Genomic DNA, 69562 nt, shown 5'->3' on the forward strand with positions numbered 1-69562 from the left:
ACCGGCCTGCGCACCTGCCGCACCACGATAGTAGGGGAGAGGAGTTGTCTGAGTAAGAAGAGGAGAAATCGCCGCCGTCACACCACCACGTGCTGCGGCCTGGGCACCTCCTGCCACACCACGATAGTAGGGGAGAGGAAGAGAATGGAGTCCGAGGAGAAGAGGGGAATGAGTGTGTGGTGGTTGAAGAGGGGGAGGAGCTGTGGAGGGAGGTTGAAGATGGGGAGGTTGAAGAGGGGGAGGTGATGAAGTAGCTGGAGGTGGATGCTGAGGAGGATCCATTCGTAAAAAGAAAAGAAAAAGAAGATGATGAAGAAAAAGACGATGATCGAATCCGTCTAGGTCCTATTTATTCTAATGAGCAGTATGGTGGTGGGTAGTGTAGTGGTGATATGGACACCTAGGCCCAGAGTCTCGCATAAAGGAAGAGAAGTTGAGGCAGAAAGCCGAATCTATCGGAGACCCGTTCCATCGGAGCCAGACGTGGCATATTCCCCAAAGATTCCGGCGTCTATGCTGTCTACGACAGTAGCTCCGAGCTGCACGTACTCATCACCTTTTATTCCATTTAATTCATAATCAAGCTTCCCCTCTTCCTCCTGCGTTGCCCCTACCCACCTTCCAGCATGACTGGCACTCCAAAACCTCCCAGAATAAAGCTATCTTTGCCAGCAATTACAGCCATCATCTGCACCTTGGCCTCCTCTCTTCCAGCATTGTCATAGTTACTCTGATAGAGCATCTTTGCTCATGTTTGGTTGATTTTCTTTAGAATATTTGTCTCTCTCTTGCTCAATATTTGTACTTGCCTTTTTATCAAAATTTCCATGTGTACATGTTTTAAAAGATTTGTTTTCATGTATGCGAGAATACAAGAGCATGTATGCACCCCTCGTGATATTGGTTGGTTTAGTGGATGGGGCAGTATTTTGATCCTCCCCATAAATATTGGGGTTTGGAATGGGTTGTCGTTTGTGCTTAGAAATATACAATTTGCTTTTGAGTCTTGAAGTTAGATTGGTTCAAATTTATCATGGGTCTTGGGCAATTTCATGAGGTCCAAAGTATAGGTTATTAGCCATACACTAGATACTGTTTTATGGTATTTATTTTGTGATTTTCCAATGGGAGTATGGAACAAAGGTGTTAACCTAAACAAGTAATTCTTGAGGTTACTCCTATATATGGTTGAAGAATTGGCTTAGCACATTTCTTTACAAGATTTGCAGCTCTCAATGCCTGAAGTGGATACCACATGAAGAATAAAGGCTGAAGATGCATCCTCTCAAAGTCTCAAGTATCAACCCAGTGTGCCTCTTTTGACAATCTTAACAAAGATGATGTTACATATTTATTTTTGTTGACATTTCCAAGTTCTCTTTTATGCTTGTAGCCTTATATACACTAAAATCTATTTCATTTATTTTTAATAAAGGGTTGTGTTTTTTGCATTTTGCACATAATTGTTTCACTCAGTATACCCATAACAAGAATCTGTGTTGCGTGTAGTTGGCGTTGCTTTGATACTGAAATGTTAACACAATAGGATATACAGGTGACGAAAGCATGCTTACGCTCCCATGACTGCATCTACAAGAAAGAACGACAGAAATCTAAACATATTTGCACATTGGTTCAATGACCTAATTACATTATTGTGTTCAATTCAATGACGGCAAATTATGCCCTGACATTGTGGACACGGGCTCAAAACGACGTCGTTTTCAAAAAAACGCGTCATTTAGTTTTTTTAAAAAAAAAAATCGCGCGTGTTTTGCAGTTAACGGCATTATTTTTTTTTTTTGATTATGAATGTACAGTTATGTCGTTCAAATGTACAGTTATGCAATTATGAAATTATGAACACAGAGCTCTAACATTATGAACTTACAATTATGAACATATAGTGATAAAATTATGACTACGGAGCTTTAAAATTGTGAATATAGAACTTCGAAGATTATGAATGTACAGTTATGGAGTTTTGAATATACAATTATGGAGTTATGAATCTACAGTTATGAGATTATGAATCTACAGTTATAGAATTATGAATGTACAGTTATTGATCAAATTATGAACAAAGAGCTCTGACATTATGAACTTACAATTATGAACATATAGTGATAAAATTATGAACATAGAGCTCTAAAATTGTGAACACAGAGCTTCGAAAATTATGAATGTACAATTATGGAGTTATGAATGTACAGTTATGGAGTTATGAATGTACAGTTATGAAATTATGAATGTACAGTTATAGAGTTATGAATGTACAGTTATGGAGTTATGAATGTACAGTTATTAACATATAGTAATAAAATTATGAACATATACTCCTATAACGAAAAGAATGAGATAACAGTGCCTAACGGCACTGTTACTCGCTGGACACGGGTCCATAACATAACGATTGTATTTGACTCTTATTCTTAAAATTTATTTACAGAAACTAAAGCTCTCGTGTTGGTTCGGCCTCAAGGCCGAATCTATGATCTATGAGTTCGGCCCACCGAAAGGCCGAATCAGCAAGTTCGGCCTTGGGCCGAAACTGTTTGTTCGGGCTTGGGGGCTGCTGAACACCAAGAATAACACAAGCAGTAGTAAACAAAATTTACTACACATTTTAATTCTGTAATGAAAATTTGTTATAATATTTAATTTTTAGCCTAAGAGAAGAAAAAAGTGCAACAAGAATTTTTTTGTCGGTCGGCCGCGGAGCAGGCCGATTCTGGCCTTCCTCGCGGTGGCCGCCTAGCGCCTCTAGCGCCTAGGCGCGATTTTTACAACAGTGGTATGGACTATGGTCCACATAGTGTTATGTGGACCATAACAAAAAGTACATTTTTAATACGTTAAATGTACATTATTTTACAGTTACAAAATATAGTCTCATACGAAGATTAATGTGTTTACTTGGGTGAATTTAAAATTCGCTTAAGGTTAGGGTTTATTGGCATTGATAGTAAAATAGGTAAAAGAGGGAGAATGAGGGTGAAGTTTACTGTGTGCGTAATTTGAGTATATTAAGTTTATCATTTTATTATTATTATTATTATTATTATTATTATTATTGTTGTTGTTGTTGTTGTTGTTGTTGTTGTTATTATTATTATTATTATTATTATTATTATTATTATTATTATTATTTAGGTCATTAATTTAGGTAAATGAAAAGACCATTATACCCTTGTGAAAAAGAGAACAAAAAATTCCGGTGAAAAATTGATGAAGAGTTCGCCGGAAGGACCAAATTTGCTAAGAAAGTAATAATTGTGGATCAGTTCTGCAAATTTTAAAAGTCGTGGATCAAAATTGTTAGTGACACTATAGTCGTGGGACAAAAACTGCAAAAAACTCTTAAAAAAAAATATCATTAACTTTGAAAGCGACACCTTTATTTTCACAGCACGCGCGTCCCACCACTGGACTCCGCAAGCGAACCAACCCGGGCGACTGGCACCTCAAGTATCTCACCCCCTATAGTAGATAAACAAAAAAACACCTCAAGTACCTCACCCCCTATAGTAGATAAAAAAAAAAAAAATGACAGGAGCAGACACGGTTTGTCCTAAAAATCACACGGGGTTTCAGGCGTGTTCCGGCTAACTTTTTCCCAATATTATTGCACGGTCCTTTAGTTTAGAGCATTTTAAGATGATTTGGTAAATTTCAAAGCATTTGGATGAGTCGTTCATGCCCTTAGATGTTTTGGGCCGCACGTGCGCTACACTGATGTATTCAACGAGCATATAGCCTTAGGCGATAAGCCCCATGTAATCTTTGAAATTTCATCGTAATGGGGATAGATCATTGCAATTGTTGGTCTTCAACGAGGAATTTGCAGACGGAGGTGCCTACTTGGCGCCTAAGTTGCGGACGGAGTTGTCTACTTGGTGCCTAAGTTGCGGACGAAGTTGCCTACTAGGTGCCTAAGTTGCGGACGGAGTTGCCTACTGGGTGCCTAAGTTGCGGACGGAAGTGTCTATGGATCCTCGTTAAGGGGTTTAGATTGTACTCATTTCAATTGCCAAACTCGATCTACCTCCTCGTGTTATGATTGGGTAATTTACGCCCTTGCTGTCTTCCGAGTGCCATCCAAGCCCGATCGTACTCATAACCGCATCAAGTCTTCAAGATAAACAGCCTTCTGGCAAATGAAACAATGTAGGCAAAAAAAAAAAAAAATGAATCTGTAATTTCAAGAAAAAGATTGACTCTGAGGCTGGACATGGGCCCCTCCATTCATCCCACATTTCGTTCCCCTTAGCAATCCATTTCAATCCACAATATCGGCGAGAGGCTTTGAGTCTCAACATTTGGTTCACTGCTTAATTTTGAATTCGGGTTGACATTGCAAGGTGGACTCTGATCCCATGACATATAGCTCCATTTATCTCTAAACACGGCCATCTTCATATTCGCCTTCATAGTTCTCAGCTTCTCACTCGTCTCCTAATCTAAGCCTAGATGGCCACAATCAGTATCTCATCACCGGCTACGGCGAGCTCCCGGTCTTCTATTCCGTCACTATTCACCGTTTATTCCCATTATACCCCTAAACTCCCCCTTCATTCACTCCCGAACTCTTCTATCTTCTTCCCTTCCATAAGACTTCGACCCATCAACCGAACAAAGCCCCGGTTCCTAACCCTCGTCGTTTCTGCTGCGAAGAAGCTATCGGAGACGGACTTGGTGGCCGTTCCATCGGAGCCCGACGCAATAAGTGGCATATTCCCCAAAGATTCCGGCGTCTATGCTGTCTACGACAGTAGCTCCGAGCTGCAATTCGTCGGCATATCTCGGAACATCGCCGCCAGCGTACTCTCCCACAAGAAATCTCTTCCCGAGCTCTGTTCCTCCGTCAAGGTTACATTTCATAAACCAATAAATTATGTTAGCAATCCATTTAATTTATTTTGGAAAAAAAAAATGGTGATTAATTCATTTGAACAAAGCTAAACATCGAAAAAGCAAAGTGTAAAATTTTGCCATGGAACTTGGGTAATTCCTGATTGTCTAATGACATACGAATTAATGAAAGAAGATAATAGAAGCGCAGATTAATTCACTAGCTAGATTTTGAATTACTTGGATGCCAGTAAAGAAATGCTTATACTCCCAGTTCCAGTTAATGTTGACACTTCCGTGTGTATTATGTTAATTATTTAGATTGGCTTGTCCAAACTTGCTTTGGAGTGATGCTGATACTCTTGTAGCGTGTTAAGTTAAGAGTTTAGCTTGACTTGTTCAAACTTACCCTGGAGTAATGTTGTTATTCTGGTAGCGTGTTAAGCATTTAGCTTGACTTGTTCAAACTTTCCCCGGGGTAATGTTGATATTCTTCTAGCTTGTTATGTTAAGAGCTTAGCTCAACTTGTTCGAACTTGCCCCTGGAGTAGTGTTGATGTTCTTGTAGCGTGCTAAGAGTTTAGCTTGAGTTGTTCAAACTTTCCCTGGAGTATTGTTGATCATGGTTGAAAAAATGGCTAGGCGTTCCTCGGACGCTCAGGGGTGCCTAGTACCTAGGAGGCCGGCCGCCTAGGCGCTAGTGTATTTTCTATTTTTTAAAAAATTTGTTTAAAATGTTTTAATTTTTTAAGACTTGATAATTATAAACTATTTAATACTTCAATAGTTTATAGTTAATACTAAAATATTAAATATGAACCTAAAAACATATAGAGTTTGAACAATTTAGGGTTATTTCGCTCAAAATGACGTCGATTTGAATGAAATAACCCATTTAAAAAAGAAGGGAACAATAGCTAATCGGCTGACTAGGCCGCCTAGTCGGTACCTAGGCGGCCTAGTTGGTGCCTAGGAGGCCTCGGCGGTCAGCGCCTTGTCGGCCGCCTAGACCACCGATTATGGTGATACTTTCCCTGGAGTAGTGTTGATGTTCTTGTAGTGTGCTAAGAGTTTAGCTTGAGTTGTTCAAACTTGCCATGGAGTAGTGTTGATGTTCTTGTAGCGTGTTAAGAGTTAAGCTTGAGTTGTTCAAACTTGCCATGGAGTAGTGTTGATGTTCTTGTAGCATGGCAGCGTGCTAAGAGTTTAGCTTGTTTTGTTCAAAATTGCCCGGGATTTTTCTCATTGTATTCTGACTTAAATACTCTACTAATTGAGTTACTGTATTGTAGTTTGGTGTTGTGGATGAGCCTGATAGAACGGCTTTAACCCAATCTTGGAAGTCATGGATGGAAGAACATATAGCAGCTACTGGAAAGGTACCACCGGGTAATGAATCCGGAAACACTACATGGGTTCGGCAGCAACCAAAGAAGAAGGCTGATCTGAGGCTAACACCAGGGCGACATGTCCAATTGACGGTGCCTCTGGAAGATCTCATTGACCGGCTAGTGAAGGAGAACAAGGTGGTGGCATTCATTAAAGGATCACGAAGCGCTCCACTATGTGGCTTTTCACAGAGAGTTGTGGCAATTCTTGAGAGTCAAGGAGTGGATTACGAAAGTCTTGATGTTCTTGATGAAGAACATAACACTGGGTTAAGAGAGACGCTCAAGAGTTACAGTAACTGGCCTACATTCCCTCAGGTTTACGTGAACGGGGAACTGGTTGGTGGATGTGACATCTTGACTTCCATGTACGAGAAAGGTGAGCTCGCCAGCTTACTCAAAGGTTAGATGCCATCTAAATTGGAATTCTGTTGTACCAAGTTGAATAACAGTGACATCAATATTCAATATGCCGAATGAAGCTTCTTGTAATTTCTGTTTCTGTTCTTCTTTCCCAAGGTCACTTTGTATTTCAGAGCCTTGAGATACAAGGAAATTTTGTGTCCATACACACTAAGCAATATGATGAAAGGCTATTAATTGCTGGAATGGAGTATTAGGTAAGGCTAATGATCAGAATATAGAATGCCATGAGGGAATATCAAGAAGCTATGAGATGGTTAGGCTGTTGGATTTAGTTATCACAAACTTACAAATTCAACTTCCAATGATAAAGTTTATATAAACCATACAGTTAATCCTAGGTAATATTAACATAAACTCATTAGCATAATGCCCTGGTTGTTGTGTCTGTTTCAAAGCCAATTGTTTCCAACTAATGATTATGCTGGATGGTCATTGATTAGTACTGCACCACTGCCTTTCATTGGTTAAGGCAGTAACGGGCTACTCAAGTAAGCAATGATTATTCAAAGAATAGCTTTTTCCCTGATTAAATCTAACAGTTGGCTACCAAAATGTCTTACCCCAAGTGAGAGCAGTTTCCGGGGCTTGCAGATATACCTCAAGTGAGAGGAGTTTGAGTCGTGAATTAGAGGTGTTTGAGTAATTAGAACATAATATGGTTAGTGATTAAAGCATCCTCAAGAGGCATGTTTTGACGGTTTTATTGTCAAACTATTTTATCTAATTGATTGACTTATATTTTGTCATAAATATTTTTATAGCATTTTAAAGTGCTTTAAAATTGTATTATAGTCAAAGTATATTAAATATTATATTGTAATTTATAATGTATTTTGTATTTGAACCATATTAATGGTTCAATTCGCCTCCGCTCAGAAAAATTTCTAGATCCGTCTCTGTGGGGAAGAGGAAAAGTGGGAAGAAACCTAAGCAACAACGGACAACCTCTTCCTTCTCTCGTCCCTCCGGGCTTTCACCTCACCCTCTCTCTCTTCCAAACAAGCAAAAAAAATCACTTATGGAGATGCTTTTAGTCTTATTTCGTGAGGTGTGGATACATGACAATACGCTAAGAAGAAAAAAGGAACAAAAACAAAATCCAAAAGTTTGGCTACCCACTTTCTTCCCCTCCTTTTAACTTATATATTTTATTTCCTCCATTCTCAGAAAATGAAAGCACTGGAGACAGAGAATGTTAGGAATTTCAAGTATTTAGAAGTTCATAGCTGTATTCTTTAATTTAATTTATTTATTATTCCATGTTGTTAGGATCCATTTGGATTCTTGTTGGCCCCTTATGATTCCGCATTACCACTCCAACTACCGTGATGTGTCATTTCTACAATACTTGCATGTTGGATCAAAAATTCAAAATCTATGGCCAAGTATATACTAATCTGTTGCAAATTAAGTAATGAAATTAATCTCTATTTAGTTCAGAACCTTTCACCTGAAATCTTCTGGTACAAGCCTAATTATATATTATAACTGTTTGATTGCTGAGTTGAACCTGATGTAGCTGGGGAGATCTGTGAATTGTGGTCACTGTGGGTGCAAGTCATAATCAAGAAAGAGACAATTGGACAAAGATTTGACTTTCTTTCTGCGGAAAAGCGTTCCCACCAAATGCTACCATATAGGAGGCCAATATATGAGGTGCGATAGCATCGGCTCATCCAATTGATCAATACAAAGAGAGTTAAAATAATCTTATATAGAATTAGTTCAGTTGGTGGCACTGGACATGTAGAAGGTTACAACGCTGAAGTAGATGGAACTCTCGAAATTGAAATGCAATTCCCACGATAGGGATGTGAAGGTGTTCGAAGACCCACTGGCTAAAAAAAAATTTAAAAAAAATCATGGTTATTGTAATTAAGTATTATTAAGTATTAACAAATGAGAAACAATTTACCCTTCACCTTACTCACCTGACCTCCATTATGACATGTACAATTTCATGAAAGAAAGAAAGATCCCAACTTTGGTATTACTTTTGCTTCACTCCTACTCATGAACTTATAAAAATATCCATAAAATAATCCCTTTCCTCCCTCGTTTTTCTGCTGAACTGGCATTAGCCCTCCAAACTTCTATTTACTCATCACCTTTTATTCCATTTAATTCATACTCAAGCTTCCCCCTTCCTCCTCCTCCTCCGTTGCCCCTACCCACCTTCCAGCATGACTGGCACTCCAAAACCTCCCAGAATAAAGCTATCTTTGCCAGCCATTACAGCCATCATCTGCACCTTGGCCTTCATTGCTCTATTGTACACTGAAAGAATCAGCCTCCTCTCTTCCAGCAACATTTTCAAATTCAAATCCTGCCCCAAGCGCCATGCTGCAAAGCCTAAGAAGTTAATACCAGGTCCGCACCACTATGAGACTAATTCAGATTCAGTTCAGGGCTAGTGCGGGCCGAGTTTGACTATGGCCTTACTTGTTATTTGTGTCTTAAGTTGTACTTTAATTTGGTGTCAGCTAACAACGTTGGTTGTGTTGTGTGACAGATGATAAAGAATTGAAGAGCCGTCCGATTAGTGAGGCAACGGATGATAGGTTCGAGTTTGACGCTGAGGAGTGCAGTCTTACTGGCGGGAAATGGGTGTTTAATACTTCGATTAAGCCTTTATACACGGACACTAGTTGTCCGTACGTTGACAGACAGTTTTCGTGCGTTAAGAATGGCAGAGAAGATTCAGATTATCGTCATTGGGTATGGCTGCCGGATGACTGCATCTTGCCAAGGTTAGGTAGTCGATATATATATATTATTATAACGTTGGAGTAGGTAAACCTGCGACGACTAACATATGTAGTTGTCGGCAACGTAACGATGATGTTTCAGCTTTGATCCCGAGAATGCTCTGAGGAAGATCCGAGGGAAGAGGATGATGTTCGTCGGGGATTCACTGCAGAGAAACCAGTGGGAGTCTTTTGTTTGCATGGTTAATTCTGTAATACCGGAAGACCAGAAGTCCATGAAGCGCGGTCGTGGTCATTCTGTGTTCCAAGTTAAGGTATGGTATGGCCTCCCGGTTTTAAATAAGTTCTTTTTTTGCACTAAATTAAAGGATATGTTGTAATGTTTTTAGGAGTACAATGCCACGATTGAATTCTATTGGGCGCCGTTCTTGGTGGAGTCTAACACCGATATCCAGATAATAGCGGATGCCAAGAAGAGAATCATAAAGGTGGACTCCATTTCCAGGCGTGGCAAGCACTGGTTAGGAGTAGATATCTTGGTCTTCAATACTTATGTTTGGTGGATGAGTGGCCTAAAGTCCAACGCTTTGTAAGACCTCTAAGTTTCCTTTTTTGTCTAATTCATAACCACAAGTTTCAAGTTTCACCACTTTCTTGGTTTTAGTAGTTGGGTTTATATTTTGTGATCAATTTTATAAGCAAAAAGTATGCAATGAAATGCAGGTGGGGTTCATTTGAAAATGGTGAAGATGGCTATGAGACATTTGACACCCCTGTGTCATACAAACTGGCACTGCGTACATGGGCAAACTGGATAGACTCAAACATCGATCCCAACAAAACGCGGGTGTTTTTTACCACAATGTCGCCTACACACACCAGGTAAGCACTAAAAGTTTGAATTGAATTCAATCAATTAGTTAGTCTAACTCCTGACATATTATTTCGAACTTTTGGTACAGGAGTGCGGATTGGGGGAAAGAGGGGGAGTTAAAGTGCTTCAACGAGACGAGGCCGGTGACGAAGAAGGGGCACTGGGGAACAGGCTCAAACCTGGAGATGATGAGCGTGGTGAGCAGCGTGATGAAGAGGATGAAGGTCCCGGTTACTTTCATCAACATCACACAGCTATCGGAGTACAGAATCGACGGCCATGCGTCAATCTACAATGAGCTGGGAGGGAAGCTACTGACGGATGAACAGAAGGCAGATCCTATGCACTATGCAGATTGCATACATTGGTGCTTGCCTGGCGTCCCCGACACGTGGAATCAAATACTGTATGCATATTTGTAGCAGCCACACAAACTGAAAATAAATTCCCCGCTGCTGGGAATGGAATCAAATTAAACTTCTTCTTCTTCTTTTTTTTTTTTGGCGTGTAAACTTAGTTGGATTCATTGTAATTTGTAAAAATCTTGTCTTGAACTGTACTATATGGTAAAAAAAAGTAAATGAAATTTACCATAGGTTGCGTTTCCTTCAAGCTTATGTTAATGTTTTATTTTCTTTAGTTTGGTGGATGGAAAAACGTTGTTTAAATCGATGTCGTGTGTTGTGCTTTTAGTTGCTAGTATACACAGATCATAATATGTTAATTGCAATTGTAAGCACATAATTTGGATGTGCATGATAAAGATCTACTGAAGTGAAGTATAGATGCATCGACTGAGGCTTGAACCCACAATATTTCATGTGAAAATTTAACTGAAGTATAGATCAATAGTGCATCGACTGAGGCTCGAACCCACAACATTTCATGTGAGAATTTAACTGAAGTATAGATCAATAGTGCATCGACTGAGGCTCGAACCCACAACATTTCATGTGAGAATTTAACTGAAGTATAGATCAATAGTGCATCGACTGAGGCTCGAACCCACAACATTTCATGTGAGAATTTAACTGAAGTATAGATCAATAGTGCATCGACTGAGGCTCGAACCCACAACATTTCATGTGAGAATTTAACTGAAGTATAGATCAATAGTATATCGACTGAGGCTCGAACCCACGACCACCCATGTAGGAATAACTTGGTATCATTGGACCACAAGATCTGAATTGTTATGCTGTGTAACCGTGTGCACCATGCGTGGTGCACACAAGTCTAAATTCATAATTTGATTCATAATTTCTATACTGTAAATTTATAAAATCTATATTATAGATTCATTTGGTAGCTTAATTTAAGTTTATTTAGCGTATTTTTATTATGTTTAAAAACTGATAAGACAGGAATCAGATTTGCAGTATCCAAGCCCAGTAAAATGGGCTTCGGGCCTACTAGTGAACCATGACCCGCCTATTAGCCTATATAGTAATGAAATCCGTCTGAATTATGGAACCCTAATATCAGTTCGCGTCTCGGTTGTTCTTAACTAACAGCTTCAACCTATCATGGCGGGAGGAAGTAACTTTCTCCAAAGAGTTCTCTCATATGTCATTAATGAATTCGTTGTAAATGGGCTTGCAAACAGGTACACTTTTTTTTTTTTTTTTTTTTTTTTTCGGACAGATTTATGATTGGCTGTTGGTAACACATGAAATAATTGGATTCGGAACTTACAATTGGCTTGCTGAGATGAGGATTTAGATTACGTATTTTGATTCTATGATGTTAATTTATGGACGACTGGAGCTGTTTGTGAATTAGCTTCTTGGAAGAAGGCGGTGAGGATGTTGGATATGAGACTTTTTGGTGTTTGGTTTTGTTAGATTTTCTAGTGCAGCCGATGATGATTATCCGTAGGCTTGTAATGATTGCAGATATGACAGCATAGTTGTATGCTAAAACTCTAAAAGTCTGAGGCTGCACTGTTTATCAACTGAAGCCTGGCATGTAGACTTGCTATGAAACATAGTCTTCTGTTACTACTTTTGGATTAGCCTTTTTTTTTTTTTTTTTTTTTTTTCCTCTATGAATTGATCTAGCATCTTTTTGAAATTAACGTGAAAGTAATAGATGGTTGATAAGGCAAATTATTCATTGAAATTGGATTGTTTATTGTTTTTTATAACATGGAGAATGCAGATTACAAAACTTACTTATTGATTCTATGATGTTAGTTTAGGGTTGATTGGTGCTGTTTGTGGATTAACTTTCGCTGAGAAGGTGGTTAGAATTTTGAATAGGAAATACATGACACTTTTTTTGTGTTTGGTTTTGTTAGGTTTCGTAGTGCAGCCAATGATGACTATTCGTAGGCTTGTAATGATTGCAGAGATGATAGCATAGTTGTATGCTAAAACTCTAAAGTCTGAGGCTGCACTGTTTATCCACTGACGCCTGGCATGCAGACTTGCTATGAAAATAGTTTTCTGTTACTACTTTCAGATTAGCCTTTTTTTTCCTTTATGAATTGATCTAGCATCTTTTTGAAGTTACATGAAAGTAATCTCTATGAATTGATCTAGCATCTTTTCGAAGTTACATGAAAGTAATAGAGGGTTGATAAGGCAAATTATTCATTGAAAATGGATTGCTTATTGTTTTATATAACATGGAGAATGCAGATTACAAAACTTACTTATTTGATTCTATGATGTTAGTTTATGGATGACTGGTGCTGTTTGTGGATTAACTTCCGGAGGAGAAGATGGTTAGAATTTTAAATAGGAAATACGTGACACCTTTTTGTGTTTGTTTTTTTTTAGGTTTTCTAGTGCAGCCAATGATGATTATTCGTAGGCTTGTAATGATTGCAGAGATGATAGCATAGTTGTATGCTAAAACTCTAACAGTCTGAGGTTGCTCTGTTTATCTACTGAAGCCTGGCATGCAGACTTGCTATGAAAAATAGTCTTCTGTTACTACTTTTGGATTAGCCTTTTCTTTTTCCTCTATGAATTGATCTAGCATCTTTTCGAAGTTAACATGAAAGTAATAGAGGGTTGATAAGGCAAACTATTCATTGAAAATGGATTGCTTATTGTTTTTTATAACATGGAGAATGCAGGTTACAAAACTTACTTATTTGATTCTATGATGTTAGTTTATGGATGACTGGTGCTGTTTGTGGATTAACTTCTGGGGGAGAAGATGGTTAGAATTTTGATAGGAAATACATGACACTTTTTTGTGTTTGGTTTTGTTAGATTTTCTAGTGCAGCCCATGATGACTATTCGTAGGCTTGTAATGATTGCAGAGATGACAGCATAGTTGTATGCTAAAACTCTAACAGTCTGAGGTTGCTCTGTTTATCTACTGAAGCCTGGCATGCAGAGTTGCCATAAAAATAGTCTTCCGTCGATACATTTGGATTAACCTACTTTTCTTTATAAATTGAAATCTAGCATCTTGTTTGAACATAACAATGAAAACAACGGGTTGGAAATGGATTATTTATTGTTTTCGGTGACATGGAGAATGCACATAACCAAATTACCTATTTGAGTCTATGATGTCAATTTATAGAAAACTAGGATCTGTTTGAAGACTCTTCTTCAGGGAAGGTGGTGAGGATGGTGAAAATGAAATGTCAAAAAGAAATTCATGAAACTTCTAGGTGTTTGGTTTTGGTAGATTTTCTAATGCAGTCTACTCTCTTTACCTACTGAAGCTTGGCGTGGTACCTTCCCATAAATATAATCTGTTACCACTTTTGGATTAATCTTTCTACTTTCTAAAGAAGATATTCTCATGTATTGTGATTCAGTAATGTGTTGTAGTTGTTGTAATTGCCTCTTGTATCTTCATCATCAAGCCATGTGTACGGTGTACCCCCATTTGCTATTATGATATTTGTGATGACAATGAAATAATATTAGGACAGCTCAATACTGATCCCAAAGTGTTTTCAATACTTTTAGCCCAAGATTCCAGAGATTTGCTGTGAGGACATCCAAAACAATTGAGGAGGTCTCGAAATTAGGTATGTGCAAATCAGCTCCTGGATGGGTCCTGTCTTGAATGCTTTGTACTAGTTTGACCAACCTGAACAAATGATAAGTGTGATTTAGTTTACGGTTTAAATTGGTGTTTCCAGCTGAAGAAAAGAAGAAAGAGATTGCAGAGCAAATAAAGGATGCATCCAAAAAATTTTGAGGTTGTTTATTCTGCAAATTACATTCAGCCATTCATTCATGTAATGAAACATGATCAAGTTGCTCTAACTTTCTTTTTGTAATTTGATTCCAGAATATATTATTGGGAATGGCCATCCCATTTCAAGTATGGAGTCGCAAAAAAGGAGCAGATCAGGATTGCTACTGCAGTTTTCCAAATACTAAAGCATGCTGTGTAAATGAGGCATAACATTTCTTACTAGTTTTAATCTGAGACTGTAATTTCTTTTATATGATTTCTATATCTTCTTTTTCTTTTTAGTTTTTTTTTTTTTAAAAAAGATGTCCAAAGACTATTTGTAGTGAGAATATGAAAGCAATAGCATAGCCATAAGGTCAGCAAGGTGCCAAAATAATTGGTTAATTATTTTGTAATAATTGTATCATTTGAGCATTAAAATTTTTAAGTCATAACGAGGTCAGTCATATGATCTAGTATGTTTAGTGAATAACAAAAATTGTGGAAGACTACTTTATTTTTGTTGAGACTGTTCGTCTCAGTATTGTTTATTTGGTGATGAGTTATTTTCTTAAATGTATTTTTAAAATTTGAAAATGTTCAACCTCTTTGGATCTCTAATTATGACTTTATATTTATCGTTTAATATAATCATGCTAAATAAAAATAGTAATTGATCATTTAAAATATTCTTATTTGTAAATATATATATATATATATATATATATATATATATATATATATATATATATATATATATATATATTTTACATCTCATTGACCACCTCACGCGTTTTAAAAATATAAATAGGCCAAACTACTCGTGTACTACTTGATAAATATTTAAATTTAATTCGATTTAATTACTATCGCATTGAGTCATGATCCTTTAAATAGATGTACATTTTGATCATTTTAATACATGTGTTGACCTGTTATATATTTTATGTTTATTTTTATAACATGTGTTGACTCGTTATATATTTTATGTTTATTTTTTGAAAAAATTCATAATTGAAGAGTAAAATGCTCTTGTATTTAACGCAATTTTAATAATTTGTTTTATAGATGACCAAAATTGGTCATGTCACAATAATACTAATACAAAAAATGGATCTTCTGATAAAAAATGACTAAAAGTGAATTGTCACATATAAATCTAAAACTAAAAATGTAATTAACTCATAATTATTATATAAAATATTTTTTTAAAAACGTTGGTAAACATATTTGAACTAAGTTCGAGTTTCTTTTTTTTTTTTTTTTTTTAAGTCAAGCCTCGATTTTTACCGAGTTAATACTTAATATAGTTGATGGAAAATGTATCCCAGGTTCAGGTTTTCCGTATTCTCCATGCTCTTGTTTAGGTCGAGTCAAACGGTTCAGATCCTGATTCACGAGTCAAGCTCAAACCCGCCCACGCTTGGACCTATAAAAGGGGTCTTAGTCCTCTATTTTAGGGGTCCTCCCCTTCCTCCTTAGACTCTCTCTCTCTAGAAGATACAACCCTCTCCCTTCTCTCTAGAACCACTTACAAGAATATAATGAATAAAAGAGGCTCATTTGCTATGCCTTCTCTCCATTGTTCATACATATAGTATACACTCTACATACACACGGGACCACCCGTATCAATAGTCATCGATTATTGTGGTTTTACTCAATTTAGTCCTAAATAACATTTTATGCTCAATTTAGTAATCGACTTTGATGATTTTATACAATTTAGTCCTTTATTAAAAATTAGAGAAAAATCTAAATTTTGGTCATATGACTATAGGGGCTTTGTTAATTTTAGCACATGACTTTCAAAAGTGTCAATTTAGTACCTTGAGTATGTAATTTTTGTCAATTTTAGTCACTCCGACCAAATTACCGGTCAAATTTCGCCGGAAAAAAACGATTTTACTAGACTTCAAAAGATGATTTTGCCCCTCAGCTTATAGACTAAATGAAGGATTAAGTTTTTCTGGCGAAATTTGACCGGTAATTTAACCGGAGTGGCCAAAATTGATAAAAATTGCATAGTCAAGGTACTAAATTGACACTTTTGAAAGTCAGGTGCTGAAACTAACAAAGCCCATATAGTCATATGACCAGAATTGAAATTTTCTCTTAAAAATTATCTTAGTTCACTATTAGAAATAAGGTCATAATGGTAATTTCTGTTCCTTCATCTTCTTTTTTTTTTTTTTTTTGGAATAAGGGTCAAATAGGCCATCGAACTACACACGAAAATGCAATTAAGCCACTAAACTCAAAAAATATGCAATTGGGTCCCTGAATAGCGTGAGATGATGTAATTGAACCCAAAAATAACCTACTTACCTGGAGTGAAGGTTATTTTATTAAAATAATATTTTTATTTTATTAAATAATTATAAATTAAAAAAAAACGCATCGTCTCCAGGCCGTCGGAGACGAAGACGGGGTTTTCGTCTCCGACAGCCTGGAGACGTTCCATGCCGAAGAAGAAGGAACAATTAGGGACGTCATCCCTTCTTCTCCAGCATATAGATCCTTCGTCTCCAGGCCGGAGACGAAGGGTTCCCTTCCTCTCTAGCCCGGAGATGAAGGGACATCTTTGTCTCCAGCTTCGTCTCTGACGGCCTAGAGATGAGGCGGTTTTTTTTTTTTTTAATTTTTTTTAATTTTTTTTTGTTATTTATAATTATTTAATAAAATAAAAAATTATTATTTTAATAAAATAACTTCCACTTCATGTAAGCAGGTCACTTTTAGGTTCAATTTCTTTATTTTGCGTTGTTTAGGGACCTAATTGCATGTTTTTTTAGTTCAGTGGCTCAATTGCATTTTCGTGTGTAGTTTGATGGCTAATTTGACCCTTATTCTTTTTTTTTTTTTTTTTTTGGGTTATTCATGCTTCTTCCCCTTATTAAGTCAAGAATGCAAATCTTTGTATCCAAATCAACTTCAACTCCTTAAGGAAAGAAGGTTAGGCAAATATTTAATTTTTGCATATGTTGAAATTGATTTGAGTACGAAGATTTGGATTTCTGTGTGGATCTTAATAAGGGAAAAAGAAAGAATCATCACAAATGGAATGAAGGATGAGAAACTACCATTATGACCATATTTCTAACAGTAATTAACGTAATTTTTAATAAAGGACTAAATTGTGTACAACTATCAAAGTCAATGAATAAATTGAACACAAGAAATTATTTAAAATTGGAATTTAATAAAATTACTATAATCGAGGACTATATTGTGTATTCTCGACTTTTACAATTTCGAACTCTGCTTGATTTGTTTAAACTCATACGGTACCATCTACCCACCAAAAAATATACGGGGACAAAGATAATTTGAGAGATAGTTTTGGGGTCAAGTAGAATTTATTCCAAATCGAATGGAAAGCATCGAATTAAAACAAAATTTCAAAACCCTAGCCCTCTGACAGCTGTGCAGCGAGTACTTATTTTATCACTCTATAAATACACACACCCGCTCACAGCCGTCATCTGCCTGCAAGGGCTTAAACCCTAGGCCCCAAATCCGCCGAACAACAACCCTAGAGTTCGCAGGGCTTTAACACTCTTTCATCTCTCAATCTTAGAGTTCGTAGTCTATATAAGTATTTCTCTGATATGTTTGGTTCATCATATTGCTCTTTGTTTAATTGTTTAAAAGTTCTAAATTTGCATAAACGGTTTTATTTGTCCGTTGGAATTGCAGTTTGCGTTTCCATTGATCAAATTGTTTGGTGGTTAAATTGAAGAGCAAGTAAGAATTGGGCAACTTTGCCGAGGTGATATACTTATGTTGATCGCCTCTTTTCCCTGTTGCCTATATTGTGAAATGTCAAGCTTGGAGCTATATTGAATGGTATTAGCATTTTTTATTTTGATACCAGTCACCTCTAGCATGACTAAATTTCTTCATCTTGCTTAATTAATCTTTAACAAACCATTGTGAATCATGTATGCATAATCAAGTTTGCATTTTTAGTGATCAGATCATTTTATTGTACTTTTTGATCTGAAGAAGTTTGGCTGGGATCATGATTACCTATATGACGAGGATGTTAATGGCTATGGATTTATATCCAATGATGCTTTCATTGTCATAGTTACACTGATAGGGCATCATGTTTCACTGTTCTATTAGGTCTTTTTTCCTTTGCACATGTTAAGTTGATTTTTTTAGAATATTTGTTACTCGCCTTGCTCAATATTGGAGTTTGAAATGGCCTCTTTGTGCTTAGAATGTATACAATTTGCTTTTGAGTCTCGAAGTTAGATTGGTTCAAATTTATTATGTGTCTTGCGCAATTTCATGGTGTCCAAAATATAGTCTTGCAAAGTTAGGTTCTAGATACTGTTTTAGGGCATTTATTTTGTGAGTCCCATATCTTGTGATTTTCCAATGGGAGTATGGGACAAAGGTCCAAATGTTAGATACTATTATAAATGAACATATACTGAAAGAAACTTGAATCACGAGGAACCTGATCTCGTAACAATGGAAGCATTACTTAATCTGATCCTAATGCTTCTGTTGTTACGAGGTCAAGTTCCTCGTGATTCAAGTCTCTTTCAGTTTATGTTAGTTTAACAGTAATTCTTGAGGTTACTCCTACATATGGTTGAAGAATTGGCTTAGCACATTTCTTTACAAGATTTGCAGCTCTCAACACCTGAGGTGGGTACCACATGAAGAAGAATAAAGGCTGAAGATGCATCCTCTCAAGTTTCGACCATTTGTCTCTTTTGCCATCTTAACAAAGATGATGTTCCATATTTATTTTTGTTGACATTTCCTAGTTCTCTTTTACCCTTGTAGCCTTGTTTACACTAAAATCTATTTCATTATTTTTAAAGGTTATAATTCCTTAAATTTCATTTGTAGTTTTTAACTGATGTGGAGCTCAAGTTTTTTTTTTTTTTTTTTTTTTTTTTTTTGGCATTTTGCATTTTGCACAGAATTGTTTTACACTCGGTATGCCCAGAACAAGAATTTTTGTTAAATGTAAATGACCACATAAGCAACCATGTCTAATACGACTAATAAATATTTGTATTGTTGACAAGTGAATTCCAATTTTTAGGAGTATTGTAGTCTTTGTGACAATTATATTTTTTAAAATTGTCCTATGTTATCACTACGCCCTTGCCCTAATTCCAAACTGGTGAAGGCTTCCAGGGGGACCATTGAGTCCTATGTCTCTCCCTTTGACATACTTCACCTTGCTCTTAACAACAGGGCACTTGCAAGTTGGTTCAGAACTACCAGAGAAGAGAAGATTTGTATTGCAATAGCGTTAAAAGCACATAATATTACATGCCGAAGTTTGCAGAACTTAAGTTTTGTACTCATAACTATTAGGAGCAGGTATTGAAGTGCGCAAAAGTGAGAAATCTATGGGGATATTGGAATTGTACTTTGGTTTTTTTTAGCTTTGTTTTGATCAATGTTGCGGAAGGCGCTAGTGAACTACATATGTTATAGAAAAATATTGAAGAGGAGCAACCGAGCAAACAAAAAATACCACTCAACCGAGTTTGGTGTTGACTCAGCCTAGCTGAGCGGCATCCAACTCGGTGCTTAGTCGACCAACCAACTAAAAGTTGCATAGGGCTGAAACTACTTTGTTCTAAGGACGCCTAGGTTGATATTTACAACATTAGCTTTGATACGGAAATGTTAACACAATAGGATACAGGTGACTAATACAAGAAAGAAGAACAGAAATATAAACATAAACATACATATATACATATTTTGAAAGTACAACAATGCAAAAGTAATTGACTAATACCGTAGTAAAGTTTATTCACCTATACCTCTTGAAGGGACGAATTTCAGTCTATTCACCTTTACCGGAGTAGTAAAACAGTGTAAATGAATATGACAAAAAAAAAAATGTTAACTAAAACTTTTTTACTAAGTTGCTATTGTAACGTGAAAGCCACATTTAACCTAACTTGCAGAGTCAATAAAAACCGCACCAACTTAACATATCTTATTGTAATGTTCGGTCAAACTAATTTATTTGATTTTTTTTTTGTATAATTTAATAGCGCTTTTAATGTAAATTTCTAAACATATAAATTTTGTATATTAATATTAAACTTAATATTATGATGAATTAAATTAATAATAACTTCAATTAAATATCGTTAATTGTACCTAACACATAAAATAGAACAAAGAGAGTAATAAAATTTACAAGTAAAAAGGGAAGCTTATTTAACCATATATATATATATATATATATATATATATATATATATATATATATATATATATATATATATATATATAATTAGATAAATTATCGAGTGTCAAATATTAGCTCTTTACAAACATTGAAAAGTCAGGTAAACAAAATTTACTAGCGAAATAATCTAAACATAAAAAATATAAAGCCAGAATTAACTAAAAATAAAATATACCAAAATTAACCAAGTAACATGACTAAATAGATTTTTTTTTCAACGTGTTGCAAAATTGCACCACCTCAGAGTGCATTAGTACTATTCTTTCTCACATCACATTTAGAAATTAGAATGCAGTAATTTGGTTAGATGGCAACATGGTATTACTACATTTCTATGTCAAATGCTCATCGAAACAAACCAAATTATACTTTTCACTCATCAGTTTGCAATGGATAATCTCAATGTATGATCCTCCTTGTGCCTCAAAAAACCACGACACCGAGGGATCATTATTTACAGTATATGACAATCCCCACATTTTTACTGCATGTGGAGGCACTGGGGAGAAATTATGAAACACGAAAGAATTACAATCAAGCTACTCTCATGAATTGACACCAGAAAAACCCAACACATATTCCGTAATTGTAAGCTGCAACTGTATCTCACTCCAGAGAATGCAAAAATAATATGGGGTCGACAAAAACTTCAAAACTCACCTGGACACCAAGGGAATTATAACAGGTAAAATGATTTCAGTACTCAAGTATGCACAACTGCACAAAATAGTTGGTATATGTAAGCTTGTTTATATCACAAGAAGCGGTGCATAAAAAGAATGTCTCAGAACAAAAGGTGACACTCAGAGACGTGAAGTGTTTGTTGGACAACTCACCTCCACCATCCCTTCATCCTTCACCCTCCATGGGATCATGAGAAAGCTAGCGAACCTTACACAAGAATTCCAACCAAAAAATTCACAAAAATATTGGCCTATGGCATTTTCAATGCTTGTTTTACTTGCGCAAGGACCGATGGGTGCATTTTACCAATCGCTGCATTAAAAGACTCTCCATGAAGAGCTGAACATGTCTGAAGATTGTCTCTCACTGAGTTCTCTAGAGAAATCTGATTGATCGGATCTGAGAATTTAATCTACGAGAACACATGTTTTAGCAATTAATTTTGATAAAATTGGCATTCAGCTTTAAGTAGAGTAGTAGCATACACCAGTTACCTGTCTCCTCCTCAATTCTTTGCTTGGAAAATTTGGCCTGCTAGAACTAATGTTGTCGCTGCTGTCATTTCACAAAGTAGTTTCAAATATATAGGAGAGCAAGAATTATTTGTGACAAGTTCAAGAGCCAATTAAGAGCTTATTAGATCTTACCTGGACTCTTCTTCAGTTAGGTCATCCTCACCTCCCCCCAGTATTACACTCGTACAGACACTAGAATTCAATCAAATGCATTAGTTTTGAATTATTTATATATAAAACCAGAAAATATGCAGCAATGAATCAAAATAAAAGCTGAGTAAATACCTTAGAATTTGTTCGAGTTTATCTAGTACTTGAGGCAGCCTTAATGTCAAAATTATAGAAAGGGCTAAACTAATTGTCTTCTTCTGATGAGAAGCCACATTGTCAGCCTGTGACAGTTTCAGAAAGTAACAAGAAATAAAAAATTTTAGAGCTTTGGGTATAGGCAGTAGTCTCAAATGCAAAACTCAACTGCATCCACTGCTACTGCTTTTATTTAAATTTTAAACTTGTGCTCCTTCTGACCTTGTCAAGCCATATGTCAACCAGGCAAAGAAGAATATTTTCTTCTGAAGGGAAACCGGCTTTCTGAAGACTCGATGAGAGTGAGGGTTCAGACGTTAATTGCCCAAGATAATTTGTATTCATGACCAAAATCCTTGCCAGTAGAGCTGCTGCAGATGCTTTTACAGCCGTCTTGGAAGGATCGTGATCATCTCCTCCAGTCAAGCATATGACAATTAATTTCTAGCAATATTGAGTGGCAGGATAAATTAATAACACTATCCCAGAAAACAAAATTCATGATAGCACTTATAGATGCTTACAGAAAGAAAAGAAGACAGACAATGTGAAGAAAAATAATTACCTGCAGACTGGTGCTGATTAGTTGAGGCACTTCCACCGGAAAACACTGTAATATTGGAAAAGCATTACATCTGTTTATCGTTCTAATTGAATTATCTGTCTTATTGGAATTTTAAAATTGAGAACAATTACCACAAGTTAAGAGCTTATTCTGGGTAATAAAAACTAAGGTCCATGGGTAGAAAAGGATATTTCACTTCAACTGTAAGGCTTTTTTTTTTTTTTTATTAACCTTCAATTGTTAAATACAGAAGCATATAAAACTGTTACTGCCAATACACTTATATGGCAGGGCATGAAACATATAACTACTTTGCATATCTTAATCACAAGAGTTAAAAAAGAATTCAAATATCAAGGAATGATTAACTACCTGAACCAGAATATCGACCACGGGAAGTGTTGAAAGCAGCCCACGGTCATTGACATTTCCAACCACCAGATCAAGAAATTTAGTGATACTTGAAGTGTGCATACTAAGAAATTCCCTTCCACCCAAAATTATATAGTCCTCAATAATATTTGCAGCAACCTAGAAGTCATGAAACATCAGTATTGTACATTAAATAAACAAAGTTGCTAAGTTTGCCTTTCAAACCTTCAAGTGATCAAAACTTCTTTCCAGAATTTCCACTAAACAAGGAAAACATCCAAGTAGTTCTGATACCATTGATGGAGCATTAATAAGTGTGGCTTCCCATAACTGCGTTATTGTAGCCAGAATCAGTTGCATACTATTCCAGTCTGTGATTGAACAATAGTAGTGAGGGAACAAACCTGCATGCCATCTTCAAGTAGCTCATCAGGGCTATCTACATTAATCACACTTCGTAAAATTGGCAACAAAGTATTGTAAAAGATGGGTGACTGATAACCAAGAGCTACCACAAAATTTTTCAGTGCAGTAAGAAGCTGAATCTGCAAAAGACTTTCACCAGAAGATTCCTCCCAGGCCTAATTAAGTACAGAAATCATTAAAAGCAGCATAAGTAAATCTCACATGTTAATTAGAAAAGAATCACAGAACAAATGACACTCTCTGGTGGCATCAAAATTTTTTATCCTTATGAATATATTCTGAATAAATAAATGCATCAGCATTTTCCAAATAAATAAGTAACCATATCAGGATGGAGAATGAGGCTCTTCAAGTACATTTACACAGATTTCTAACTGTCACCAATTATCCATTATATTTTATTGGATCCCACTAATGATAGCATCAGCAGTTGGGTAAATGTACAGAACTAAGATTTCAATGAAACTTCATCAGATAAGGAGATAGGATATAGTCATAAGTCTTAAAAACAAGCTTTAAACATTATATACTCAATGTGCAGTCCTGATCTATAAATAGTCTGATGATATTTACCAGAAAATAAACAAATAGATAAGTTGTCACCTAATACAGAGAAAAAGGCTTTGCTGTCAACTTTAAATGAATAACATCAGATTAGAGAACTATAAAGAAAACTTAAAACACACCTTCTGGAAAAACACCACCAACTTGTTTGCAAATGGAATAATTTCAGTAATGTGAGCTACAAGAGCAGAGATTGTATTCAAAACCTGAACCTGAAAATTTCAAGGAAAAATAAAACATTGGTGATAGTATTATTCTCCAAAGCAACAAGTGCAGAAGAAAAGTAGAGTTAGGATAGAGATAAAAGCATAGAGTTGATTTACAATAAGACTAAGCATGATCCACACAATATGCAAATGAATCAGAGAAATATAGAACATAATGAAAGGGCAAAATGTACCAAGGTCAATGCTGCAATTCAAGAGTCGGGGGGGAAAACTATCTACTGGTACCAAAATATCATAAATCATGGGCAAAAGACTGGAACGTACTTCATATAGTATCATTAAAGAGTCAAAGGAACATTTACTGGCATACCTTGGAGTCAAATTCTTGTACTTCATCTATCAATTTGAAGCATAAATCCCAACAAATGGGAAGAAGATCTGAAAATTCTGGCTCGTTAAAGTTTGCATCTTCAATATGAAAATACAAGGAACGACACGCTGCCAGCTAAAAGCATAAATACAGAGGATGAATCAGAGCAAACTTGTATTAAAGAAAATGTTTATAAAAAATGCAGCTTCTTGAATCATGAATAGAGAATAAATAATATACCAACAAAATAAATAAATAAACCAAAAGCTAAGAATCACTGCTAAATAGAAAAGTAGCATACCCTGACACATAAATCTCCATCCTGAAGCAATTTAATCAGAGAACAGTACACAGCTCGCCTGGTATCATCTTTAATCTGTGAACAAAGCATATGCATTAAAATAAATGTATCAGAAGACTTTGACTTAAGAAAAAGAAACTCATTCTTATCTAGCATAGAAGTAATATTACCTCTGAAACCCATTGTCCAAGGATCAATGCAACTTTTCTGTGTATGATCCGCATATTTGGGTGGTCATTTGTAAGCTCGATAGATAATGCACCATTGAACCTGCATAAAGTTTTGTAGAATATAATTGTATCCATTGTGCATTATATCAGTTAGAGGTTTTTTGGCTTTTTTTTTTTTTTTTTTTTTTGCTTTTTTTAACAAATATTTTACAACCTGTTCAAAGTTACACAAGGCTTTTCTCCAGAGGATTGTTTAAAAGTTTCTACACTAACAATAAGAACATAATAAGAAGTATAGAAATAGAAAATATGGTCCACAAGTTTCACAGGTCAAATATACTAGTATAAAGTATAGCCTCAGATATGAGCCTATTTGAAAACCAAAGAACCAGAATACAAGTACTAATTGTGAAACCTAAAACAACACATAGATCATTAGAATGCAAAACTCCAAATATCAACTGCAAGAAAATGCACATACCAGTCTTTAAAGCTCAGAAGATTTGAAAGCTCGTAATAAACATATGCAGCAGCACCATAAGCAGCATCCTTAAGTAGTAATGCTGGTGCTATTTCATTGACTGAAAAAGGACAGCCATTCATAGCTTCTTGCAGTATAGAGAGCACAACAGGTCCTAGCAGCTAAAAATATCAACACCAAATATATGTTAATTGTTTTCTCAACAAATTGAGAACTTCCCTATAAGACTCCACAAAGTTAAACACAAAGGATCAAGTAGAATGTACCTGACTATGATTTTCAAACAAAACAATATATAGCGCTTCAGCACATGGCCTTAGTTTTTCTGACCATAGAACTGAATCCTGCTCATGATGAAATAACTCAGGATTCTGGTACCACTCTGACAAATCACTTGCTGTCAGAACAAAGTACCTGTTTGAGGAAAATTTGAAAATTTTGAACACAATCAACGGATTAGATAAGAGGAATGAAATTAAGAAACAAGCATGCAGAATTTAATTAACAAAATGGAGTCATCCCCCTACATGAAAATTTTGTTATTTCTTGATCATTTTTCCCTTTTAGGCTTAGGGGAAATTTGGATGCTGGAGCTGGAATTTTCTTGACTTTTTATCCAGGTGTACAGAGTATATCACAAGAAATATACTCCATAATTAGAAAATTTGAATTAAATTGAGGGAAATAAAAATGGCTGAATTACTTGTTAGGGACATTATATACCTAGGTATAGAGTGTGATGGTTTCACAGAAAATTCTAATCTGGCAGTTGGATCAACATAGCAAGATTAACTGCTGAATAAGAGTGATGTGAGCAAAATATTTGTTTATTAATCAGAACTCAGATGGCTTGACATGTGTTTAAGCCAATCCTTTTTCAGCAGAAAGCATCAAACATAGTCAACTATAAATGTTTACCCAGATTAAGTCAGTTCTCATATTTCGACACATTTGAGGGGATGAGGGAGATGAGATTCAAACCCAAGGATAATGCCTAGAATTGAATTTAGCCTACCACCGGGCTAAACCTGGAACCCCAGTTTATATACTTGATTAAAGGGGGAAAAAGGAAAGAAGTTGATATAGATAGAAAACTTGATTATAGAGCTTTATCCTCACTCACCTCCTGATAAGGACATTACATAGCAGTATTACCCTGTCATGAGAAAAAAGAGAAGCAAGGAGCCTGGCAACAGAACTAGAAATGTTTTTCTTCATCTGCTCAAATGTGTTCCCATTTTCATCCACCACACGTCCAGTCAAGGTTGTCTTGTACTCTTTACATTCCAAAACGGTTTTCAACATTATCATACATTGAATCAAGAATTGTTCAAAGGACATTATATGTGGGTCTGGATCTACAATTGTTTTAACACAGGAATCAATAATGGGTTGCAGAACGCATTTATCCCCGAATGAATAAGGGTGCCGCTGCTGAACTGCAACTAAAATTTTCATTAACTTTGTACATGCCTGCTTTACAAAGTTCCAGAATTTTGGATGTTGCTCTTGGAAAGAGGAATCTGCAGATTAAGTTTTTTTTTTTTTCTCTCAGAACACAATTTCAAGTTTGAAACAAATATTTATAGCACAACGATGTGAAAACTGAAATGTTATTTTTGACAATGAATCAGAAGTAAATTCTTACAAAATGGAATAAATGACTGAATGGCATTCAAAAGCACTGGAGAGACCTCTTTTACATGCCGGACCTCCTTGAAAAGAGGAAAATACAGTAAGTTAATTTACTAGCATGATTTAACAAGCAATACCATAAAGCAGGGAAAATGAAACCACAAAGGTCGAATGACAAAGCTCAGTAGTCAGTACCTGCAAGGTCTTTGCATCGCTTGGAAAGCCAGAAATTACCAACTGACGAACTATCTTGGAACACAAAAACCATCTCTCACAAGTTAGGTAAAGATCATCATGACACAATTTAGAGGTATTTGTGCCAAAGTTTTGGGCAAGGGCTGAGAAACCATGAAGTATAGTCTGAACATCAGTCTGCCAAAGATGCCAGCAGTATTCAAAGAATTGTGTTGATATCTGCCCAGTGAAATCAGAAGATCGTCAATAGAATGGTCATAAAAAGAGGCCCAGTCTCTGTTTGGTTCAAAGCACAAGACAATCAAAATTCATTATAGAAAAGAAAAACATGACAGGGATCTTAACTATTCTGCTCAAGTTTTATTCAATATAAAAATGATAAAATGAATGAGCTCAATTACTGACAGCAAAATGGTGGAAAAAATCAGAAAATCAACAGAGCCTAAAAATTTGAGACAATGAGAGTATGTATACTACAAAGTTCATCACAAACACCCACTGATTCTGGTTTTGTAAAACTGACAGTGTGCATGAAAACACAGAACACAGACACAGTGCGCATGAAAATACAAAATAAAGACAATAGTCACATAACAACCCCTACCTCAGCAAAGTTCCTTTGGTCTGAAGCAAGACGCTTTGTAGACAACTCCTTCAGAGTGCGGAAAATAATCATGAAAATTCTGTGGGAAGTTAAAATATCAGCCGATTGAAGTTGTTGTGCTAAACTGGAAAAGAGATCTGGCCTGTACAGGAATTTTAATATTGGCATCAGGCACACAGGAAAAATAATTCAAAATATTGAAAGGTCAAGATATCTAAAATACACTTATAACTGTAATATGCAAAGGTTAAATATGCAGTACGCATAGAACATAAAGACAAATTAAGTCTTTAGTTAAGGAATCTCAAGGTGATAATCTCTCAATGATGACTTGTGAGACTCAAAAAGCCCAAAATCTCATTGGACAGGCCATAAAAGTTAGACTAACCTTCCATCAAATAGTCATCAAAATCAACAAAAACATTTTTTAAATGCAAGTGTTACCATTAGGTTGAAATCACTGAATCCCTTCCCCAGAAGACCATGTTGTTTAACATGAAAAATCTCTCTATTCTTAAACACTATATTGAAAATTCTTCTTCACAAGACCCAATTATAAACTAAAACTTCTAGGTAGAATGCATACCATTCTCTGGGATAGTCGATGCGAGCAATTTTTGAAACGATAACCGATAAAGTAAGGGCAACCTGTATTAAATCCACATGCCATTTGAGATTAGAAATAAGCTTCTCTAAGTAGAAAGAGTATATGGACCCGTAGAACATAAGTGAATGAAAAAGCATTTGCCCGAAAAGACGAGAGGAGCAATGGATCACCTTAGAAATCAAAGCAAACTGAAAATAAGATTGACAGTGTTCCAATAATGTGTATATGAATAAGCTACTAACAGATTCAGTATAAATTTATATCAAAACAGCACTACCTGGTAATTCTCTTCTCTCAAGTGTGCCAAAAGTTTTTGTCTTAAATATAACTTCTCTTCACTGCTAATTCCCCTGCAAAGATTTTCCAGATACAGTTCTAGCTTAGAAAAAAGAACGTCAATGTTAATCAATATCATTTGTGATGAAAGCATGAAACAGAGAGGAATTAAAAATTTGTAGCATTTTGCACTTTAAGGAAAAGTAAAATGATAATAAGAAGTAAACATGGTGTGAAGGAGAATTTAAAAACAAAACAAAAACAAAAACAAAAAAAAAAAAACAAAAACAAAAAAAAAAACAAATACAAAAACAAAAACAAAAAAAAAAAAAGAAAAACAAATTTTACATTTTTGCATTGTAAAACAATGTATAGTGTATACTCCATAATGTATATTGCATCCAAGGAAAATTACAACTTCTGAAAGCTTTGTGTGAACCATATCACTTTGAAGAGCAGCAATCAACTTTGGAGTAGTAAAAAGTTGTTAAGACTTCTGACAAAATACATCAACAAATTTAATTTTCAGTCACAGAAGTGAGAACTCCTACCTCCTATCTCTTTTCTCTTGGTATGCAAAAATGTATGTATAACATTTTGATATTTATAGCTGAATTTAGCTATACATTTTCACAAAAGGAAGCAGCTGGCAATTGTGCACAGAATGAACTCAAGCAATAAACATTAGCAGAAATGGCGACAAACAAACAGACAGCAACACTTACATTGAGTCGCGCTTGTTCCTCCAATATCTGTTAATGCTGTTCTTAAAGTACACAGATGCCATTAATCGAACATCCCCTTGAGCTGTTAAATCCTTGGCCGCGATGACTTCCTAAACCAATAAACAGTTCCATTGCATATGCCTCAGTTCTCACTTACAGATTATACTTGTTTGGCATACATACACGCGCATAAACCCAAAATACGAAGAAGATAGAGTTTGAAAACCATACCATGAGGCAGGAGCAAAAACCGGGGCGGCTCTCAGACTGAGCGAGAGCGGCCTCAGCTGGCTTGCGCACGCTCTGGTCGGCGCTCAGTGAGTTGGTTAGCAGCGAGTACATCGCTGGCAAGTCGGCGGCCGATAGCGCCATAGCTACTCTCCGATACGCAACCAATCTGTCAATCGAGGGGTAACACAATCCGTGTATTCGGTGCCAGGATCGGATAGTGACGCTGAGTCGAATCGGCGAGTGGAGAAAATGGAAGTGTTGCGAGGGGTTTTACGGACGGCGAAAATGGCGGTGGTTGGGTGGTGAGGAGGATGAGAGAGAAGGTGATGAGTGATGGTACGGTGGCTTGGTTTATTTGTTGGCTCCGGCGAAGGCAGGCAAAAGGGCGTATGTGTTATACGAGTATAGAACCCCTCAGGCTCAGGTGAGAGGGGCTGAGAGTCTGAACAGAAATGATGGGTTGTGGGCTGTGGCTTCTACGTGCGCCGTTTATGTTTTTATGCCTCTTCAACGTAGTCAACAACTGGCACCCTTTTCTTTTTCCTCTTTTTTGTTTTTCTTATATTTTGGTTGGAAATTGGAATGGTGGATGGGGACTTTGGCAAATTTCTTTCTTCTCAAAATTTGAATGCCTAACAGGTTTTCTTATATCCCCGTAGCAGAATATTTAGAATGATGTAAATAATAGTAATTCAGTTAAATTTTATTTTTTATGGGCAAATTTTTTTTGTAATATTAGTGTCGTAAAGATTTATTTGTTAGTGTTACCAATTACGTAACTATTTTTTACTTGCAATACAAACAGAGGCGGAGCTACATTGAAGACAGTTGTCCCCTTCTCCCCACCCCCTCCCCCTATATAACCCGTGTGTGTGTATATATATATATATATATATATATATATATAGAGAGAGAGAGAGAGAGTTCAGGTTTTTAAGTATAAGGATAAGCAAACAAATAAAAATTAATAAAAGATGAGTTAGCTCAGCTAGAAAGACACACGTTTGACATTATGAAGGTCAAGGGATTCAATTGTTATATGACTTAATCATAGTTTTATGGCATTTTACTAACTATTGTTAATAATGAGCCTATTGCTTCAACACAATTTCATATATATATATATATATATATATATATATATATATATATATATATATATATATATATATATATATATATATATATATAACATTTTTTTATATTAATAATAAGATGTGTAATTTATAATGTATTTTGTATTTTAACTATTTTATCAAATTAATTATGTTTCATATTTTGTTATTAATATTTTTATAAAGTTTTGATATGTTTTATTTTTTACTCATATCCAATAATATTTATGACTATACTTCTATAAGTGTTTCAATTTTTTTTTTTTTCAAATTATCTCTTTTGTTGTAATGTTCCGCCCTCCAGTGAACAAAATTTTTGGCTTCACCCATGAATACAAAACCTCTAATTTTCAACCGTGAGCCTTGAAATATTAAACGACTTTTTGTTTATACGAATATAAGAATGGTAACAAAAGTGATACTTTATTTATTTATTATTTTAAAAAATTTTAAAATTACATTTTTATCAAAAATGGTGAGCTTTAGTTTCATTTATTTTTCTCTCTTTTTTTTTAAGACAAATATTCTTTTGTTTCTTCCTTATATGATTCATTTAACACAATGAATGAGTAGTTGAGTTGTACACAACGGATTTTATTTTTGATGTATCCGATGAGTGGTGCAAGGTTTTGCAGTGCTAACTAGTCTTTCTTATGATGTTAATATATGTTATTTGTGACGAGTCCAATAAATTTGAAAGATTAGCAAAGAAAGTAAGAAAACATACTCTATATGTGCCTCATTAATCATTTGTAGCACTATGAGCTATAATCTCATTACATCTCTTTCTCTACTTTCAATTTCACTTTCATTTTGAAAAAACTTCTTTCAATAAAATTTGTATTGTAAGTGTCAAACCATAATAAACTCCCATTTGTGCCCCAAATTTCTAAAAATCTTAAGAGCATTTTCAAGAGTTGAATTTTTTTTCTTTGGTTTCAATGCCAAAGTACGATATAGAAAGAAGAGATAAGAGGAAAAAAAGAAAAAGAAAAAGTCATATTTATGCACCCAACAACTGCATGCACTGCACGATAGTGAACGAAACGCGCAAGCTATGTGACAACTTCTTTTTTTTTTTTCCCATTCAGTGAGTCCCACAAAAATTTGATATTTACATAATAAAAAACTAAGAACCTCCCCCTCTCCCCAATTATCCAAAAACCCCACCCAAATTTTTAATATCTACAAAAAACACATTATTTGTGTACTGAATGTATATTATACACATAATATTTTTTTTAGTACTACTGACTCTATTACAATGTATTATTTGTTCAAATCTACTTTCTCAACTTATTGAAACACAAAAAGTCAATACTGCCCTCACTAAGGCTCAAACTCATGACCTCCCACTTGATAGAGTCACTTCATGCCATTAGACTACAAGGTCATTGGCATTATACAAAATATTATATTTTTACTACTTAAATAATATATTTTTCCTTAATATAGTGTATTAAAAATACATTATTTATGTACTAAATGTACATTATTTGATACAAAATAATGTACTTACAATACTTAAATAACGTACTTTCAAATAATGTACTTTTTATCTACATGCAATAATAATTGATATTTGACCTAGTTAGGTGTTTTTTTGGGTGATTTATCATGATTATAACTTCACCTAATGTGAGCACAACCCAAATGGTCTCAACCCATAAAATCTTGACCAATGGAACTTTTATAGCATAGTGACCCATAAGGCTATGGCCCAACAAGCTTAGTTAAACACACACCATCATCAACCATTATGAATTGTTACTCTCATATTTAATCTAAATATGGATGCTAATTGTCATTCAATCACATCATATTTCACATGGAAAAGGTATAAATAGACCATTGAACTATTTGGGGATAACAATTAAGCCACTGAACTCGAATAAGCTCTAAATTCATTCATGAACCTGAGAAAAGATGTAATTAGCATTTTTAACAGTTTAACAACCGATTTGAGTTGCCATGTATATATTTTATTATTTTTATTATCCTACTAAGCATTTGACCATCTTCCCGGATGCCATGTTTTCCGAATTCCCTGACGTGTCGGGTATTATATTTAAAAATAATTTTTAAAATTTATTTTAATAATTTTAAATAAAATAATTATTTAAAAAATTAAAATAAATAAAATAATTATTTTGAAATTGAAAAAAAAAAACAAAAAAACAACCATGGTCGGAGATGAGGCGATCCCCACTGCTTCTTCTCCAGCTGGCCATGGAGACGAGAGGGGACCCCTTCTCTCCGCCTAGCCACAAAGATGAAGGGTCGGCCATGGAAACCAAGGGGTCCCCTTCGTCTCCAGCAAGGCTGGTTTTTTGTTTTTTTTTTTTTTGTTTTTTTTTTTCAAAATAATTATTTTTTTTATTTTTTAAACAAACAATTATTTTATTTGACATTATTAAAATAAATTTTAAAAATTATTTTTAAAATACAGTACCCGTCAGAAAATAAAATCAGGAAAAATGACATCCAGAAAGATTGTCAAATGCTTAGTAGGATAATAAAAATAATAAAATATAAAATAAATATACACATGGCAACTCAAACCTGTTGTTAACCTACTAAAAATGCTAATTGCATTTTTTTTTTTCAAGTTTATGGATGAATTTGGAGTTTATTTGAATTTGGTGACTTAATTGCTATCCCCCAAATAGTTCAATGACATATCTGTACTTTTTCCAATTTTCATATTTGTCAAATGGCTTTTTTAATAAATTGAATTTCTTTTTATATTTTTATTTTGTCAAAAGTTTACATTCATTGTTTTATTTATCAAATATGCCAATTTTTGTATAATAAATTAATCTTTGTATATCTTTGCCCACAGACTTTACTTAATAGTCAATATTGTGAATGTTCTAATGGGTATATAAAATATTTTTTGTGTAATCATGTGTATTAATAAGTTTTTGAGTTATTTTTGTTTTAGTTAATTCAATTTATTATCATAGATTTATAGGTGACAGTCTACTTTTAGTTTTTTTTTTTTTTTTTTTTAAATATCAGAACATCCCCTTTTGGTCTTTGTATTATTGTGGCATTACCATTGTTGGTTCTCCATCAACAAAATCGTTGAAATGTCATTAAATACAAGGACATTTTGATCTTTTTAATACATAGTGTGTTGATCCGTTATTTTTTTTTTTTATGTTTATCAATTTGAAAAAAAAAAAAATCATAATTGAAGACTGAAATGCCATTATATTTAATGGCATTCCAACTGTTTTGTTGATATAGGATTTAAAAAAAATGGTCATGCCACAATAATACTAGGATCAAAAAGGGATGTTTTGGAAAGAAAAAAAAGTGGGCTAAAAGTGAATTGTCACCTATAAATCCATGACCAAAAATGAAATTAACTCCTTTTTTTTATTTTTTTTTATACAATCATAAGATATTTGTAAATGTATCATATTTTTGTAATCTCTTTATGTACAAACTTTAGTAATGAATTATTATTATTATTATTATTATTATTATTATTATTATTATTATTATTATTATTATTATTGACTTAACTTATTCTAATGTATTTTATAGCATTGTAACCGTATCAATAATAATGGCCATTTTGTTGCTGTTGTTGTTATCATCACATTCAAATTAGTAAACACAAAAACAAAAACAAAAACAAAAACAAAAAAAAAAACAAAAAAAAAAAAAAAAACAAAAAAACTCATGACATTCCTTTTTTTTTTTTTTTTTTTTTTTTTAAGGAAAAAAATTATGTTTGCAACCCTTTTCTCATTCGTGGTAAGGATTAAAATATAATAATATTTACTTAATTTAATTTGTTTCTTTTGACTATTAAAAAATGTGAAAGATATATTTTCGAGTCTTCATCATTAATACAAAATTATCTTAAGAGTGTATTATATCTTTTTGTTTAACTCAAACATTCTTCATTGAAACACAAAATTTATTTTTCTATTCCAAAACTATATTGCTTAAATTAAGAATTATGTGTTATTGTATGTTATAATCTACTATGTATTTGACCAAAATTGTATCCGCCTTTGAGATATAAATGCAAAAAATTGTTATCTAATCAATTTTATAAGAAAAATATAGCACTTAAAAATATAAAGGAGAATTCATTTATTTTAAGATTAAATTATTAGGACATAATTTATATTTACTTTTACCAACTTATAAATGATCACTGTAAGAAGCCTAATTATTACGACACAATTTTTATTTTCAAACTATCGACCCAGTGACGGAGCCAGGATTTGTTGGTGTGGGGGGCTATTCACAATTTGAAAGAGAATAATTAAATACATTAATATTCATTTAACATAGTCCAAAATACATCATTATATTATAAAGTCTTGAGGGTAAAATTTCTCCACCAACTTGCAAACATCATCAATTCTAAATGATCAAGAGCCGTGAGCCGTCAGTCCACAAGGAATCACCATTAACCAAAGAGCAAACATTTCTTAAATATGGGTAGTTCACATATAAACATTGTCAGAACCCTTTAAACAAATTCAAATCAAAAGTGTGGATCAATAAGAAAAAAATTCATTAATTTTAGAAAAATGAATCTGGGAAACAAAAAAAGAATAAGAAATATGAAGCCTTTTAGACAATATGTGATTGTGTATGTTCAAGAAGAAGAAATCATATTCTTGGCAAGGCCAGTTGCGAATCAAATGGCAAATTATGCTGTGGAACCGTGTCTACCTTGTAAGGTGGACATTGTTCCAAAACTATTCATAATTATGAATATATAGTTCAAAAGTTATGAACATATAGTTCTATAATTATGAACATAGAGTTGTGAACATAATTATGAACATATAATTCTGTAGTTATGAATATAAAGATTCAATAATTGTGAATATGAAGTTCAAAAATTATGAATATATAGCTTTATATTTATGAATACATAGTTCTGTAATTATGAACATAGAGTTCCGTAATTGTGAATATAAAGTTTAATAATTATGAATATGAAGTTCAAAAATTATGAATATATAACTTTATAATTATAAACATATAGTTCAGTAATTATGAATATAAAATTGTGTCCACAACATAACTATTGGAATCAAATAAGATTTTGAAATCTTAGCCTGAAAGTTTTTGTTTGGAGAATAAAAATACTTTGGTGAGGGGCGAAGGGGCTACAAACAATAATAATATACTACTAATAATTTTTTTTGGAGGGGGGAGGGGGGCCAAGGGCCCAAAGCCCCAATTACCTTGTTCCTCTAAATCTTTTGCCAATACCAGTGTTAATAAAAGAAATTTTCTTTGGGGGGGCCAAGGCCCCTGTATTTAGCATGTCCGTCCGTCCCTGTATCTACCACAATATTATTCTTTATTACTTCGTATATGTGTTACTTTTTATTACAAGATGATACTACTTATTTTGATTATATTAAAAATAATCATACATATATGTGATTTATGTTCATATGATAACACCTTCCAACATGAAAATACGAGAACACATCATGATTGTCCATAAATATATTTTAATGGTTTTGTTTTCTTTTTGTTATATTTGTTTTCATAATTAATTTACATGTGTGAAGTTGTAATTGTGTGTGCCTTTAAAATTGTATTAATTTTTAATGCATATGTTAGAACTTTTTTTTTTTTTTTTGAAAACACATATGTTAAAACTTGTAATTATGGTAGAATTACAATTTGTCTATTAGGATTTTGACTTGCATGAATGCTTCAGGATTCCTTTGGGATTCCTTTGGAACTCCATGCATTGCAGCACTGTAATCCAAGAATCACCTCCAAAACTTGTAGCAACCAAATGAGGAGGGGAAACAGTCGAGGCACTCCACGAGGGTTGGAGAGGCTGCCGTAACGCCACCTCCGCCACTCCGGCGGGCTCCTGACGATTGGGAATTAGTTTGGTAGGGATTAAAGATCTTATTGAGAAAAATTATTCAGTTTGGTAGGGATTAAAGATCTTATTGAGAAAAATTATACACCAATATTACTGAGTTCAACATCCTGTCATTGGAGTCGCAAATTTATTGGAAAGTATCGCGAAACATTGGAAAAATTTTTGAACAAATTCGCCTATTAGAGAGAATCCCATCAAGAATAAGTTTAGTGGTTTAGGATGATGTGTGCATTTGTTTGGTGCATTGTAATTTTTTTTTTTTAGTTGCTCGTGGTAAGGTAAGTCTTTGAATTTTTATTATTATTATTTTTTTTGTGTTAGTACAGTGTTCCTTTTCTTTTATTCGGTGGGAGTGTGGTGCGTGGTTGGGGCCTTGGGGAGGAATGTATGGTTGTTACTGCGTAGTGTGCACTTGTTTAGTCCGATTTGTGCATTGTTTAGGTGGTTTTTGTGCATTCTTATGGGTTCCGGTACGGAGCTGGGTGGGGGGCAGCTGCGGACGTTATTGGAGGTGTTATTGGTTCTTGGTTTTTCAGTAGGTTGAGAAAATATATGAATAGATACTACAATGTAATAAGGTCAGTAACATTAAAAAAAAAAAAAATTAATACTACTATTTTTTAAAAATATATTCGAAAGTTTTTAACGCATCACACAAAATAAATTCTAAAATCCTATTGGTCCAAAGTCGTGGAACTCTTTTGACCTGCCACGTATACACAGAATCATCTGGAATTTCCGACAAGCGAAATATATTAATTGCGACCCCATTCTCCGTTAATTGTCTGTAAAACTTTACACTTCAGAAATTCGCCGGGAACTACAATTGGAGCTAGGACGAGGATCGGAATCATTGCAGTCACTGCTTATTAGACCAGGCCATGAGGACGCGATTAATATCAGCTGCAATTCTATTTGCATTTGCATTATCTCTGTTTAGCATAGAATCAAAAACCCTTGATCCTTACAAGGCAAGTCACTTTGATCTATCCCTGTTTTCGTGTTTTCCTCCTTCGCATTCATATTGCCTTAATTCCTATGAATGGCGTTTGTTTAGTTTAATTTCCGAATTTCTTTTGTTGCTGGTGCGCAAATGAGAAAATTCTGTCTCTTAACTGACGGTATAGGAGCTTTTTAGAGAGAAAATCGAAGAATATATATCTCATTTTCAGTAATATATGCTTGTACGGTGGAATTTATGTTTATATTACCTAGACACTAGGTGATGCGATTGTATTGAATAGTATATTGTACAGGAATTGCATATTTTGTTCCAGGAGAGAAGAAATTAGTAACTTTGTTTAAATTCCTGGAAGAAAATTTGCTTTACATATTGCTATCTCAATATTTATCATTTTAATTTCATGAATTTGCTTGACTGAAAATCTGAAATAGGGAAAAAATGAATGATTGAGGGGGATTGGGGGTGCCAATGCCTTCTCTCATTGCAACCGAGTGGATTCTGCAACAATCTTGTTTTGTACTGTGTTAGTGTGACCAATAGCGGCTTCAGAAGGAATAAGCATTTTGGAAGAACTAGCAAGAATAATACTCTGTCTAAGATTTCATGTTCATTTCTACATTCTGATTTGATATACTTCAATATTTTAATTGGAAAAAAGCAATGCTATTTTGCATAATTGGTTTTGAATGAATTTAAAATAAAGATACTTCAAAAAAGACATGTAGAACAAACAGAATTCATTAATGCAGATGGATGTGTTCCCGGTCATAGGAATATAGGATTACTCATAGCTGAAAACCTTTTCCTCATTATCCAGGCATGTGACTAATCAGGCAAAGACCATGATCCTTTTCTGATATGAAATTCCTATAGCTGCAAAGTATTAATTATATAAATTTCTTAGTAATTGTTACTACTAATACTAATAGTATCATTGCTGAGTTCAGTATTTACATCTCCTTGCTTATTTTTTTTTTCTTTTATTTTGTATTAGGTGCTTGGGGTTGACAAAAATGCAAGTCAACGGGAGATTCAGAAAGCTTTCCATAAGTATGTGCTTTTTGTGCTTCTTCTTTCTTATTATTGAGCTCCTTTTATTTTTTTATTTTCAGTTTGTGTATCCTATATAAGGGAATATAACTGAATGTTATTTTCTTCCAGTTTTTGTTTCCCGTGACATGCTTAGCTGTAATCATGTTTTCTTTTTTTTTTTTTTTTTTTTTTTTTTTTTTTTTTTTTTTTTTTTCTTTTTTTTTTTCTTTTTTTTTTTTTCTCTTTTGGCAGGCTTTCCCTGAAATATCACCCAGATAAAAACAAAGAAAAGGGGGCACAAGAGAAGTTTTCTGAGATTAATAATGGTACATTGGCATTTAATATTTTCTATCTGAACAACTTTCCCACAGCCAAAAGAGGGATTTGTTGAAAAAAATCAAACAGTTGGTATTATTTGAGTTTTCTATTAATTGAATCAATGTGGATATTTGTGATGCTGATGATTCTTTGACTTGCTTAAGAATTAAAATCCTTCCATTGCTATTTTTAGGAATATTAGCATTAACCTCATACCATCTCTTATCTTCTATCTATTTGAATTTATATCTTTATCTCTAGGCCACGTATCTCTTTCTTTCTTTCTTTTTTTTCCCTAGCAAATATGATAAACCCTATAAATTGTCATTTTCCTTTTTTGTTTTTTGGTTGAGATGCTGATTTGTGGTTTCTATTCAATCATTTCAGCATATGATATTCTTTCTGATGAAGAAAAGAGGAAGAACTATGACCTCTATGGAGATGAGAAGGGAGCTCCTGGGTTTGCTGGTGGAAGTGGTGGAGACCATGGTGAATATACATATTTCACAAGTGGACCAGGACAAAATGGGTTTAATTTCAAGCCTGGCAGTTGGCAAAATATGGGTGGACAAGGAGGTTCAAAATCATTTTCGTTTTCTTTTAGTGGTGCTGGTAGCCAAGGAGGCTCCTTTGGTTTTGGGTTGGATGATATGTTCACCAACTTCTTTGGAGGTGGCATGGGAGGTGGAAGTCAATCTGGTGGTTTTAGTAGTTCAGGGAGGTCTCAGTCTGGAACAAGGAGTACTGTGAAGAGTATCCCTTCTATAAATTCAGAAACATACAGGAACGAAATAGCTGATAAAGGCATAACTTGGCTCTTATTATCTTATACATCAAATGTAAAAGATGTTGAATCTTATGAATCTATTATAGGTGAAGTTGCCAGCTCACTACAAGGAGTGCTGAAGGTACTTTTCTTTTTTTTTTTTTGGAGGAGGGGGTGTTGGTGAAGGGGAGGTTTAGTTATCATTGACAGTGTATGCCTATTATCTGGTATGTTTACTAAAATGATTTGTCTAATAACAGGTAGGAAAGGTAAATTGCAAAACTGATGCATCTCTTTGCAAGGAGCTTGGCATACATCCTCGCAATGCACCAAAACTGTTTATTTATTCCTTTAAATCATTGGAAACCGGTTCCATGTTAGAGTACCATGGTGATTTAGATGTTAAAAGCTTGAAAAGTTTCTGTCAAGAGCATCTGCCCAGATTCTCAAAACGTGTCAACTTGAATCACTTTGATTTTGCTTCCGAGGCTGCTGGAGGTTTACCAAAAGTGATGCTCCTCTCCACAAAAAAAGACACTCCGGTTATCTGGAGGGCTCTTAGTGGCTTGTATAGAAAACGTCTTGTTTTCTATGATGCAGAGGTAATGACATAATACTATTGTGATAATCTTTGATCAAGTTGTACAAGAATTCTTCAACTTCATTGATTTTTCTTATTCATATGATGTAATGAGTAGTAACAGATATCTTCATTTTGAACAGGTTCATGATGTTTCTGATCCAGCTGTGAAAAAGTTAGGGGTTGATGCTCTTCCAGCAGTTGTTGGCTGGCTGGCAAATAGGGAGAAGCATATTTTGAAGACTGGGATTTCCGTAAAAGACCTGAAATCTGCTATTCAAGATTTAAGTGGTTTACTAGAGAATTTTGAAAAGAAGAACAAGAAGGTAGGACCATCACAAGCTGAATCAGAGTTTAAACAAATCCCGCTTCTCACAGGATCAAACATAGATGATATTTGCGGGGAGAATTCTCCTGTCTGCATAATTGGTGTTTTCAGGTCCTCCAAATCAAGGGCTAAGCTCGAAAAGATTCTCTTGTCGGTAAGCCACTAAACTTTCTAGTTCAATTTAAAGGACTTTTAGTGCATTTTTTTCTCAAGCTATATAATAATATTTCTTTATCCTTTTAAGGTCTCCCAGAAATCTTTAGTGAGACGGCAGAACACTCCAAATGGTCGCAGAGATTCAATTTCCTATGCTCTTCTGGATGCTGCCAAGCAGGAGTCATTTTTAAAGGCATTTGACAAATCAGGCTTTAAATCCACAGATCGCCTCTTGCTTGCCTACAAACCGCGTAAAGGAAAGTTTGCGGTGCTTAAAGATGAAGTGACGGAAGAGGACGCAGAGAAATTTATAGGTGCTATACTTAGCGGGGACATTCATTTCTCCAAGACCAAACAAAATCCTTCAGCTCGATAACCCACCCACCCACCCACCCAACTAATTACAAGCCATATAGTGTAACAATTTCTTCATCCTCGCAAGCTAAGCTGATTAGAAGGCGCCATTATCGGGTTTTCATTTTTCACTTAAAATCCGTGTAATTTAGCAGTCGAGAAAGGTAAATATATATATGAATAGTGAGTATATGAAGTTTGCCGTTTAGTCATGGAAAATGTGATGCGCTTTCAGTAGTACAGTAAACTTTACTGTGGGCAAGTGTAATTTATCCCGCCAGATTGTTGCTTAAAGCTGAATTTGAATACCGCACCGCAGTTTGGGGGAACAGGCAGCAGTATGTGGAACGTGCATTGCGCCGAATTCTGTCCTTGTCGTTTGCATTTAGTCTTTATTATGTACGGAGAACTTAACGTGCATGCAACACACCCGCCCACTGCATTGTAGAAGCAAGAAACATGAAAATGAAAAAGAAGCAATAATGGTGCTTATTACATCAACATTAGTCCACAAGTGATTAGTTCAATAAAAATATAGGAAGAAGGGTTAAATGAGTCTTTAAACTTTACCTAATGTTGAAATAATTCAAATAAGCAAGAATGGAAAAAGAAAGTTTGTTGTCACTGTCTAAAAATAAGCTTGGGTAAAGTTCAATTAGCAGATAAAAAATTGTAAGACTAGCTCAAACTAAGAGGACAATATGCTACGCTTATAGAGTGTAAGATCAACCCTAGCTAACTGGTTCAAACTCAAACCAAGAAGTCATTAGACAACTCCAATTGCAAGAATCTAAAAAAAAATAAAATTACAAATAATTTGAATTTTATATATATATATATATATATATATATATATATATATATATATATATATATATATATATATATATATATATATACTCTGATTTTATTACAATGCAGTATCTGTTCATAACTACTTTCTCAACCTATTGAAGCACAAAGAGCCAATATTCGATCGCATAACCTCCCTTATAAGGGAGCAACTTAGTGCCATTAGACTACAAGATTGTTGTCTATATTTTTAATCTAATTACAAATTTTTTCAATTAATAAACTAGAACCATACACCATAGATCTCCAGTACAATCTTAGGTTGACAAACACTCTTTATGAACTTTAAGATAGCTCCACTCCCGAACATGTGACTTTGATGATTAATTGTATTATTTTTGCAAAACTAAAATAATTTTAAAATGCTTCTAGCAACTATATATACCTTTTCTTAATTTTATAATCAATAATATAATATTTTATCTTCTCAAGATAATTATTACTCAAAAGTATTTACATAGTTTTTGCGGATTTATATAGGTTGGAGGAAAGATGTAAGCGGAGAGAGATGAAAAATGAATTATTTCAAAACTTAGTTTAGGGGGTGTATTCAATCATCACTTTTGTAGAGTTTTAATGACTTTTAAAATGATAGATTTTAATAAACTTTGATTGACTTTTATAGAGTCAGTTCAAAACTTTATAAGACTCTATAAAAGTCTATATAAAAAACATTCATAGACTTTTATCAACTTTTTATTTTAAAAAGTCTACAAAAGTCATTGAGATTCTAGATTGAATACATCCTTACAAACTTTCAATAATTTTGAATTTTATGCCCGCATGGGTAGCTCAACTGGTCATAGAGGTGAAACTTTAGAATAATGACCAGGGATCGAGTCTCACCAGCGGCAGTGTGGGAGCAATCTCTCAAAGTGAGGGGGGCTCCTTGTGCGCAGTGAGCACCGGTCTAGCCTCTATGGTTCATGTTCAATTGAGTCACCATGATTTACATCCTCCCAAAATGCTCTGTTGGGCCGGGGTGTGGGGGGTCCTTAAGGTTGGGGTTCAGCCTTGGAATAATAATTTTGAATCTTATCATTTATAATTTTTTTACAAAACATTTATAATATATCATAAAATTCTTCTTATTATATAGTTTTTCACTCACAACAACATTCTCAACATTATTATTTTTATCTATAGTATGCTGAGACTTATATGCTAATTACTTATATATATTATTAATAAACATAAAAAAAAAATTATTTCATTATAAATTCATAACAATATTGAACAATAAAATTTATAATAAAAGAATTGATCAAATAAAATATTTAAAAATATAATTACAAGTTCCATAAAATAAAAAAAAATTAAAATCTAATATTAATATATATATATATATATATATATATATATATATATATATATATATATATATATATATATATAAACAAGCAATAATGAACTAAAAATAATATTATTTTGAATTTTTAGAGAAAGATTGTAAAGTTCAGGAGAGAGAAAAAAAATGGTAGAGTTTAGGTATGAGGAAAATATGGATAATGAAGAAAAAAATAATTTTATTAAATTTAGATAGGTTTACAAAGTTTAAATATGGAGAAAAAATAGAGTTTAAATAGAGAGAGAAAACATTCAGAGTTGTTAGAAAGAAAATTTTGAAATATTGGGGTTGATGGTTGGATTTCAACTATGTATATTTGAGAAGGAAAAGTCTACAAAAGTCCTAAAATTAAAAAGTCCACAAAAATTCATAACTTTCTGAATACCACATGACTTTTAAAGACTCTTTAAAAATCTTAATCGAATACCACACGACTTTTAATGACTCTTTAAGAATCTTGATTGAATACCGTCTAACTTTTAAATACTCGCTAAAAGTTTAAATTTAATACATCTAAACTTTTAAAGTTCATAAAAGTTTTTAAAACTCTACAAAAATCATGATTGAATACACCCCCTTAATTTTTTGTGAGATTTACAACATGGAGGAAAAATAAAATATACCTTCTATAGGTGCACGTAAAACACTATGACTTTTTTTTTTTTTTTTTTTTTTTTTTTACTTTTTTGTATATATCTGTTTTTTTTTTTCCTTCCTCCATCTTATTTCATTTCTTAAAATTTGTGAACAACTTTTAACTCTTAGGAATGCTCTCAATATAGTTAATACTGCTATAATTAATATGTTTACTTATAAACTAGCCATATTTTAATGTGTACTTGTGAACTGAACATATTTCGCTTATACTTTCCACTCTCCGGTCTTCACCTCTTAAAAATAAACTGAAGAGGATCATCAAATCACTCCTCACAATCAGACATAGAAACGGCTTTCCTAGTAATAACATGGGCAGCACGATTTACAAATCGCTTTGCAAAGCAGAAGACAACACCATTTATAGTAGATATCACTTCATTATCTTATTGTCTCTCCACTGGCATAGCTCATCATCTTTGAATTCAATATTTTTATTTATTTGTGTATACCAGCCTAGCTTCTTTTTATTTATTTATTTTTTCTAAGATGGCGTAGATATTTTATAAATTAACATTGTAATTATTTTAAGAAAATTAAAAATTAACTTTAAGACGGCGAGGATACATTCCGTTAAATTAGTTCTGCTATTATTTGAATAAATAAATTTTTTAAACAATAACTTTATGACGTAGTAGATATATTGCATAAATTAACTGTAATTATTTGGAGAAAATAAAAAATTAACTTTAAGACGGCGCAGATATATTCCAGTAAATAAATTAATATTATTTTTTGGACAATTATAGAAACCCACAGCTAGTCGGCTAGTAATAGAAAGTGTAATTATATTAGACGTAGGTTGGTGAAGAGTCACCAAGAGATTATTGTGAAAAAGTCTGAAAGGCCAAATCCAACACTATTATAGTTCTGTTTGGTAAAATGGTTGTTAGTTGATATCTGTTAGTTGTTAGCTGATTGTGTTAATTATAAGGTATAAATAGTTGATAACATTAGCTGATTGTAGAAAAATATTTGGTAAATTAACTGTTAGCTGATAGCTGTTTAGTATAATTTATTTTTTCAAAAAGTTAATTGAAAAAGTTGCTTGGAGTAGCATTTTAAATTTTAACCTTTTGGAGTTGCAAAAAACTAATTAACCAAACATTTATATTGATATTTTAACTAAATCAAACAATTAATAGTTATTAAATAAACTAAAATTGGTCTATAGACCAATTTTTTACCAAACAGAACCTATACCTTTTAAAAATTGAACGAAGAAATAAAATTATATTTTTACTGTGAGCTATAATTTTTGGTGTATAATAGAAATGGCTTGATCTTAACAAATAGTTCGATACTCTTCGTCTGTACAGTATGGTTATTTGCATGCAGGACACGTGTGGGTCCCATGCATATTCAGATTCACTGGAACATGCCTTTTTCTCATCGGCGATCGCCTGCGGTTTCAAGCCTTCAAAATCAAGTCAAACCTTAAGCTCACAGATTCAATGAATTCGTCTCGTCGGTCATTGTTCCATTGACGGTCGGCCCGCGCATCCGCGACCAATGCGCCTCTCCCTGCAGCTTTCTGTCTGCGCCAACCACATAGGAATCTCAGAACCCGGTTTATGATGATACATTACCCTGCACCACGCTTAAATAATATCATATTCTCTCCAAATAACTATTCCCCTAGCTCCTCATTGAAAATAAAATCACTTATCAAAGGACACAATACGTCTATTTCTATAAATGTTATTCCAAACAGTTAGTGTTATAAGTGAAAATGGCAATATATGGCCATATGGGATCAATAATGCAATATGGATCAAAAGTTTTCACCATCTATCTCACAATATACAATTCGTATTTAATTAATAAATAATTTTTTTTAATGATAAAAACTCGCAGTCACTATTCAAGAGTGTACACGGAGTAAATCACGCATTGCAATTACCTTAACTAGTAAAGGATTGCAAATAAATAAACCCGTTTAAGTTGTCTATAGTTGATCGGCTCAAACCAAGAAGACCAATAATAAGTCACTCTCAATGTGAGTATATTCACTTCTTACATGGCGTTTAATTTGGTTGGAAGGAAGGAATTTGCTAGGGGGAAATAATTTGTAATTCGGTGAAAAAATATTTGTGCTTTAGTAGGTTGAGAAAGTAGTTATGAATAGATACTACATTGTAATATAGTCAGTAGGAATTCAAATTACATTGTTTGATAAGAATGGATAAAATTAATGTGAATGAGAAGAGAATAAGTGATATAAAAACTAAAATATTTTTGTGTAATAATAATAATCGGGGTAGAAAAGTCATTTTCTTCCTGTTTCACTTTCCTTTCCCCATTGAATTACAATTCATATGGGTAAAGGTATGAATTGTAATTCAACAAAATGATTTGCACCAGGACCGGATGGTATGAATCCTGGGTTTTACCAGGAATATTGGGATATTGTGGGGGGAGATGTGTCTAAATTTATTGTGAATTGCTTGAACTCAGGCTCGTTGCCTGAAGGATTGAATGATACTAATGTGGTCTTAATCCCGAAGAAAGATGTGCCTGAGACAATAGCTGATATGAGACCAATAGCACTGAGTAATGTTCTGTACAGGATCATGGCAAAGGTAATAGCCAATAGGATGAAACCGCTCATGGGGAACCTCATCTCTGAGGCTCAGAGTGCTTTTATCCCTGGGAGACTTATTACTGATAATATTTTAATAGCTGCGGAGGTGGGACATTACTTGAATAGAAAACAATGTGGAAGGAAGGGGTGGGCAGCATTGAAATTGGATATGGCCAAGGCGTATGATAGGATGGAATGGCAGTTCCTGAGACGGATGTTGGAGGTAATGGGTTTTGAGGACCGGTGGATTAATTTGTTAATGCAGTGTGTTACTACTGTCCAGTATAACATCTTGATTAATGGTGTTCATAGTGGGGGTGTAACGCCAACCAGGGGGTTGCGGCAGGGGATCCTTTGTCCCCATATTTATTCCTCATATGTGCAAAGGTTTATCTGTGTTATTGCAAAGAGCGCAAATATCTGGTTTAATACATGGTTGCAGGGTTGCTAGGGGAGCCCCGCAGATATTGATAGCCTATTATTTTTTAGAGCAGATGGGGAGGAGGCGGGAGTAATTAAACAGTGCCTGGGACGATATGAGGAGCTCTCAGGACAAAAGGTAAATTATCACAAGTCCAGTGTCTGTTTTAGCAGAAATACCAGTGTGGATGATAGGGAAGAGGTGGCGATTTGCTTGCACGTAGACCAGGCACCCAATTTTGGAAAATATCTGGGACTACCATCTTTTGTGGGAAGGAACAAGAAGGCAGTATTCTCATATATTGAGGATAGGATAAAACAGAGAATAGGCTCATGGAACAAGAAATTTCTGACACATGCAGGAAAAGAGATTTTATTGAAAAGTGTGGCACAATCTATGCCCACCTTTTCAATGAGTGTCTTTTTGATCCCGGACTCAGTATGCTTATCAATCCAGAGAGCAATGAACAAGTATTGGTGGGGCACTGGTATGGATAAAGGAATACACTGGAAAGCCTGGGATAAGTTAAGTATCCCAAAGAAATATGGAGGAATGGGGTTCAAAGATCTCAAGAATTTTAATTTAGCAATGTTGGGAAAACAGGCATGGCGCCTACTCACAAGTCCAGACACACTTGTTGCAAAAGTCTATAAGGCAAGGTACTATCCTAATACCACTTTTGTTGATGCCAAAGTAGGAGGATGCCCGAGCCACTCATGGAGGAGTATTATGGCAGCTCATGATATGGTGGTGGCACAGGTGCGTAGAAGGATAGGGGATGGTAAAACAACACTGATCTGGGGACACCCGTGGTTGCCTGATAATCCTAGCCCTTTGGTGCAGACTGATATGCCTGTAGAGCTCAGGCACGCTAAAGTGGTAGGTTTAATAGATGAGCACACTGCTACCTGGGACCCACATATTTTAGCAGATTTATTTGAGGAGGAAGATGTGAGTAGAATATTGAGGATACCTGTTAATCCAGGATATGAGGACTCATGGTATTGGCCTGATGACCCCAATGGGATATACACAGTTAAAAATGCCTACAGACACATTATGGGAATTTATGATCACTCGCCTGGGAGTTTTGAGAAATGGACTAAAATGTGGGGGATGAAAATACCCCCAAAATGGAAGACTTTTTTGTGGAGAGCAGTTTGTGATATTCTTCCAACTACTAACAACTTGATTATAAAGAGGGTGGAAGGTGGATCCCACATGCCAAATGTGTGGGATAGAGCATGAGAATATTATGCATACATTCATCAATTGTGATTATTCTAGACATGTTTGGAATATTTCAGGATTGCCAATAACAAATATTGTTGTCAACTCATTCCCCGAGTGGCTAACAATTGTGCTTACGATGTTCACAGAGGACCAAAGTGCAGCGGTGGTGGCCTTGCTTTATTGCTTATGGAGATGCAGGAATTCAGCGGTATGGGACGGTACACTGCCGCGGCCTACGACGGCCTGGAGACAGGCCACGGCGGCGCTCCACTCCTACCGGCAGGTCATGTGCCGTGGCACGGCGGCTCCCACGACGACTACGGCAGATGGCGACATCGACTCCACCCCACGGTGTTACGTGGATGCGGGGTATCGGGAGGACACGGGGGAAGCTACATATGGTATTGTGCTGCTGTCTCCGGGAGGAACTTTTATTGCGGCGAAAAATGGGAGACTATCGAATTGTTTGTCACCATTCATAGCGGAGGCACTGGCATGTAAGGAAGCTCTATCCTGGCTTTTGGAAAAGAATATAACAACGGTAACGATTCAAACAGATTGTTTACAGCTGAGGAATGCGATACGGCAGAATACAACTATTATAATGTCCTATATTGGAGTAGTAGTTGACCAGTGTAGGACTTTAGCTTCGTATTTTAATTATGTCTTGTTTAATCATGTTTCTAGGCAGATTAATGCGCATGCGCACACGTTAGCTTCATTAGCTTTTATTCAGGATCAAGCTATGTATTGGGATTCTATCCCTCCAGACTGCATTGCAGCTTTGATTCATTAATACAATCATTCATTGGTTGGCTTTCAAAAAAAAAACACTGTAATTTAAGTGGTCAAAGAATTATTATGTAATTAAATTGCAACAACATCCAACCAAACAACTCATTAATGTATGGTGCAAATTTTTAAGAGTTACTAATTTAGTATCAAAGTTTGAAACGTTCCAAAAACATGATTTGAAAGTCCACATATGTGTCTTAATAGATACTTAGATAGTGATTGATCTGTGTTTTTTTTAATTGATAATATCACATTACATTAAACTTTACAGTTTACATAATATTTGCAAATAAATATACAAGACCAGTACATATTTCTTTTACCAAAACATTATATAGTGGGAAACAAATGAGATATTTATGAGAATTTAATATATATATATATTATTGAAATTGAATGGAAATACAAATCAAATTTGATTTTTTTCTGGTTGAACAAATGAACAGTGAATTATAGTGGTGTGGTATATGCTAATGTTTTTTTTTTAATAAAATAAAATGAAATTTGTGCCGACGCCGGTTTATAAATTAAACTAGCGCACGCATTTCCGGTTCAAATCAATGGTTTTTGACTTCCAAGCGGCAACGAAAATTACTTCTCAACCTTGTCTACTAAGTCAATAATTTACCATGATTTACTTCCTTTCAAATATTATGTCAGATTAAAATGTAGGGATAGTTAGGATTAGAGATTCAACTTTTGAGAGAAAATTACTTCCTAACCTGCAATTTATAAAAAAAAAAAAAATTATATTAAAAGATTGTGTAAGACGAATTCGATGGAAAAATATTAATAATAATTGTATTAACTTACAAATAAAAAAAAAAACGAACTAAAAAGACTATATATAATAAATTTAATTAAGAATCATTATAAATTAAACTTATATTTTTATTATGGTAATCATGTTGTAGGTAATTTTTTTAAGCGAAACAGCTGGCTTGAGTTAAGAATTACCTTTTGATTAAGAATTAATAAATCCCTTCCACTTAATCACGTTGTAGGTTAATCATGTTAATATCAAATTCATCACTCTTTTCGAGTCATTTCTTTCACTTTTCTATAAAGTGAAAAGTTGCGTTGTTGACTTGTGCTGCAAGGTTATGCAATATAGATCCAGAAATAATCCACGAAACATTGGAGAAACTATAGAAACTCAAGAGGACTTCACCTCTCTCAACCCTTATCTTTAATTATATTATAACTAAAATTATAAAGTTAAGCTATTTATATTTTACTATTGAAATAGTAAGTGTACAACCCTATTTATTATAATTATAAACATAATGTAATATCAAATATCCCATCTTAACGAATGGAATATTAACAACCTTATAAAGAAATACATTGTTTTTTAGTGAAGTTCACATCTATATATGACTATAAGTACTTTATGGTTGTAATGTTTTTGTTACCTTGTTGAATATTCTCATTTATCTCATTTTATATATTTAGTTTGGTTAGTGAGACTTTATAAAAATTATTTATTAATTCACTTTTTATAATATTTTGTTTGGTATTAATGTATAAACATTATATATTTAAAAACCACTTTAAAAGTATGTATTATTAAATTGTTCACATTTTGACAAGTTTAAAATTCAAAGTACACACTTCATAATAAAAGTCAATTTAAATTTTAAATCACTTTTTGTAATAGGTGAAAAATAAGATTAAGATTGGGCAAATAACAAGTTACATAAAAAGTTAACTCATTAGATATTTATTTTTATTCAAAATTTATTTCTTCTTTATTTTTAAATATTTTATAAGTAATAAAGTATTCATGTTCTTTTAATTATATTTCTAGATCGGACAATTATTTAGCTCATGCTTTAGCCACTACGGCTTATCAGCAACCTGATACTATGTACTGGGATACTCACCCACCAGACATTATTTCAGCATTTTTCTAATGAAGCACCGCAGAAAATTTTCAAAAAAAAAAGTATTAATATAATTGCTATATCTTATAGTGCGCGCACCATAATATCTACAGTATAAAAAATTATAAATCTAGACGCGTATGCACGTGCATACGGTTGCACAGCATAATTTGCCGCATAAGTACTTTTTTATTTGAAAAGTGAGAATTTTTTTTATTACAAAAGAAGGGGATACTCACATATACAAGTTACGCCTCCACTGAGATTCGAACCTAACACCTCCAACATATGGGAGAACTTGATACCAGTGAACCTCAAGGTCATTAAAATTCTACAAAGTGGTCCAAACAAGGGGCCAATCAGCTTCAAAGGAACCAGTGTGGATCCCTTACGCATGTCTACTGATGACAATGTGACACCATTCCACTCTAACGACCGTCATACAAAAATACAAAATTACCTCAACAATTGTGACGTAACATGACGTCTTACGTTGAAAAAAAATCTATATTTGATATATAATATCAGAGGGACAACATTCATCGAGCTAGTTAGACGGTTGAGATAGTAATCATCAAGTTACAAGTTAAACTTTCAACATGAGTGACATGTATAGCCTTATTGGTTGATTTGAACTCATCAGCTTGTACATTCTTGACTATCGAACAGTCATAGAATGTCGAAGGAAATCAATGTAACTTGAAAGAAAAAAATAAATAAAAAGCATGAAGTAATATTTAAATTATATTTGGACATAATTTTAATATGAATTACAAAAAGGATATATAAGTAATTAATTTTGACAAATTTTGTCAAACTTCAAAATGAATGTTATTACAAGATTATCTCTCAATTAGAGTACTCCATTAGTTTTTTTTTTTTTTTTTTTTTTTTTTGTTTTTTTTTTTTTTGTTTTTTTGTTTTGTTTTTTGTTTTTTTTGTTTGTTTGTGTGTTTGTTTGTTTTTTTTTTTTTTTTTTTTTTTTTTTGGACCAGTCAGCTATGTGTGATATATGTTAGTTTATCTTCCTGTGATTCTTTGTGAATGAGAGTTACAATACGGGATTTATCTAGTACACATTTTTAACTATGTGCAGTATATGCTAGTTACGGTTAACCGAGCCCGCATTTTTTTGTGTGTTAATTACCAACTGACACTACAGTGTATCTAAACTGATACTACAGTGTATCTAAACCGACACTGCCTCACGTATTATTTTATATATTATAAAATGAAACTGCAGCTATATCGAAATGATACTGTAGTTGTGGAAAAATGAAACTGCAGTTTATATAAAATGAAATTGAATAACATTTCACATATTTGAGTGTATATTGTGCAATGAACCTGTAGTTATATCGAAATGATCATGTAGTTATGTTTTAATGAAACTATTGTGTATATAAAATAAAATTAAATAACATTTTCACATATTTGAGTGTATAAATGTCGAATGAAACTATAGTTACATCGAAATGAAACTGTAATTGTGTTGAACTGAAACTGTAAAAATGAAACTGAATAATAGAGTTAATTTTTGTGAAACTATGCGAAACAGATGCCGTTTCTTTTTTATTAAGCAAAATAACATCGTTTTGAAGCTTGGTGCATAATTATGCACCACGGTAGATGATATAATTTGCCTGTAGAGAGTCCGCAGCCTAAAAATAAAATAGCCATCAGAAATTGGAATCCAAGACCGCCCCTTGTTTTTAGTGTTCTTTTCTTCTTCCCCAATTCACGGCAGCTATATATATATATAAGACGCCGTTTATCACCGCTCTCATCACAACAACCTTCCCAACAAAGAAACAAAGAAAATTCTTCTCCCAAAGAAAATTTGCAAATTCCTCTTATGGACACGAAGATTGGATCCGTTGACACGTGTAGGCCATTCAACAATGACGTGGGCAACGCCCCCTCCATCGGCGCCATCACCATCCAGAACTCCTCCTTCCACTGCAACTCCGCCGACGCCACGCTCGGCCGCCACCTCGCTCGCCGCCTCGTGCAGATAGGGGTGAGTGACGTCTTCGCCGTCCCTGGTGACTTCAACCTCACGCTCCTCGACCATCTCATTGACGAGCCCGGGCTCAACCTCATCGGCTGCTGCAACGAGCTCAATGCCGGATACGCTGCCGACGGTTACGCTAGGTCCCGCGGAGTCGGTGCTTGCGCCGTCACCTTCACCGTCGGAGGCCTCAGCGTCCTCAATGCCATTGCCGGCGCCTACAGCGAGAACCTCCCTCTCATATGCATTGTTGGCGGCCCCAACTCCAATGACTACGGGACCAACCGGATCCTCCATCACACCATCGGCTTACCCGATTTCAGCCAGGAGCTTCGTTGTTTTCAAACCATCACTTGTTATCAGGTTTCAATCCCATACACTATCGCATTTGTTTATATGTATGGATTCTCATTATCATTTTCAAAATGCACGATCGATCTCTTTATCTCGCGCGCTTATTGAATCCGTATTTCGAGTAAATCGCGACTATAATCGTGAATTTTGTTAATTTTAGGCCGTGGTGAACAATTTGGAGGATGCGCATGAGTTGATCGATACTGCGATATCGACGTCGTTGAAAGAGAGTAAGCCGGTTTACATAAGCATAAGCTGTAACCTGGCAGGGATTCCACATCCTACCTTCAGCCGTGAACCGGTTCCATTTTCGATCAATCCACGGTGTGTTTCTCTTCAATCTTCTACGTACTATATATGCTTTTGTTTTCTTAATCTCTAGTAATTGATGATAACGTGGTTTTCTATTGAGATCTGATTTCTGTTGGATTTGATCAAGTTTAACATTGATACTGTAGATTGAGTAATCAGATGGGGTTGGAAGCCGCGGTGGAAGCGGCGGCAGAGTTTCTGAACAAGGCTGTAAAGCCAGTTATGGTGGGAGGTCCAAAAATGCGTGTTGCGAAAGCTTGCAAATCCTTCGTGGAGTTGGCGGATACTTGTGGCTATGCCGTGGCGGTTATGCCGTCGGCCAAGGGACTAGTTCCCGAACACCACCCTCATTTCATCGGAACTTACTGGGGCGCCGTTAGCACGTCGTTCTGCGCTGAGATCGTCGAATCCGCCGATGCTTACTTGTTCGCCGGACCTATTTTCAACGACTACAGCTCCGTCGGCTACTCCCTCCTTCTGAAGAAGGAGAAGGCGATCATCGTTCAGCCTGATCGCGTGACGATCGGAAACGGACCTGCATTTGGTTGTGTCCTGATGAAGGATTTCCTCTCCGCTTTGGCTAAGAGACTCAACTGCAACAAGACGGCTTACGAAAATTACCACAGGATTTATGTTCCTGAAGGGAGTCCTGTCAAATGTGAGCCCAAAGAGCCATTAAGGGTGAATGTTCTCTTCCAGCACGTTCAGAAAATGCTGTCCAGTGAATCCGCCGTCATTGCTGAGACAGGGGATTCCTGGTTCAATTGCCAGAAGCTGAAACTACCAGAAGGGTGCGGGTATGAGTTCCAAATGCAGTATGGGTCAATTGGTTGGTCTGTTGGTTCCACTCTTGGCTATGCTCAAGCTGTTCCCGAGAAGCGGGTGATTTCCTTCATTGGAGACGGTAGTTTTCAGGTGAAAATCATGGCGTTATGTGGTTTGGCTTCATTGCAATAATGTGATTTTTGCAGTTCCTCATAACTCTGGCGAATACTTGCAGGTAACCGCTCAGGATGTGTCGACGATGCTGCGATGCGGGCAGAGGAGCATAATCTTCCTGATCAATAATGGTGGCTACACAATCGAAGTTGAAATCCATGATGGACCTTACAACGTAATCAAGAACTGGGATTACACTGCCCTTGTTGATGCAATTCACAACGGCCAGGGCAAATGCTGGACAACCAAGGTGAGCAACCAACACTAGTCCACTTTCTCCTAAGATAACATTTTCTTTGCCCACAAAAAGCCTCCCAAAATCGAGGACTAGTGTCTAATACTCAGAAGGAGTTCACTATATTGAATGCAGTTCTCGTGACTGTTAAGATTCAATCACGTGTTCTTGCTCATAATCTGAAATCAACTGAACTGTTTGTGCGGGTTGATTACATTTTCTAACATGGCGCAACTTCATTGGCAGGTTCGTTACGAAGATGAACTAGTTGCAGCAATCGAGACAGCAACTGGAGCAAAGAAAGATTGTCTATGCTTCATTGAAGTAATTGCTCACAAGGATGACACGAGCAAAGAGTTGCTGGAATGGGGGTCGAGGGTCTGTTCAGCCAACAGCAGGCCACCAAACCCACAGTAAAAACCCACAGAAACTGATATTTGAAGGCAATTTGGCTGAGATGTTATTGAACTAGGCTGCTGCTTAGAAAGCTTCAGTAGCAGCCAACTTCTCTCTGTTTTCATGTTTTCTGCTGATTAAAATGAGTATTATTCTCTCTATCTTTGAAACGAGAATTTGGGAGCTTTTTTGTTTATAAATTTGTTCCTTTTCTTTATTTTTGTTCATGAGCGTTCCATCACATATTGCTTATATTCCGTCTTAATTCACTAATTTTATGGTTTAACCACCAAATTGTATTGAAAAAAAGAACATGCATAAAATTATCCTAATCTGTCTCTATAGTTGCTCACAAGGATTCCCACTTACATCTATTATTAGAGGCTTCCGATCATAATCTACTTTTATATATAACATGCATAGGCATAATTTGTAAATATAAGTATCGTTAGACCATCTATAAAGAATTTATTCATAAATCATATTAATAGAATACTGGGTATCAGACTAGCTCAACATATCTAAAAACACAACAGCATACAACTAGAAATGTGCTTGATATAATACATATACACCTGATTGGCCTCTGATGCTCGACTGGATTAGGCTTTTAACAAGTCGAGATCAAAGACTCATTGCACCTTCCCAATCTCCTAACCCGAGCAGGGTGCTCACCTTAAGATTGGGAGAAAGATTTTCCGACCAGCCGTTCATTTGTCCGGCCTTTAGCCCACCAGCCGTTCATTTGTCCGGCCTTTAGCCCATGACACATTGTCTCAAACACGTTATGTCTGTTACATACCCATCATGGTGGCACTTGGAATTGCCTCCTAGCTAGCCGACCTACGTATTTCACATAGAGGACATGTCGAGTCTGTCGCATGTGATCCTTCCTTCACCTGTAAAAACCGTATTTAATACTGTGAGAGAGGAGATTTTTATAATTGATTCACCTACTCGAGATTCTAAATATCCAACTAAGTTTCCGAGTAGGGTGAAGTTGGAATTAAGCATATCAATGCTTCCAACGTGACATATATGCATAAAGTTCAAGTAGAACTTCAATATAAATAAGAGTTTTATGCATGGAACGTGATTTGGCTTTTATCCTTAGTTTTTTTTTTTTTTTTGAAAGTTACTGTTTCTATCCCATTGTAGTATTTTTCAAATGGAAATCCAACCGGGTACCATTAGACCATATAGTCCTGATTAAATGTATTAAAAATAAAAATTTATAGTAGTTTACCTTATAATATGAATTATGGTTGACTGAATAATTTGTGATTTTTATTCATGCCGGATATTAAAAATAAAAGAAAAATCAAGACTTCATTGGTATGGGTCGGGTATATGAGCCCGCAAGACAATTGGGCCTATGACTTTCTGAAATCTATGTCAACGCCATTGCCGAGCTCGCTTTGGCCCTTTTAATCATTGTCACCGGTGATTCTTTGTAAAACCGTATTTTATTTTCTGTTATTCATTCGAACTGCGCTAAACCCGATTCCAGAATTTTGGAACGATGATGAACTGTTCAAACTCGGAGCCAGTGAGCAATGGCGGTGAGGAAATCGCTGCCTGGGATTTGAGGCCAGGTGGCATGATTGTTCAAAAGAGAGATGATGGCTCTAGTGGGCCTTCTGCCGCCACTGTTACCGTCAAGCTCTCTTATGGTTCCCAGCAACTCGACCTCACAGTGCCCTCTGATTCCACTTTTGGTAGATTTTCTTTTCTGTGTTTCAAAAAAAAAAAAAAACTATTTGATTCGACATTTTGAGAAGTCCCAGTTTTACTAGAAATAGTCCTAAATTTCGCCCTGTATCTTCTAAGCTGTTTAGTATTCTAACTCTTTTACCTCTTTTATATATCCGGAATTGCGTCTAATTGTATGCAGGTGCGATTGTCTGAATTGCCGTCGAGTTACTTGAATTTACTGGTTTTGCTTTTGGTGTGGGGTAGGTGAGGATCGTTTGTGTGTGTCGATGATCTGCTTGATGTGTATTTTCCCAATATATAACTTAAATTTTCAAAAATTAAACTTAGATGTATCAAAGTTTAATCCATTTGATCACCAAAAGAGTAACGGGACAAAAGGAGTAGTTACTTATCATTGGAGTAGGGGATTTTCAAACGTTTTTTTTTCATGTTCAACTCTGACTAGTTAGGAATCTGGGTTCATTCCTCCTTATAAATGCGGTTTGATTCTCTTTTCATTGGCATGCAGTTTTCCCTGTGATAGATGTCAAGAAGGTTTATCTGTTTTTGATTAGTTATTCGCTTATGCTTTTTGTTTCTCTTTTTTACTTTTAGGTTTATGATTATCTATGCAAGGCTGAGGGATAGTCTTTATTAAATTTGTTGGAAAGAGAATCAATTGCATATTTGCATTTGTACAGTGTGAAGTGCAGGTCTCTATGTTATTTGAATAATTTCGTGTTGCATTGTTGTTTATGCCATGTCTGCTGCTTTTGATACAATCTGCTTTAAAAACTGGAGACATATGCTATTGAACTGTAGATTTCGTGAATTTTTGTTGTTGTAAACTTCTAATGATGATATAGTATGAAGGAATATGATGCCTAATTATGGATTTTACAAATTTAAGGTTTCTTTGTAATTACTTTGAAGGGTATATATGGCTTGCTATTCTCATAATTTTGTGTTATGATTGCAGGTCAAGTGAAAGACATTATTGCCCAAGTAATTGGACTGGAGCCTAAAGTGCAAAAACTTTTGTTCAGAGGTAAAGAGAAAGAAGATCAAGAATATTTGTCTGTGGCTGGTGTAAAGGACAATTCCAAATTGCTTCTTATGGAGGATACAACAAGTAACGAGAAAACGCCTGAAGAGGTTAAGGAAAATAGTGTAATATCAAGAGGAGGTGAAGCAGTTGCTGAAGTGAGAGCAGAAGTGGATAAGCTCTCGGAACAGGTTGATATTCTTTTCTTCTGATGCTTCCTATTAGCAGTATTAGTATCTTCACAAGAATGCCTAATGCCAGAGCTGTTGTTCGTGTAGGTGGATGCTTTACAAGCTGTTATCGATTCTGGAACCAAGGTCGATGACAAGGATATTATTTATTTAACTGAGATGCTGATGAGACAGTTATTGAAATTGGATGGTATCGAGGCTGAAGGAGACGGGAAGGTGCAAAGAAAGATGGAGGTAATCTGTTCCCTGTTGGTTTTATTCTGCGGACTGCTTTTTCATGAAGGTTTTGTGACATCTGGATTATTATATAAAAAATCAATTACGAATAATAATAATAATTTAGGTTAAAACATGAAAATCCAAGACAGTATACCTGCCCACCTAGATTGGGTGGAGGCTATTGACATGAGGAGTGTATGGAAGTCCAAGACAGGATACCTTGCTCCCTTTTGCTAGTTCTTTTATCCTTTGAACGTTGTGTTTTATCGTTACTGTGGTATGTGTTAGTGAATGAATTGTTATTTTCTCCTAAACATCATCACTTTTCTCCTTAGTATTGATCTTCTATTTTTCCACTGAAATGTAGCAATGTTTCTGGGCCTGACATATTTCTTGTCATCACTGGCTACAACTAACTTGTATTGGGGCACAGGAAAGCATCGAGCTCACCTTATTTGGCATGATTCTATCCCTAGAAATTTTGACGAATTTAACTTGCCTTGGAATTTTAGGTTGCCTTCCATCATTAAAATAAACAAGAACTAAAAATTTCTACATGATCTTTTTCTGTGTTTGACTTCAATCACTCAAGGTCATTGCATTTTCGGGTTCAGTTACCAATCCATATTATAGCTGTATTATACAAGTAGACCGGTACTAAATTTAGAGAGATGCTTTTAGTTAATGGACCATGCATGACTCCATGTGGAATTTACATGAATTTTTCAGAATGATATATTTATTTATTATAAGCTTCAGCTTAACAATTATTCTTCATTTCTACCATTCAGGTGCGAAGGGTCCAGAGCCTCGTAGATAAAATGGATGTTCTGAAAGGGAAGAATTTGAATCCCTTTGCGGACTCCTCTAATTCGGTGTCAGTTCAAACTCAATGGGAAACATTTGACTCGGGCGTTGGCAGCCTCAACCCCCCGCCTCCCAGGTCACCCTCATCTACTGTAGTAACTCAAAACTGGGAGGAGTTCGAGTAGTGTCATTATATTACGCCTTTTTTATTTTTTTTTTTGTTTGCATCACCGAACTCGTGGAATACAAGCAAGCGAGGTGCTGTAGACACTTTCGGTATTTAAGCATCTTCTTGCTGTCATTATACATAGTTTTATGCTGTCCTTGACTATGGACATGTTAGAAACCACATCTTTTTGAGCTAGCTACTACTGCTTTTGGTTTGATCTGTGAACTGCTTAATCAATTATTGGGCATTCATCCTCAACGCAATATGCTGTACTATACTTGCTACATACTATGTGCTTTCATGTGATTTGTGTAGTAATTCTACTGCTGTTTGCTTTTTGGTACGATGTTTCCGGGCCCGCGGGAACGGTTGTGTGCCATGTTTATTTAAGTATATTGTCGGGTTGTATGATGTTTATCGTTGAGGACGAATCCATGGGAATGAGATAAGCCTCTTCCTCGGATACTATGTCATTTCATGCTTAAATATATGCTGCGTGTGGGGCTGTGACCATGTTGGATGGGAACCAGACAGTTAGGTGAAGATAGAAATGTAAAAAAGTTAATACTACTCAAAATAGTCTTCGATTATAGTGGTGGTTTTTTTTTTTTTTTTTTTTTTTTTTTAAATTTTTTTTTTTTATCATAAACGATTTTGGTGACCTAATGTAATACACAAAAGTCTAGGATTACATTAGGTCACCAAAGTCGTTTAGGATGAAATTGAGAAAAACCACTATAGTTGAGACCCATTTTGGGTATTAACTCAAGTGTAAAATTTAATCAGAATAAATTGATCCTTAGTTATAAAGAAAATGTAATACTTCTAAATTAAAATTTACTCCGTAATAGTTAGCGATTGATTAATTATTTATAAGAAAAAGTGTAATATAAGATAAATTGATTGATTATGAGGAAACATATTAATTATGTAGAATATATGGAGTAATATTTTTAAATTAAAAATGTAATATTAGGGGTTAGAGAGTTACTTATTAGGAAGAATATAATGTAATATTTAATGAGAAGTGTAATACTTATACCATACTTGTTCATGAGATAGTTTCATAGGAGATTTTGTCAGGTTTTTCAATGGTTAAAAACAATTAGGTATTTAAGTTTTAAAAAGTCGCAATAAAATACAACACTTGTCATTTTTGTGTATATAAATTCAATAATAGCCCGTTGTTTGTTGGGTTGAGCTCGTTGCAAAAGGATTTTTCTAATGAAGTCTACTTTTTCTTTATAGTTTGAATTTTTCTAATGAAGTCTACTTTTTCTTTATAGTTTGTAAGTTATTACAAATAAATATTTACTCAGTGTAGATAAATAGTTATCACGAGATTTCTCACACCTCACCTAATAAAATAAAAATTTACTCAATTGATTAAAAACTTGGAGATCTAAGAGCCATATATGCATGTGGCATAGTAACCCCTTGTAGTTGCTAAATGGTAAGCCATGTCGCCATATTACCTAGGTTTCTATTTGTACGTGATATATAGCAACACGACATATCTCTCTTGCAAATATCTTCCTTAGCTTGGATTATATGACTATTCAGAGATGCTATACGCCTGGTGTTCCTTGCTTTAATTTCTCATACATATATGTCTGTGTGGTTCCCTCTCTTTGGCTGCCGCAATGCTCCTTTCATCTCATTCGCTCCCCTCACTCGTAAGTGGATGGGACACCTAACTTGTCATTTTATGCCCAATATTCAATCACTATATATTCATGAATTAATTGACATCTTTATTCTTTACAAATAAAAATAAATAAAATAAAAAATCAGTGACACATTAAAAAGTTGAATATAGCTTATCAACTAAAGGCATTTAAGAATTATGAGATTCAGTTTTAGTGTCACAAAGAGAATATTTGTAAAAAGAATAGAAATGTGATATGAATGATTAGATAACGATCACTTGTGAATTTTCATTCAGTTTCAAATAGAGATGTTGTTCTCTCTCTTGTTCCTAATAAATTAAAAATTTGGATTATTTTCCTTCTCCCTAAATTATATCATACAATGAAGTATTTATACTATTATTGGTTTAAATTACAACAAGTAATGATCTAATTGTTTAGGTCTTAAAATACAATTTATCAATTATAAATTTTCCGCTAGCTATATTCACCGATAGTATTATATAATAGATGAGCGTATGAAACACGTCCCTATTGCCCGAACATAGTTCATAGGCTTGGTCCGCTCGCACGTAGCTTATATATATTACATCAATAACGTTACTCATATTTAACAATTAAGTACTTAAATAACAAATACTCGTAACAAAATAATTGAATCACAATTTTTTTTTAAAACGTGTTTTATAAGTTACATAAGAAGAGACACCCCTTCTGGCCTTGTGGGCTATACCTCCTTGCAAGAAGCCACGGCCTACATATCTCTCCATATATTTATTCTATCTCCTACCAAGCCGGCCAGGCCAGTTTACCATATCACCGGCGCCGGCAACAGCTAACCTCGTACCTCAAAATGGCTCCACTGTTACTAATATCTCTACTGTCACCTTCCATGGCTCCTGGATCAGAATCTGCAGGTAAAGACGGCGGGCTACGGTACACCAGCGACCGCGACTTCACGCTGCACGGCGAGATCATGCTGCTCCTCCTCGTCCTGCTTCTGGCGGCTTTCCTCGTATCTGTGATTCTGTTCCTTTGGGTGAAGCAATTGAGGTTTGCTGCGGCGTCGTCTAGGAACAACTATGATTCTTCGCGCGTTGAGAATATTATTGATGCGTACGGGGATTCTTCTGCCTCCTTGTTTCATACACAGTCGCATTGTGAGTTTGGAAGAGCTGCGCGTGCTAAAACAGTCGTCTAAAATCTAAATCTTACATATTGCTAGCTATAATTTTAATTTGTGTTTATGATACTAAATTACTAATCCTCTATATCTATGTAGATTTTTAATTTTCTTTATTTAATTCTTATTATAGTTCAATTATTTTGCTGTAATTTGTGTTTATGATACTAATCCTCTATATTTAGTAATGACTTTTGTACCATTTTGATTTATGGAAGGTTTAATAGACACTACCCGAAGGTACACTGCACGTTTTTGGAAGTCCATAGTCACTATATGAAGGTGTGTATTAGATAAATTCGTTCTTATGACTCTAATTGGCAAACGAAACGAATCTAGGTTGTCTAAAATCACTATCTGATTGTGTGTATGGGATAAACTCTCATCTTGTGACCTTAATTGACAAAAGAATAGATAAATGAGTTTAGGTTGTCAATAGTTGACAAGCTCAAACAAAGAAATCAATAAATCATTCTCACTAAGACTTTGGAGTCAATCTTGTAATTTTGTAGTTACTAATTCATCATTTTGACTTAGTTGGTTTACCAAGTCAACATGGGTGGGTGAATTGTGAACTTGTGATATATTTATCGTACAGTTATTAAAGTTATACATTTATCATCATATGGCCTATTAGCTCAGCTGGTTAGAGCGTCGTGCTAATAACGCGAAGGTCGCAGGTTCGAGACCTGCATGGGCCAAATTTTTACACCAACCTCGCCAACCTCACGCTGGCCAGAGTTTCGCACTTTTGCTTAAAAATCAACTACGTAATACGCTAATCACTCATGTAGCTCTGATTCCCCAAAAGTTTTAGTTATCAATCAAACTTTTAAACTTTACTCTTTAAATAATCAATGTATATGTAGAAGGGGAAGGTGCCTTTTTTAGGTGGAAAATAGGTTAAAGCAGATGTACAATAGTTACGTTAGGAGTGTTTTTAACTTATTTTACTTTAAGCAAAAGCATTTTGCTTGGATAAAAAGGTGGAAAATAGGTTAAAGCAGATGTACAATAGTTACGTTATGAGTGTTTTTAACTTATTTTACTTTAAGCAAAAGCATTTTGTTTGGATCCAAAAATATATATTAATTGAAATGCCAAATATTTGGCAAGTTGGTATATAATATTTACTTATGATTGAAGGAAAACGGGTAAAATATATAATGAGTAATATTCTTTCAACGTAAAATCTCTAATCCTAAGTTCCCGTAAGGTCTTCATCTATTCTTAATGATTCTAAGAACTTTTTCTATCCAACCAAACATATATACTATAATAAAGCAGAATCCATAGTTCCCGCCAATTTCAGCCATAGTTCCCGCCAATTCCAACCAGCACATGCCCAAGCAAAAAACTGAACTGATTATTATTGGGAATCCGCATAGCCACAACATTTATTTATTTTGATTACACATAATTGAGGATATTTGCATATAACAAGTTGTCTCTTCGTATACTTCATAATTACAAGTGTAAATACCAAGATTAAATATACATCGCTTCTATAATACTATAAATAAGCCCGGACAATTCGAAAGATAGCCACCACACGGAGTTATCATTCGAAAAGATGCTCAGAGCTGAAGCTGTAGAAGAACAATTCGTGTCACGCCTGAAAAAAAAAAAAAAAGAATCAATAAAAGAGAAGAATCATGGAAAGAGGCAGACGTAATGTAGAGATTGTGAAGTGTGCTCAAAGAACTACAGTTGTGCCTCTCTTTCAATTCCTTTGTGGACCAAGGTATTTTGTAGAAACGAATATGTATTGATTCTTTATCTATATTTTCTTAATTATTTTGTGGGTGTGAACTGTACATTCATATTTCAGATTTCAAAGTGGAGTTTAAAAATTTATTTAACACATTATAAAATTGAAAATGTAATATGGCAACGAAGAACACATTGGAAATATCAAAAACTGATTTTGTAATGTATTGATTTTTTAAATAATGCACGAATAACTCTAACTGATATATATATATATATATATATATATATATATATATATATATATATATATATATATATATATATATATATATATATATATATATATGCCTCTGTACAAAAAAGACATTATTTTCAAGCATATAGATTGAATAGAAAAACTTAGTAAATTGAGAAATATACTTATCTTTTTGAAGATTGGTGTTTTTTCAGTGTTGTACTTTTGTTGTGTACAGCCGAGGTAACGACTCAGAAACCAGATTCGGTGATAAAAAATGTCGACTGTGACTTGCCGTTAAAATACTTTCACCAGCGTGTGCAATGGAGAATTCCTGGCCAGTTACTTCTAAAGTTATCATCTTTCGAAACTGGATCCTTTAAACACAAATGAACAAAAAAGTAACCAAATTAGTGAAAATCACTAAAACAATTGTGTAGAAAGAATGAAGAAGACGAAAGGACGGGAATCAGAGATAAGGGTTTGGTGCTATGTATTTATATATGGGGTCAAATGGGTTAATTTCTTTTGGGCTGGCGGATTTTGGGTTTGGGTTTGGGTTTAGTTGAGCCTACAAAATAGAATGTACTGAGCCCGTTTTCAAGAAAAACTGAAACTACTACAAATTTTGAAAAGAGAGAGAACACAGGAAAATTTTGAAAAAACAGGATCAATCAAACAGAGAGAACACAAGAAAATAATAATTCATTTAAAAAGAAAATTTAACAAAGAAAAGGGTTTAAGAAATGGCTTACGATTTATCCGTGTCTCCAAGATTTACTCCATCTGACGAGTAAATATTATCAACAATTAATAGGTATCCTCATATAAAGTTTTTCTAGATGCAAAACAGTATCATCCTATTATAAAGTATCTAATTAACTTAGCCAATCATCATAAATTTATCAACCTACGATGCTTTTTGCCAATAATTAGACAAATATAAATCCTTGCTTGGAAGTGTGGAAACAACGATACTTTGCAGTAAAATCTCCAGATCTGCTTCTGGATCAAACATGAATGTATTCGAAAACTCAGCACTAAGAATATCAAAATTAAACCAAATTTTAGAGTTTACACTCAATGAGATAAACAGGGAGATTAGATAAAATACAGATATATATATATATATATATATATATATATATATATCTAAAATACATAAGCTAATTAAGTCGAGAGCAATGAGAAACGCCGAAGATGCGACCTTATCTGTAAAAGCAAGCAGTAGAGGGGGAGGAAGATGATTAAGAAAGTTAGGTAGCACTTCCTCTTCTAGATAATTCTAATGTGTGTGTGTGTGTGTATGTGTATATATATAATTGTAAGATTGTTTTTTTTTTTTTTTTTTTGAGAACATAATTGTAAGATTGTTAGATAGTGTAGTATGCATGCAGTACACGTGTATGTATAGCTTAATAATAATTTATATAGAAGGATGAAAGTTAGTATGCACAAATTCCATTATAGACAGATTGTAATACAACACGAAATTATGTTTACGGTGTATTTCACACATCACTGTCTACCCAATTGAATGTAGTTTCTCATGGTTAGGCTTAAAGTCTTTTTCTTTTTTTTTTTTTTTTTTTTTTGTAATGTTATTTTTTTGTACTGTGTGTTTTTAATTTTTTTTTTTTTTTTAGTATCATCATTTGTAGAACGCATATTAATTAGTTCATCAATTCGCAACATATATTATGTGTCATCAAACAATGGATCATCTACAATTAGGAATATTCAAAATAAAAAACTTATACCACTGTCATGGGCTAACACTATCACACTTTAGCTTACTTTTAAAGAAATCGATTTTGTTCATAGTCAATTATACGTTGTCGCTTATAGAGTGAGCAATCCAGACGGATTGAGAATTCTAATTTGTAGTGACTCGAACAATGTTAGTACGTCAACTACTAACGTTATTTTGCCATGAAGTGTTTAATAATGTGTAATATTTTGTTATTTACATAATATACAAAGACAATTTTTTTTTTGTACATCAAATACTTTTAATGTATTGGGTGTCTAATAAATAAATTCATTTTGGTTAATTAAAATACTACAAACAAATCTTCAATACTTAACCGTGCATCGCACGGGACAATACTAGTGTTCTTAATGATCCTAAAATATTAGATGGAACGAGATATGAAGATTATTGTTCTATAGTTTTTTAGTTTTTTTTTTTTTTTTTTTTTTTTTTTTTTTTTGAAAGGAAAGAATAAACTTTATTAAATTAAATGCTCAATACAAGACGATATAGATGAAATCCAAACACAAGGACCAGCTTGTGAATAAGCCGCTCGTGCTACAACGTGAGCATACTTATTCACTTATCTAGAAATATAATTAAATGACACTACTTCAAAGTGTCTATGAAACTCCTTACAAGCATCAATTGCACAACCTGCATAAGAAAAATCAGTTCCAGAGCTATTAAGGAATGTACAAACCATCTGACAGCCTGATAGAATCGCAACCTTTGCATAGCCTAGTTCTTTAACCCATGATAATGCCTCTTTTACCGCCACTGCCTCTGCAAAGTGTACATCATTGTTCTATAGGTTTTTTTATTTGATAATACTAAAATCAATAGCATACATATTTTAAGTGTTTGACATTTAATTTGTTGAATAAATAGTAAATACTATGAATATATTAGGTTGGAATTAATTTCACTTTTGATCCCACGACTTTTAAGGTATTATCACTTTTAGTGCACAAGTTTAAAATTTTTCAATTTTGGTGTTTAACTTTGTTATTTCTATCAGTTTTGATCTTTTCGGCCAAACTAATGGCGATATGTTTCCGGATGTTATATTTTTGGGACAAAATTGTCATCCAAATGAAAGATATTCAATATCTAAACAAAAGAAAAGTCATATTAAGAAAAAAAGAAAAGTATGACAATCCTCGATGCTATAAATCTCATAGATATATGTCTAGTTGCTGTCAGTCTTTCCTATTATTATCATCGATCAAACACTTATAGATATGATTTTACAGTGATTTGTTTAGATATTGAAGATATTTCTTTGGATGTCGATTTTAACCCTAAAAATATAAAATTCAGACATTTCGCCGTCAATTTGGCCTAAATGAACCAAAATTGATAAAAATAACAAAGTTAGGCATTAAAACATAAAAAAATTTAAAATTGTGCACCACAAATGATATAACTTTAAAAGTCGTGGGATCAAAAGTGAAATTAATTCATTGGATTGTAATTTTTTTTTTTGTGGGGTGGGGGTGGGGGTGGGGGGTGGGTGGGTCAAATTGGCCGCCTAAGTCGATCAGATAGTGCAATTGGGTCCCCTAACTAAAAAATAATAATAAAATTCATCCACATCCCCTAAACCTGTAAAATTGTTCAATTAAGTCCAAAGTGACTTGTTTAACATGTTAAGTCTTCACATGGTTGACATGCGTCTTTTTATTTATTTATTTTTTAATTTTATTTATTTATTAAAATATATATTATATATATAAAAAAACAAAAAAAAAAAAACAAAAAAAAAAACAAAAAACACAGCCACGGGCGAAACCTCATATGCCGACGTTCTTCTCCAGCGTACAATGAGCAGCGAAGCATCTATGGTGGACGGGGTGGCTAGGACAAACTTGAACAGCAGATCCAACGACATCCTCTCTCGCTGGCGTTAATGGCCAGTTCTGGCGGACAACGACGATGGATGGATCGAATCCCCGGCAAGCTTCCTCTGACATAGATGGCGACTGGTTCTCCGACTAGCAGCAACATCTCCTATTGGCGACCTCCTTCCCCGGCAGCTGAGCAGCAATGGCGAGCCACCAACAACAACAGATCGTGCAGACTCCTCTCTCATTTGTCAACCTGCAATGCCCTCCGGCGTAGCAGCTTATTCTGGTGAAGCTCTGTGGCGGTGGTTGGTGATCATGGCGTAGTAAGTGTTGGAGAAGAACGCCGGCATAGGAGGTCTCGCCTGTGGCTGTTTTTATTTATTTATTAATATATAATCTATATTTTAATAAATAAATAAATAAAATTTATTAAAAAACACCAAAAAAAACAAAAAATATAAAAAGACACGTATCAACCATGTAGGGATGGCAACGGGGCGGGGCGGGGGCGGGGAGTATACTCCCCGTCCCCGTCCCCGTTCCCCACGGGGAATGGAAAATATTCTCCATCCCCGTCCCCGCGGGGAATTAAGCGGGGACGGGGATTCTCCATTCCCCGTCAATTCCTAGTCAAAATGTTAAATAATTGTAATTTTTAATATTTAAAAATTAAAAATCTAAATCCTAATTTTAAAAATTAAAATACTATATATATATATATATATATATATATATATATATATATATATATATATATATATATATATATATATATATATATGTATTGCCTGTATATATAGTATAGTGCGTTACTGGCACTTATATATACAATATACAATGACAACATTAATAATATGTATATATCTCATTACGTACATATATAAATAGTATACTGCCAGTATTTATATATACATATAAATAAATAAATAAATAAATAAATAAATAAATATATATATATATATATATATATATATATATATTTATTTATATTTATTTATTTATATATTCGGGGACGGGGTGGGGCGGGGAGGGGTATCTCCGTCCCCGTTCCCGTCCCCGACGGGGAATTGCACATACTCCCCGTCCCCGTCCTCGTTCCCCGAAAATTTTCCCCATCCCCATCTCAATCGGGGCGGGGATCGGGGATCCCCATCGGGGATGGGGCATATTGCCATCCCTACAACCATGTGTAGAATTAACATGTTAAACAAGTCACTTTAGATTTAATTGAACAATTTTACAAATTTAAAAAATTAAATCTGAATAAAACTTTATTTAGTTAGGGGATCCAATTACACTGATTGATTAACTTAGTGGCCACTTTACCTTTTTCCCTTTTTGGGAGATTAAATTGTACTTAAAAAATTTAATGAATGAATAGCTAAGCTAAATATTCATCGTTATCCACTCACTTTTCCGTCTCCAACCCCAGTGTCTCACACAATTTCTGACATAATCCACGCTCCTTCGCATCTGAGTGTACTCCACTCCCCAATCAGCAAAAGACGTGGATCTCAAGCGGAGGAAAGATCAGTTGCAAAAAACAATAGCTAGCCGAGAAAGAGAAACAACTCGCGCCCAAACGCGGCCTTCCCTGTTCAGAGGCTCTCCATTTCTAACGGACCTTTACCCGCTTTACAAACCGGGCTTACATCTCTGTGCACGCAAACATAGATAGAGAGAGAAAGCGGA

General features: G+C 34.6%; 8 protein-coding genes, 4 long non-coding RNA genes and 1 other non-coding gene across 22 annotated transcripts in view; 11 read left to right on the forward strand and 2 right to left on the reverse strand.

The window, feature by feature from the left end:
• Positions 1-4273: 4273 nt before the first annotated feature.
• Positions 4274-6848, forward strand: LOC109159103 (bifunctional monothiol glutaredoxin-S16, chloroplastic). The gene is made up of 2 exons (XM_019307126.1): positions 4274-4869; positions 6144-6848. The coding sequence occupies exons 1-2, from the start codon at positions 4471-4473 to the stop codon at positions 6645-6647; spliced, it is 903 nt and encodes a 300-aa protein (XP_019162671.1). The 5' UTR covers positions 4274-4470; the 3' UTR covers positions 6648-6848.
• Positions 6849-8716: 1868 nt separating this feature from the next.
• Positions 8717-10854, forward strand: LOC109159102 (protein trichome birefringence-like 3). The gene is made up of 6 exons (XM_019307125.1): positions 8717-9035; positions 9178-9415; positions 9516-9687; positions 9763-9962; positions 10097-10255; positions 10336-10854. The coding sequence occupies exons 1-6, from the start codon at positions 8849-8851 to the stop codon at positions 10667-10669; spliced, it is 1290 nt and encodes a 429-aa protein (XP_019162670.1). The 5' UTR covers positions 8717-8848; the 3' UTR covers positions 10670-10854.
• An 851-nt stretch (positions 10855-11705) lies between these two features.
• Positions 11706-17634, forward strand: LOC109159104. 2 transcript variants are annotated; one of them, XR_002050495.1, is made up of 5 exons: positions 11706-11853; positions 14187-14248; positions 14363-14422; positions 14515-14702; positions 17623-17634. It is a non-coding gene; the product is annotated as an uncharacterized LOC109159104 (long non-coding RNA). The 2 variants fall into 2 exon arrangements; XR_002050494.1 differs by lacking the exon at positions 17623-17634 and having other exon boundaries at positions 14515-14855.
• LOC109159106 lies at positions 11866-14186 on the forward strand. Its single transcript, XR_002050498.1, has 2 exons — positions 11866-12756; positions 13258-14186. It is a non-coding gene; the product is annotated as an uncharacterized LOC109159106 (long non-coding RNA).
• A 203-nt stretch (positions 17635-17837) lies between the features above and the next one.
• On the forward strand, positions 17838-19279 carry LOC109159105. 2 transcript variants are annotated; one of them, XR_002050496.1, is made up of 2 exons: positions 17838-17998; positions 18100-19279. It is a non-coding gene; the product is annotated as an uncharacterized LOC109159105 (long non-coding RNA). The 2 variants fall into 2 exon arrangements; XR_002050497.1 differs by having other exon boundaries at positions 17838-17981.
• Positions 19280-20986: 1707 nt separating this feature from the next.
• On the reverse strand, positions 20987-30352 carry LOC109159244 (importin-11). 3 transcript variants are annotated; one of them, XM_019307339.1, is made up of 24 exons: positions 29839-30352; positions 29608-29717; positions 28884-28956; positions 28586-28647; positions 28000-28141; positions 27396-27614; positions 27214-27280; positions 26689-27088; positions 25832-25979; positions 25566-25726; positions 25085-25184; positions 24915-24989; positions 24614-24748; positions 24199-24288; positions 23491-23667; positions 23312-23416; positions 23087-23245; positions 22715-22759; positions 22372-22593; positions 22129-22235; positions 21976-22035; positions 21823-21880; positions 21481-21740; positions 20987-21304 (listed from the first exon to the last, which is right to left on the reverse strand). In XM_019307339.1, the coding sequence occupies exons 1-23, from the start codon at positions 29977-29979 to the stop codon at positions 21579-21581; spliced, it is 3018 nt and encodes a 1005-aa protein (XP_019162884.1). In that variant the 5' UTR covers positions 29980-30352; the 3' UTR covers positions 20987-21304; positions 21481-21578. The 3 variants fall into 3 exon arrangements, with proteins under 3 accessions (XP_019162884.1, XP_019162881.1, XP_019162882.1); XM_019307336.1 differs by having other exon boundaries at positions 21823-21883; positions 29839-30350; XM_019307337.1 differs by having other exon boundaries at positions 20987-21361; positions 21823-21883; positions 29839-30350.
• A 7277-nt stretch (positions 30353-37629) lies between these two features.
• On the forward strand, positions 37630-41736 carry LOC109159298 (dnaJ protein ERDJ3A). 3 transcript variants are annotated; one of them, XR_002050540.1, is made up of 8 exons: positions 37630-37814; positions 38802-38857; positions 39092-39165; positions 39545-40065; positions 40184-40525; positions 40647-40985; positions 41076-41422; positions 41455-41736. XR_002050540.1 is itself a non-coding variant. In XM_019307406.1 (7 exons), the coding sequence occupies exons 1-7, from the start codon at positions 37725-37727 to the stop codon at positions 41361-41363; spliced, it is 1710 nt and encodes a 569-aa protein (XP_019162951.1). In that variant the 5' UTR covers positions 37630-37724; the 3' UTR covers positions 41364-41736. The 3 variants fall into 3 exon arrangements, 2 of the variants coding, with proteins under 2 accessions (XP_019162951.1, XP_019162952.1); XM_019307406.1 differs by having other exon boundaries at positions 41076-41736; XM_019307407.1 differs by having other exon boundaries at positions 41085-41736.
• A 4834-nt stretch (positions 41737-46570) lies between these two features.
• On the forward strand, positions 46571-49229 carry LOC109158758. Its single transcript, XM_019306655.1, has 4 exons — positions 46571-47002; positions 47092-47202; positions 47657-48410; positions 48508-49229. Exons 1-4 carry the CDS (start codon positions 46571-46573, stop codon positions 49227-49229), a joined length of 2019 nt encoding a protein of 672 aa, XP_019162200.1.
• Positions 49230-52890: 3661 nt separating this feature from the next.
• On the forward strand, positions 52891-55521 carry LOC109158976 (pyruvate decarboxylase 1-like). Its single transcript, XM_019306931.1, has 5 exons — positions 52891-53488; positions 53640-53803; positions 53938-54706; positions 54792-54980; positions 55212-55521. Exons 1-5 carry the CDS (start codon positions 52970-52972, stop codon positions 55380-55382), a joined length of 1812 nt encoding a protein of 603 aa, XP_019162476.1. The 5' UTR covers positions 52891-52969; the 3' UTR covers positions 55383-55521.
• Positions 55419-66640, reverse strand: LOC109158979. The gene is made up of 2 exons (XR_002050480.1): positions 66604-66640; positions 55419-55517 (listed from the first exon to the last, which is right to left on the reverse strand). It is a non-coding gene; the product is annotated as an uncharacterized LOC109158979 (long non-coding RNA).
• LOC109158978 (BAG family molecular chaperone regulator 4) lies at positions 56792-59825 on the forward strand. Of its 2 annotated transcripts, none has more exons than XM_019306932.1 (4): positions 56792-57079; positions 58036-58292; positions 58380-58526; positions 59303-59825. In XM_019306932.1, the coding sequence occupies exons 1-4, from the start codon at positions 56884-56886 to the stop codon at positions 59501-59503; spliced, it is 801 nt and encodes a 266-aa protein (XP_019162477.1). In that variant the 5' UTR covers positions 56792-56883; the 3' UTR covers positions 59504-59825. The 2 variants fall into 2 exon arrangements, with proteins under 2 accessions (XP_019162477.1, XP_019162478.1); XM_019306933.1 differs by lacking the exon at positions 56792-57079 and adding an exon at positions 57126-57316.
• On the forward strand, positions 62947-63020 carry TRNAI-AAU. The gene has a single exon. It is a non-coding gene; the product is annotated as a tRNA-Ile (tRNA).
• A 2799-nt stretch (positions 66641-69439) lies between the features above and the next one.
• LOC109158974 (ethylene-overproduction protein 1) overlaps positions 69440-69562 on the forward strand; it is a 4442-nt gene continuing 4319 nt past the window's right edge. For 2 of the 3 annotated variants that reach the window (XR_002050479.1, XM_019306928.1), the window contains exon 1: positions 69443-69562. This exon is cut by the window's right edge and continues 347 nt beyond it. The gene's annotated coding sequence lies outside the window, so the exon portion shown is untranslated. The other variant, XM_019306929.1, reaches the window with a different exon arrangement.

The sequence above is a fragment of the Ipomoea nil genome, unplaced genomic scaffold (genome assembly GCF_001879475.1).
Source record: "Ipomoea nil cultivar Tokyo-kokei standard unplaced genomic scaffold, Asagao_1.1 scaffold2826, whole genome shotgun sequence".
NCBI lineage: Eukaryota > Viridiplantae > Streptophyta > Magnoliopsida > Solanales > Convolvulaceae > Ipomoea > Ipomoea nil.

Bases quoted from the DNA above. Each gene is read 5' to 3' on its own strand.
- LOC109159103 (XM_019307126.1), top strand. From the start codon at position 4,471: ATGGCCACAATCAGTATCTCATCACCGGCTACGGCGAGCTCCCGGTCT. The intron at 4,870-6,143 runs GTTACATTTCAT...ACTGTATTGTAG, and splicing joins AGCTCTGTTCCTCCGTCAAG to TTTGGTGTTGTGGATGAGCC.
- LOC109159102 (XM_019307125.1), top strand. From the start codon at position 8,849: ATGACTGGCACTCCAAAACCTCCCAGAATAAAGCTATCTTTGCCAGCC. The intron at 9,416-9,515 runs GTTAGGTAGTCG...ATGATGTTTCAG, and splicing joins GATGACTGCATCTTGCCAAG to CTTTGATCCCGAGAATGCTC. The intron at 9,688-9,762 runs GTATGGTATGGC...TAATGTTTTTAG, and splicing joins ATTCTGTGTTCCAAGTTAAG to GAGTACAATGCCACGATTGA.
- LOC109159244 (XM_019307336.1), bottom strand. From the start codon at position 29,979: ATGGCGCTATCGGCCGCCGACTTGCCAGCGATGTACTCGCTGCTAACC. The intron at 27,615-27,999 runs GTAGGGGTTGTT...TTCACTGGGCAG, and splicing joins ACCAAAGGAACTTTGCTGAG to ATATCAACACAATTCTTTGA. The intron at 25,727-25,831 runs GTACATTCTACT...TGATATTTTTAG, and splicing joins TGTTTGAAAATCATAGTCAG to CTGCTAGGACCTGTTGTGCT.
- LOC109159298 (XM_019307406.1), top strand. From the start codon at position 37,725: ATGAGGACGCGATTAATATCAGCTGCAATTCTATTTGCATTTGCATTA. The intron at 37,815-38,801 runs GCAAGTCACTTT...ATTTTGTATTAG, and splicing joins AAACCCTTGATCCTTACAAG to GTGCTTGGGGTTGACAAAAA. The intron at 40,526-40,646 runs GTAATGACATAA...CATTTTGAACAG, and splicing joins TTGTTTTCTATGATGCAGAG to GTTCATGATGTTTCTGATCC.
- LOC109158758 (XM_019306655.1), top strand. From the start codon at position 46,571: ATGAATCCTGGGTTTTACCAGGAATATTGGGATATTGTGGGGGGAGAT. The intron at 47,003-47,091 runs GTAATGGGTTTT...TGGTGTTCATAG, and splicing joins TCCTGAGACGGATGTTGGAG to TGGGGGTGTAACGCCAACCA. The intron at 48,411-48,507 runs GTGGATCCCACA...GGAATATTTCAG, and splicing joins GATTATAAAGAGGGTGGAAG to GATTGCCAATAACAAATATT.
- LOC109158976 (XM_019306931.1), top strand. From the start codon at position 52,970: ATGGACACGAAGATTGGATCCGTTGACACGTGTAGGCCATTCAACAAT. The intron at 53,804-53,937 runs GTGTGTTTCTCT...TTGATACTGTAG, and splicing joins CCATTTTCGATCAATCCACG to ATTGAGTAATCAGATGGGGT. The intron at 54,707-54,791 runs GTGAAAATCATG...GAATACTTGCAG, and splicing joins TTGGAGACGGTAGTTTTCAG to GTAACCGCTCAGGATGTGTC.
- LOC109158978 (XM_019306932.1), top strand. From the start codon at position 56,884: ATGATGAACTGTTCAAACTCGGAGCCAGTGAGCAATGGCGGTGAGGAA. The intron at 57,080-58,035 runs GTAGATTTTCTT...TTATGATTGCAG, and splicing joins GCCCTCTGATTCCACTTTTG to GTCAAGTGAAAGACATTATT. The intron at 58,293-58,379 runs GTTGATATTCTT...TTGTTCGTGTAG, and splicing joins TGGATAAGCTCTCGGAACAG to GTGGATGCTTTACAAGCTGT.